This window comes from Eulemur rufifrons, chromosome 6 (genome assembly GCF_041146395.1).
Source record: "Eulemur rufifrons isolate Redbay chromosome 6, OSU_ERuf_1, whole genome shotgun sequence".
NCBI classification, from domain to species: Eukaryota; Metazoa; Chordata; class Mammalia; order Primates; family Lemuridae; genus Eulemur; species Eulemur rufifrons.
In genome coordinates this window covers 99,729,254-99,798,459 of record NC_090988.1, presented here as the reverse complement: position 1 = coordinate 99,798,459, position 69,206 = coordinate 99,729,254, and the positions used below count along the sequence as shown (strand labels likewise).

Here is a 69,206-nt window from a genome sequence, read left to right as displayed (position 1 = left end):
CTTAGGAGGCTTCCAAGGCCTTCCAGGCCTCCCGTGCTCCTAAGCCATCACAGCGCAGTGACATGAAGGGTTGGCTCTGCATTTACACACAGCGTCTGCCTGGGACCAGTCAAACTCTACCTGAAACACCAGCCTCCCGCCCCTGTGTCCACTGGAAGGGAGGTCAGGTGAGAATTTAGGGTCCTCCTGAGCCTGGGAGCTGGGGCCCAGGCCAGGTGCTCCTCCCTCCATGACAGGGAGCGTCCCACGTGCCACAGCCTGATAAACCACAAGGGTTTGGGGCAGGTGTTCCCAGGACAGCCAGGGAGCCCAGGCCTGCAAATTGCCCGGGTGTCCTTGGCATTGCTTCTAGCTGGATTCTTTTTTCTGGTTATAAAACTAAAATCTGTCCATAATAGAATACAATATATGGAAAGTACATAACAGGGCATAGAAAAGTGGAAAAAAATCACTCTTATCATCCCAAAAGTCTCAGTTCCTACCATTTTGTCATATGTCCCTCAAGCCAGCCACGCATTTCTTTCGTTGAGCTAATGCTTTTTGTATCTTGCATTTTTCACTTAATATTTTTCCACCCTATGAATACGCCATAATTTACCATTCCCCTCTTCTTGGGTATAAGATTGTTTCTAGAACACCTCTTGCAAATATGATGTTTGGCAGGATGTAGTAGGTCTCCACGCAACTTGCAAATTTACTCAGTCCTGGTGCCTTCCTCATCCTGGCTTTTGGTTGCCAGCAACAAAAATCAACACTGGTGGATTTAAGCAGAAAAGGAAAACCAGATGCACAAAACAGGCAGAAACGACGGAGACGAGACGGCATGAATCACAACCAAATCATACCCCAGATCTTGTCTCATGAGGAGGCCATATCACCTCCTTCCCCACACCCCGCACACCAGACCCTACAGCAAAACTGCTGTGGCTCAGAGCCTGTCACCAGAGCCCTGTGGTCCTATGACAGGCACCACAGATATCACTGCCCTGAACCCGGACACCCCAGCCAGCCCTACACTAGACGAAATTTCCCACCATCTCTGATTCTTTCCACCACCAGCTCTCAATTCAAAATACTGGTCAAAAAAAATGAAATGTATAAATGATGCTACGTATGATGACATCAAAATATCAAATATGTAGGAAGAAATCTAATAAAAAGATGCACAAATACACACACAAACACAACTGCAATGAAACTAAAGAAAACCTAAATAAATAGAGGGCTATACATCATGTCCATGAATGAATGACTCTGTGTGTAAAGGTGCCAATTCTCCCCACAATGATCTATAGATCCAATGCGATCCCAATAAAAACCCCAGCATTGTGCGTGCGTGCACGCGTGTGCAAACTGATTCTTAAATGTATGTGGAAACCAAACGGCTAAGAATAGCCAAGGCAACCCTAAAGGAGAAATGAGCCGTAAAACTTAGCCAGATATATCGATAGTTAGTATGTGGCCACAATAATGGCTCTGGGACAAGGCCTGGAAAATAGACCAGTGGAACAGAAGAGAAAGTCCAGAAACAGGGATGTTGTTAAATAAATAGATTTCAGCTGCTCTCGTCAAAAACAAAAGTAAATATGTAAGATAATGATATGTTTTGTTTTGTTTGAGGCGGAGTTGCCCACGCTGGACTCAAACTCCTGGGCTCACTGCATCCTCCCAGCTCAGCCTCCCGAGTGGCCGGGACTACAGCCGGGCACCAAGGCACCCAGCTCGACATGCTAATCTGTTTCACCACAGTAACCAATTTACTATCTATATGTATCGCGTAACATCATGCTGTAAACCTCAAATGCACACAATAAAATCGATGTTTTTAAAAAGTCCAGAAACAGACCCACACCTACGCATTCACCTGGTGTATGACTGAGTTACCACTCAAATGCTGTAGGGAAGGAATCCTCTCTGCAATGGTGCTAGTTTAATTATACAATCTATACGGACATAAACAAACCTTAACCCTGACCCCAATCACAGACAAAACCCAACTGAAGCTAAAAGTGAAATTGAGTCTACAAGTATGGGTGGAACTATGGACCCAGCTGTGGGCTCTTCCTCCCACACCTACCACGCTCTTTCCACCTGTGCCGGTGCGTGCACTTCCTCAGCCTGGAATGTCCCACCGTTCCACCAGCCTGGAGGGCAGCCAGCCCCGCCCCGCCCCGAGGGCCCCAGTGAGCCTAACCTCCCCATTCATTGACGTCCTTGTGCAGCCCACCGTCACACTGGTTTAGGAGCTCACACTGGTTTAGGAGCGGCTGGGGTACCAATAGCACGAGGCAGAGTAACGGCAGAGGATTAGGTTATAAAGGACCATGGCTTTCGTCCTAGGCTCACTTTCTCTTTGAGAGGCCTTGCATGAGCACCAAGGACTAGAAGCCGTATGAGACAAACGCATGCTGTTTTAAGCGTCAGCGCCATTTGTTACCTGGCAGTACGTAACTAACACACCCTGTAGACACCGTCGGTCAGGTTTCAGCCGGAGCTCTCCATCTTCCCTCAAGGTTGCCTGGTCCCGCAGGGAGACTTTCCAGGTTTCTTCCTTCCTGCTCTTCCACTATTGGCCATCGCAAGTGACGGGGCTTCCTGCTTCCTGTGGGCGTGTCCGTTTGTCCCTGAGTGCACACTCCTGGTGAGCAGGGGCCACAGCTGCTCTGAACGGAACCCCTGGGAGCTGGCAAGACAAGGGCAGACAGCAGGTTGCCCTAGCCCTTCACTGACTCCATGAGGGGTGATCTCCTCCAACCTCCCCTTTGACAAAAGAGGAGGCCGAGGTCCCCCACTGGGTAGGGAACGCCACAAGGGAGAAGGAGGCTGAGCTCCTAAATCAACTGAGGTTTAGAATTTCTTTAGCTTCTTGCGGCCTGCGGCCCCGGCTCATTACTGCCTGCTTTGGGGCAGACAGGGCTGGGGTGGAGGAGGAAACCAGAGGCCCGTGGGAGACTCTGCTCTGGACAGGCTCTGCGGGCCTGGGCTGGGAGCCTTGGGAGAAAGGAGGGGGGAAAAATCCAAAAACATATCTACGATTAGTTTCTCTTCTTACAGGTTAAAGCCCCAGGTTACTTCTGGGATGCTCGAAGTGCAGACTGATTCGGTGACATCCGAGCTGACATAACCCAGAGGCCTGTGCCAGAGTTGCTGGGAACATCCCTCCCGCCCCCAAACCCACTCTCACCCGAGACACACCTCCATTTTCCCAGTGCGATGACCTTTCTTTCAGTCGCTGACTAGGACATTGCGTCAACCTATCAGCTGCTTAACGTCATGGCAATAAATGCTTTCTTACACATGGTAGCTTATGGTTCCAGACTTGAGGACCTCACGGGGGAAGGAGTGGGAGAAAGGTGGAAGTGGGGGGGGGGGTGCAGTGGGGAGAGACAACAACAGCAGGAGGCGCGAAAATGCCAGAGAAATCTTCTTGGAAAGGCCAAGGTCTCCCCTGGGTCTGAACCCAGAGAGCTCAAACACCCAAGCCCCACCCTCAACGTGAGCGCAAACTAAAGACGAACCCTGCTGCACAAGAGAAATGAGAGCAGGCGTCCCCACAAAATCCTGTGTACCCGTGTTCATGACAGCATTGTCCTCGATAGCCAGAAGGTGAAACAAGCCAAACGTCTTCCACAAAATGTGGACTATCCACACTATTGACACGGTCACCCATGAAAGGCAACAATGTGCTGACGCACGCTGCGTGTGGATGAGCCTGGAAACACGACGCTGAGTGACAGGATCCAGACACAGGAGGCCGTGCATTGGATGATTCCATTTATACGAAATGTCCAGAACAGGCAAATCCACGCAGACAACGTAGACTAGTGGCTTCCAGGGGCGGTGGGGAAAGGGTGGAGGGACAGGTGAGTAACTGCAGACGGGCACGTGGTTTCTTTGGGGGATGGTGCAAGTGTTCTCAGATTAGATTGTGGTGGTGGACGTCCAGCATACAGGGCATACTGGTTGTCAATATATCAAAAACCATTGATTGTACACTGTAAATGGGTAACCTTTATGGAAATTAAATTATATCTCAATAAAGCTAAGTTTTATTAAAAAAAAAAAAAAAAAGGTGAACTCTACAATTTCTAGGTGCTTTGTAATTCACCTGTTTTTTCTCTGTGCATTTTAGAGCCAGGATAGAAGGCATCCCAGCTCCACCCCAGCCACATGACCCCCCACAGGCCTTGATTTCCTCATCTGTAAAATGAGGAGAAAGTGACTCTCCTAGAAGCCACTGTGAAGATGCTCTGCTGGCGGGAGACTCACTAGGTAGCCATGTCATCACTGCCACCAGTATTCACGGTTAGTCTTTGCCTGGAGCAGCTGGGGTCTGGGGAGAAGGGCTGCTTCCCAGGTAGGCGCCTCCCCACTTTCCCTTGTCCTCCCACTCCCTCACCTGTCCACCCTCCTGGCCCTTTGACTGCCTCTCTCTCCCCCTCCTCCCCTGCATTGCACCTCCCCAGTTACCATCTTTACCTTCCATCTCTTCTTTCTAAACAGCCTGGCTGTTACCCGGAAGCATGTGGGATTCCAAGCTTAGCCTGCCCAGCCAGTAAGCACAGGGCAGCGCAGAGAGGCAGGAGAGGCTTGAGTAGGGGTGGGAAGGGTCCCTGGGTCTGTGTCCCTTTGGAGAAGCCCGGGTTCCTTTTTCCAGGAAGCTGCTCTGGCCTCACCACCATGAAACCACCACCACCACCCCAACCCCCGACCTCAATAACCTTCAGTGGCTCCCTTCTTCCAGCCGTAATTCCCCACCTGGGCTGCTACAAAGGGGATTCCGAGCTTGGTTTTTTAAAATAACTCAAAAAGGATGGAGGAAGCAGTGTATTTACCCAGAACAAAGCAGCTAAAGGGAAACCTCAAGATGTTTGCGTTTGGCTGGAAGTATAATATATCAACCCTCAGTCCAAAGGGGCAATGGAGAGCCATGCCCAGAGTCCTGGGGCACTGGGGATGCCCTCCAGGCTGGCAGGTCCCGGAGCCCTCTCTCCCCAAGAGCCCCCACTCTGCCTTCCCTCTCCCCTCACTGCAGCAAGATGCCAAGGGCAGAAGCTGACCCGGCAGGCTGTGTCCCCGCCCTGGGCTGATGTGGGCCATCAGCTGGCTTTGGCCTCTGTGCCTTCTGGACAGTTGTGCCTTTTTGCTCCCAGCTGTGACACTCACTGACCCACACCTTTGGCCAACGTCACTGGTGAATGCCCCCTACCACTTGAGCAGAGTGGCTCCTGTTACCCGATGGGCGGTAGGCACTGGTGCCGTGTCCATCCAGAGACCCGGGTGGCCTCCAGCTCTGGGCCTTCCTGCACCGGCGGAAACCCTGCCCTGTGTCTCTGTCCCTCATCCTTGCACTGACACTTGTGCTTCTTTTTTAAAGCAACTTTTCTACTCCTTTCACAGGGTAAGAGGTAGAAGAGTCAGGGAAGAAGAAAGAAGGAAAGAGTAATGTGGTTAAATTATTTTCTTTAATTTGAAAGTTTGTTCCACGATTTAAATCTCACATCCACAAACACCTCAGAAGTCAGCAAAGAGACGCAAGTTGATAAATTATAAAGTCATTTTAAAAATCTTCTTTCTGAATATAAACTGAAAAGTTTAATTAATTCCACACACCGCACGCGGCACATGGCCTTCATCCTGCACAGGAACAAATATATGAATGAATAAATCAAACAGGCCTTGACACACGCCAGGCCCCGTGCTGAATGTTTTACGCATATTACCTTCATTAGTCCTCGACGTGGCCTTGTGAGGGAACGACCGTAGCCCATTTTATAGATGGGGACAGAGATGTGCCCAAGGCCGCACAACTACTGGCAGACGTAGTTCTGTGTGTGACACTCTCGTTCAGTTTCATAAATATGGTTGCCACCTGCTTAGCATCTTGAAAAGAAAGCGGGCTTGGTTTTGCATAAATTATTGAAAACTTTGATTTTTACCCTCATCAGTTTCTAAGCAACCTGGATTTGTTCTGAGGTGCCCACAACACAGAGTGGGGTGCAGGCCCTTTGGGAGTGTGTGCTCCCACGCACCATCACCATTGCCAACCGTGTGAACCGAACCAGGTAGCTGGCTTCCCTGTGCCTCGATTTCCTCACCATTAAAAGTGTTTCCCTGAGATTAAGTGCGTGGAAATGACGGTTGCTGGGGGAAGCACCTCACAGAAGTGAGGAGATGTGACGGGTGGTGGCTGAAAGCTTTCTCCAAACCCCACAGCAGGTGGATCTCACAGCAAATGGCCATGCTTCCCTTAGACCAGGGGGACTGGTGCTGACAAGTGCCAGGTGTGTGTCTAGGAGCATGGGGACCAAGCCAGCCCTGCCCCAGGGTGTAGCAGCCTACCTCCCCCCATGGATGTGAGGGGGGCCCTCGGTCCAAGCCAGGATTCAGAGAGATGGCCCAGGAGGGCTCTCAGGATGCGTCTGACCCATCCAGTCCTGGGGTGGGGGATAGGGGTGGCACAACCTAGCCAGGGTCCCAGGGGGCTCCAACCAACCCCTGAACCCCATGGGGCCAAGGCATGCGTCCTACTGCTTATGGTCAGTGGCTCAGGATCCTTTATCTTGAACTAAGCCTCAGAAAAAAGATGCCTCAGAACTTTTTTTTTTTTTTAAAAACAGGATCTCACTCTGTTGCCCAGGCTGGAGTACAGTGGGTCACCATAGCTCACTGTAACCTCAAACTCCTGGGCTTAGGCCATCCTCCTACCTCAGCCTCCTGAGTACCTGGGACTACAGGCGCGCACCATGCTGGGCTGATTTTTCTACATTCTTTTTTTTTGGTAGAGACGGGGTCTCGCTATGTTGCCCAGGCTGGTGATGAACTCATGTCCTCAAGCGATCCTCCCGAGTCCGGCCTCCCAGAGTGATGGGATCACAGGTGTGGTCACCATGCCCAGCTGGGACTTTTTGGTAATAGTTGCAGCCAGTTTCTGGACGTCTTCCCGTCGTTAACCACCTTCTGGTCTGCGCTTTCCAACTACATGCCCTGGACTGCCCACGGCTGATTTTGAAATAATAAGGAAAAGGAGAGGAAAAGCCATCAGACAGCGGCAGCTTCCCTTCTGTGCTCCACCGCCGCTGGGAAGGCGTAATGGTCACCGGTCTGGTTCTATCACGTTCCTCAGATGGACGGTCACCCTGTTACAAACGCCAGAGGGGCCTGAACACCCCCCTTCCTGCTTGTCTTTATAGATGAACGCGTTCTCACCCCAGCAGTACAACTGTCCTTGTTACGTAAGAAACCAGCCCCTTCGCCTGTTCCGCGTCCCGCGCCCTAGGAGGTCCACTGCGCTTGGTTGCCGCAGGTGCGCGCCTTCTCCAGGCCTTACGGTAAACGCGGCACGCAGGGCAACCACGTGGCGGCGGAACCGAGGCCCGGCGGGAATGCACGGAATGCGCGGCGCGGCCTCGCGCGGCTCCCGGGCCACAGCCCAGGGTCCCACGGCGCGCGCTCTCGCCTCCCCCAGCCCCTCGCTCTGGCCCCGGCCCGGTCATGTGGGACTCGCTGGGGCAAGACGAGCCCCGCGAAACACCCCGGAGGGGCTCGGGGACCAAGCGCGGCCCATTGGTCCCTAGGACCAAGCGCGGCCCATTGGTCCCTAGGACCCCGCGAGTACAGAATTTCGCAAGGGGTCTGGACTTGTGTCCGCTACCAGCCCCTACGGCGCGGGCCGAGGGACCCCAGAGGAGGGTGCAGGGCGTTAGGCAGGCAACCCCCCTTTCCGCGCCTGGAAAAAACTTCCTTCCCCTCCGCTGCTTGGTAAGCGTCCGGAGACCCAGAATTCAGAGGTTCCCCAATAATAACGACCCCGGCCCTCGCTCCACCCGCCCCCAGGGCCAGGGCTTTCCGGTATTTTCCAGGGCTTTAAGGACGAGCTGGAGAGGCGCGGAGATGCGGGGTCTTCCCCGCAGACAGCCTTCAGGAAGGGCAATGGTGGTGGGCGGGGTGGGGAGTGGGGCTCGAGTGACAAATCCCGGGATCTAGGACGCTGTGGGAGCCCACGAGGGTCTTAGCGCGCATCCTCTGACCCGAGTCGTCGCCGCAGGTTTCATAGGCCCCGCGAGTCCCGCTGCGGCGCGGAAGTCGCTCAGCTTCGGGTGGGCCCCGGCCCTGCTTGACCTCGGGAGACTAAGGCGGCACGTGACCTCCGAGGTCATTACCCCCACCCCCACCCGATTGCTTTGCTTTGGTTGGAGGTGGTTTTCTCCTCGATGCGGGCCCCTACTCTCTGCCATTGGGTCAGAAACGGGCCTGGGCCAGAGCCGGAAGGCCGGGGAATTGCCAGTGGACTTTGGGGTTCATGCTGCCCAGGGCATGAGGCAATGCGTTTTGAGGGCGGGGGTCGAGGAACTAGTCTCTTTCACCCCCAGGAATTGCACCTTCACCTTCGGAATCTCAGATGCGTCGTTGGAGCCGGTGCCCCCTACCTGTTGGGTTTGCTTTTTAACTCCCGCGCACACCTCGTCCGCAACCTTCAGAGCAGGGGGAGGGGTCCTCTTTCCACGCAGCCAGCCCGACGGATGACTAGGCGCGGGGGCGGATGGCTGTGTGTTAATTAATAGCTGAAATTAATTGATCGGGGATGGAAACGCACGTCCGCGGCTCGGGGCCATGGGGGTGGGGCTGCCCCATGGGCACCCGAGCCGGAGTTCGCGCCGGCCCACCCGCACCTCTGGGGCGCCGGGGATCCGCGGCGCAAGCAGCCGCAACACGTGGGCCACCACGCGCACCCCAGAAGCGAGCAGTGTGGGGGAAGGGGAACCCGAGCGCCCCCGGAACCCCGGGGCCCGCATTCGGAAGCGTTTTCCCGGGCGACTTAAGGGCTTAACAATGGAAAACTCGCAGAGTAGGAGCCAAGTCCTTTCAAGTTGCCGCCAGGTATGCGGCTGCAGGTGACCCCACCTGGGTGCGCCCGCCTGCCAGCCGCCTAGGTTCTCCAGGGGGAAGGGGCGGTGCCGGAAGTCGCGCACGGGAGATCGGCCTTGGGACCCACACCCCCCCACCCCCTCTCGAAAGCCCCCCGCCAGGCAGCGCGCAGCAACGGCGCGTCCTGGGGTCTGCGCCGCGGCGCGCCGGTTCCTGAATGAACGCGCTCCCTTCCCCCGCTTGAATGAAGGTTCCCACAGCCAGGGACGGTGGCAAACACGCGCCTGCAGCGGAATTCGCCCTTTCTGGGCCGACCATCCGCCCCAGCCGCGGTCACCCCGGCGGGGGCCCGGGAGCGAGGAAAGCGGGAGGGTGATTTAAGTTACGTTTGGATTTTCTTTCCAAGCAACGTGGTTACCCCTCCCAACCGGGCCACTGGCCCTTTGTCTCCTAATGGTCGCCAAGAATAAGCGCAGAGCACTTTAATGAGCTCAGACTCCGCAGTTCCTGCTTCTTGGTGGGTTTTTAAAAGACAGTGCAAAGTTAAAATTGCAACAAAAAAGTTTTTAAAAGTTGTTTTTTCTCTTTGGAAAAATATCAAAATGCTTCCTCTGCGCCTCTTGAAGCAATAGCCCCCAAAGGTCCGGGGCAGCTGGCCCCCTCAGGGGCTCCAGGGGCCGCCCAGCAGTATCCCCCAGGGTGGGGGCTGGGCGGCTGGCGCTCCCCGCTGGGCCCCAAATTCCAACGCCTCCCCGGCCGGTTCCTGGACGGCTCTTCACGCTCGCCGGCCAGGCTTGCACTTTTGCGCCCGTCCCTGAGCTGGGAAATCAACGCAGTTCCTCGTCGAGATCTGCCCGGTCCGCCTAGTAACAGCGCCGCGGCCCCATTGGCTCATGCTAATTCCAGTTTCCTCCGTCTCTCTCCCGGGAGCGGGGGGAAGTTCCCTCCTGGACCCGGAGCCCGTTTTGCAGGAGTGGGCGAGCCTCTTTATGCCCCGCTGCCCTCGCCGACGCTGGCCCGCCTCGCGCCTCGGGCTGCGGCGCGGCGCACGCGGGGCTCGGGCCCCCGCGCCCCGCGGGACTGGAACCGCCGGGTGATAGCGCGCGGCCCCATAAATCACCCGGGCGGCCGCCCGGTCGGGATTTTATGAATGAAAAAGCAGCCGGGCCGCCCTCGTGCGCGGGCTGATGCTCCGAGGCTTGGCTGTGCCCGCGCCAAGGCGAGCCTGGGTGCCCGAGGAGGGGGACGCGGCGGTGGGTGCTCCCTGTTCCTCGGGCCACCCACCGCTTCCCATGCGGGAGCTGGGGGCAATTACCCCAGGACTTGGAATATCTGTAACCCTAATTCCCGGTGGGGGAGGGGCGCGGGAGGAATCTACCCTGGGGGGTGGTCCCGTCTTGCTGGAAGCACCCTTGGCAAGGGGAGGTGGCTTTTTAAATCCGTTTTCTTTGAGCCTTTACTGTTAAGGGATACGGTGGTTTGGTGACAGTAAAACTATATTCAGAGGAAAGTAAATGAACAGTTTTCATTTTGGGTAGGTATTGTAAAAACTGTAAAAAAATTACTAAAATGTTCTTTTACTTTAAAAAAAAAGCACCAGAGGCAGAACTTCTAACTTAAAAATATGTATTTTATTTATATCTTTAAGTTAATGATAATATTGGGGACGCTATCGTATAGCCGGGAACACCTATAGATCTTGTTAAAAATCATCAGATCAATACACCCATTTGTTCCGATTTTCACCGGGCTCTGCGGGCCCCTCAAGCTCACGCATGCACCCCGGGGCAAATACTAAAGGTGAGGGGACGTCCACACCCCCAACAAAACCAATTAGGAAGCTTCCGGTGGTCGCGTCCCTGGCAGAGACACTACTCCCAGCATTTTAATTTGTGTCTTAATTACAAGATGAGTCAGTACAGGGGCCACTGCTTCTCAGCCTCCCATTCAGAGGTGTGTTTCTCCCGGTTAAATTGGGGGTACGGGGAGGGGGGCATTCGGGGACCCCCGCAAAGATGGACTGGTCAAGGTGGGGAGACAGCCCGAAGATTCCCCAGGCGAGGACAGGATGAAGGAAATGCTGGCCACCATCTTGGGCTGCTGATGGAATTTTCGGGCATTTATTTTATTTTATTTTATTTTTTGAGCGAGCACAAGCTAGGCAGAAATCCCCTTATAACATTTAGGGTTACCCCATGGGGCATCTGCAGCAACCCCCCTAGTGAGCCCGAGGGAGCCTTCCCGGGGTCGTGCGCTCTCTCTGGCGTCCCTGCATGGTAAATAGTTCCTGAAATTTACACGTGTTAATGAAAATGAAAGAAGATGCGGACGCTGAGATTCCTCGGCCGTCTCTCCGCCCGTGGGTGCCCTCGTGGCGTTCCCAGAAGTGCGCCCATTCTGCCGGCTCGTACGTGGGGTGTCGCCGCGCCTCAGATTACCCCCTCCGTGCGATCTCCCCAGGCTGCGTGTGGCCTGCCCGCCCTCCTAGTTGTCCCCCAATGCACAGACACCCCCACCCCACCCGCCAAATCCCGGGGGACCCACTCGAGAAGGACGGGCCCCCTGAACCCCTCTTCCCCGCCGGGGAGAAAGGCTGCCGCGGGGCGATTTGCATTTCTATGAAAACCGGACTTTGCGGGCAACTGGGCTGCGGGGCAAGCGCGGCGCCTCCGGGATGGCTTTTGGGCTCTGCCCCTCGCTGCTCCCGGCGCTCGGCGCCCGCGCCCCCTCCCCCTGCGCCCGCCCCCGCCCCCCTGCTCCCATTCTCTGCCCAGCTTTGATCTCTGCTTAACAACAGTAACGTCACACGGACTACAGGGGAGTTTTGTTGAAGTTGCAAAGTCCTGGAGCCTCCAGAGGGCTGTCGGCGCAGTAGCAGCAAGCAGCACAGTCCGGGCGCTCCGGCTAGGGCAGAAGAGCGCGAGGAGCGCGAGGCAGCCAGCGCGAGAGCCGAGCGCGGATCGAGCCGGGACCTACAGCCCCCGCAGCCGCCCAGGCAGAGCCCACCATGGAACACCAGCTCCTGTGCTGCGAGATGGAGACCATCCGCCGCGCGTACCCCGATGCCAACCTCCTCAACGACCGGGTGCTGCGGGCCATGCTCAAGGCGGAGGAGACCTGCGCGCCCTCGGTGTCCTACTTCAAGTGCGTGCAGAAGGAGATCCTGCCGTCCATGCGGAAGATCGTGGCCACCTGGATGCTGGAGGTGCGGGGCTGCGGGCGGCTCTCCTAAGACTTCCCTACAACTTGTTGCCCAAACCCACATTTCTCTGCTCCTCGTGTCCCTCCCTTCTCTCCCGCTAGAACTTTGAAGTTTGCCGGGATGTTGCTAGGAATCCGTATTTTCAAAATAAATAGATATTGTGGGTATTTTTTGAACGAGGAAAGGGTGGGGGTGGGGGCGTTAGAAATTCCCTTTCCTGGTGGGGGGAGGGAGGCGGTTAGGGAGGGGTGCCATCGGGGGAAGCCAGTGCCAGGGGTACCCCAGTGGGCCCGAGGGTGCGGACTGGCAGTCTGGGCGCGCTCTGAGGCCCCCGCCTGCTCCCCAGCCCCGCTGCGCCTCTTCTCCCGGCCGCCGCGGCCCCGAGCCGCCAGCTCCGGGGGGGAGGGGGCATAGATTTGATTTTTAAATTAATATCCAGGGACACGTATGCAAGGGCTGCTCGAGCCAGTATTATGCGCCATCTTTGCTCTTTTATTGCAAAGCAAAAGTGTTTATTAATAATTGGGGGCAGGGTGGGGGCGGGGAGCGACCGGCCCCGCTCTGGGGCCGCGGCGAGGGGCTGAGCGGCCGCCCGGAGCCCGCGCAAAGGGAGCGGGGGGAATTGGCATGGGCAGTTTGAGGGGGACCCTGCTCAGAAAGGGGGGACCCTTTGTTCAAACAGCGAGCCCTGGGGCGCCCCGCACGGGCAGCCTGGGCCGGAGAGCACGCCGGGCTGCAAGGTCGCGTGGCCCCCAAGACGCCGGAGATTGGCCCCCGGCTGCAGGGGTCTCGGCTTGGGGGACCTTCCCTGAGCAAGCTGGGGGCCCGGGGCACATTTTCAGCCCTTCAGTGGGCGCCCGAGGGGCCCGCAAGTATTTTTAAATAATTTTTGAAAGTGCGGCGTGGTGCCCTTGCGAGAGGGAAACGGCGCCCGCGCCCAGGGGAGAGGGGGGCCCCGGAGTTTGAATTCCTGGGACTCTTACCCGAGCCCGTAACGAGCTCCCGACCCCCGGCCTGGGTAAAGGACCGTCCGAGGGTCATTTTCAGGGGTTTTGTACGCACCTAGTTATTTTTTTAATATTTTTAAATATTTTTTGAAAAGATGACGTCTGGGGAAATGCGGCGCGGCGGCCTGGGACGCCACCTTTGTGTCTCGCAGGCACGGCGCCCAGCCCCGCGGCCCGCCCCGCGGCCCCGCAGCCGAGCGGGTGGCGACTCCCGGCCAGGCGGACCCCGGAGCTCCACCGCGGGCCGGGGTCGCTGGGGTCGGCGCCTGCGCCGCCGCGCATGCCGCCCGGCCGTGCCCGCTCCCGCCTCCGCCCCCGCCGTGCCAGCCTCGCGGGGACTTTCCCTTTCAGTTTCGGGGAGGGTGGGTACTGGGGACACGTGGAGAAGGGGGCGCATCCCAAGAAGCTCCTGTCGCCCCCTGTCCCGACCCCTCGGCGCCCCCAGGGACTGCTAGCCCAGGCCGGCGGGTTGGGGGTGCGGATCGCCGCGGTGGGGGGGCCGGCGCTCCCTGGCGGCGGCGGTCACGGGCCGTGCCCCGCAGGTCTGCGAGGAGCAAAAGTGCGAGGAGGAGGTCTTCCCGCTGGCCATGAACTACCTGGACCGCTTCCTGTCGCTGGAGCCCGTGAAAAAGAGCCGCCTGCAGCTGCTGGGGGCCACCTGCATGTTCGTGGCCTCCAAGATGAAGGAGACCATCCCCTTGACCGCCGAGAAGTTGTGCATCTACACGGACAACTCCATCCGTCCCGAGGAGCTGCTGGTAACGGGGGCTCCCCTCTGCCGCGGATACCCCGTGGACACCCCGTTTGCCGCAGGACCCGGGTTGGGGGAGGTGCAGATGGCAAGAGGCCTGGTCGCCTCTGACAGATCTGCCCCGAGGGAGGAGGGAGCGCGGCACACCGCTGGCTGGCTCGGGGCTTCTGTCGGAGGGGTGGGATCTCGGCGCCCCCATCCAACCGCCCGCACACTTCGCCCGACTCCCACCGCGTGCGAGCCCCGCGCGTGGCCGAAAAGTGGGCGGCGCGCGCCCTCTAGCGGCGGCGCGGAGGCCGCGCTCGCTGCTGCGCCCCGGGTCCAGGTGGTGGGAGGTCTTTTTGTCCTCACTTTGCGGACAGGCTTTCCTCGCTGCACCTTTTCCGTTTTGATCTGGAATCGTGTGTTACCCCCGCTCTCCGGACCCCCCAACATTCGCCATCCCTCCTCTCCCACGCCCAAGACTGCAAACCAAAGGCTGAGGCCGTAGACCTGAGCCTGCGGTGTCCCCAGGCCCCCTTCCTCCCTGGCCTGACACGTGTGCCCCCGGTCTCCGCAGCAAATGGAGCTGCTCCTGGTGAACAAGCTCAAGTGGAACCTGGCTGCGATGACCCCGCACGATTTCATCGAACACTTCCTCTCTAAAATGCCCGAGGCTGAGGAGAACAAACAGATCATCCGTAAACACGCGCAGACCTTCGTGGCGCTCTGTGCCACAGGTAGGGCAGGCCCACCCCAGCTGCCCCTGAGAAGGACCGTGGGGGCTGGTCCTGGTGCCCCAGGGGGCCCTGGCCCGTTTCTTCCTCTCTGCCTGGGTCTGCTGGCCCGTCTGTCCAGGGAGATGCTCCCACCGCACCATCTTGCTCTGGGAAGAGCTCCTCTTCCCTTGCCCTGTGCGCAGAGGGCTGGGACTGTTTGTTGCAGCTAGATGGAGGGTGGGATGGCCCGGCCTGCCTGTGTTTAGCTGCCGCGGCGTCCCTGCCCAGGCCAGGCAGCTTGTGTCCACTCCATGCTGAAAGGGGTTTACCTTGGCCACCGGGCAGCCTCCTCCCCCCACCCATCTCCAGCCGTTCTTGTGTCCTCAAGGAGCCTGAGCTGTGGGGGCCCCCTCCTGGCCTCTCCCGGACTGGGCCACCTGCCAGGGGCGCCTGCACCACGTGCTCCTGCAGCCGAGTGCGGGGGCGTCCAGCAGAGGAGCTCAGAGGCCTGAGGCCCCGCTAGGGGCCCTGTGGGCCGCCTGGACTCAGCTGAGCCCTGGGAGGGGTGCAGTGCAGGCTGGGCTTGGGCCACCACAGCTGGCAGCAGAGGAGCCCAGCCCTCCCTTTCCCTGGCACAGCCCCTGGAGGCCCCCCCCCCCACTGCCCTGGCCCCAGACCCCAGGCAGCCAGACTGTCAGAACCCAGTATGGACAGACACACACAGCCCACCGTGCCGCCTCCTGCCCCCAGCCTTGCCTTCCACTCCCTGGCCTCTTCCTTCCCCAGCCAGGAGGCCCAGTTACCCTACTGGGGGGACTCATGCCCCTGTCCCACCCAGCTCTGCCATGGCCCAACTCTTGCCCTGGTCGGCACTCGGTTGTCACATCTGTTTGGGGACTCACTCTGGGTGACCTGAGGGCTGTGAGGCAAGGTTGCTCAAAGGGACAGTTGGCATCTTCCACTTCCCCAGAGGAGCAGAGCCCCCAAGCCTCTCAATGCACCCCCTGACAATGGGTAGCCCTGGCGGCTGGTATTCCAGAACAGCGTGTGGTTTAAGCGAGAGTTGGGAAGATTTCTTGTGCCTCCCCTCCCTCCTCCACCTGCTCGGGGCATGGACCCCTCCCTGGAGTGCTTCCAGGCGAGGCCTTGTGGGGATGCAGATGGAGGTGCCAAGGACATCATCGCCTGGATGGATGGGAGGGTGGGGCTGGCCCTGCAGGCGGCAGGGAGGCGTTCTCTGGCTGGGGCGCCCTGAAGGAGAGAGGCCTCCGGAGACTCCAGGCAGCCTTTTATGGAGCTGAAAGTGGTTTAGAGAAACGAAAAAGTTTCCTGGAGATAATGCAAGGAACGGTTCTTGCACAGCCTCCCTCCCGGGTGGCTCAGGCAGCTGGAGCGCCCCTCCCAGGACCCCTGGGTGCTGGCAGCAAGGTGAGCAGGCAGAGGCTGCAGTGGGGCTCTCCGCGCTGCTGCCTGTCCTTTGAGACAGGCCCAGCAGGCGCCCCCAGCGGCAGGTAAAAGCGGAGGGTTGCTCAGGTGACCCAGTACTCCCAGCCGTGGTGTTCACTCCTGGATGAGCCGGTGGTGGGGCTACATGTGTCTGCCAGGTCCCTGCCCGGCCTGAACTCTGTCCCTGTGGGGTGCTCCCTGGGCCCTGCCTGCCCCACTGAACATAACTGCAGTACAACACCTTCTTTGGCCACACTGCACATCTGTCCAGATGAGAGTGACATAAGGACAGGTGAGGTGGAGACATCCTGTTTTTGTCCTCCTCGCGGTGAGGATTAGCTTTGACGGCAGTGGGAGGGGCATTGCTCCCCTTTCTCCCTGTCCGGGCGCCCCCAGCGCACACACAGGGTTGCCAAGCATCACACAGGGTTGGGTTTTTCACGCACACATACACCTGTGCACACCGGAGCCTTTCTCTGCACCGAGGCAGGCTGGGTAGGGAAGGTCCAGTGCCATCTGAAGTGGACATGTCCTTGAGCTTGATGAATAGCCCTAGCCAGGGCCAGCAATGCCAGAGAGCTCTGCTTGGCTGTGGCTGGCCCTTCTGACCAGGCAGCAGAAGGGGCTAAGTCCTGGAGCTTTGGCGTTTAACACTGGATTGTTCCTTACCCGGACATGGGAGGCGCCCGGGGCACATACACGAGTGGGGGACACGGGCTTTGGAGTCAAGCTGGCCCCTGTGACTCCACCCTGCATGCGCCCCATAGAAGGGGTCTCAGTGCAGGACCAGGCGGAACTGCTACTCCCTGCAGAAATGACTGTCAATGAAAGGTTTCCATCCGCGGCCCCTGGCTCCCACTGGGTGCACTCTCCCGTTTAGAGGGGAAAGAGGTGGCTCGCCTTGTTAGAATTTCTTTTTTTTTAAGTCATTACGGCGCCCAGAAGCCTCTCTGTCTCCCGTCCGTCTCCCCTCCAGGGTGGTTGCCTTTCTTCCTGGCCCCTCGCCCGAACCCCCTCTCCCTAACAAGACCCAAGTGGTTTATTCTCCGGGGGGAGCTCTCGGGTGGGCTGCCGCACTCCCTTTGTGCCCAGTTCACCCTGTTCGTCTCCCCTGAGCCCCCTTGTTCCAGAACACCCTGTGGCGTGAGCTGAGGCAATGGGGCTGAGAAGAGGCCACACTTGTCCCCAGTGGGGTCCAACTCCAGACCCTGGTTTATGTGCTGAAATTGGTGGCTGCCCCCACCAGTAATTCCTCAGTGGGTGCAACAGGAAGACAGCCAGAGGCTCGTCCTGGGTAGAGGCCAGGCCGAGAGGCTACGTCCCCCTTGCTGGCCCACCTCTCCATGTGGGGGCGAGATTGCCCTGGGGAAGGAAGGCTGGTGTCCCACCCACAGACGGCCTTCAGTCTGCTTGAGGGGGGAGTCATGATGGGACCCCAAGACCCCCGCTGCTACTGTGGCCTGGGAGGAAGATGAGCCCAGACACCTGGCAGCGGTGACCAGAGACAGCTTTGTGTGGGTGGCAGGCTGCGGCCGCCCTGGCCTTGCACTGCCTTGGGTGTGCTGGACAGTCTCCAAGAAGCCCAGGGACCGAGGGGTCCTAGGCCAGCTGGGGTCTGGGCTAGGTCTCTTGGGCCCCCACATTTCCTGCCCTGGGGCCCCACTTGTGGGGGGGCCGTGGGCAGCTCCCACTTAGCTGCCTGGCTTCCCGCCCCCCGTCTCCCAGAGAGGCCTCATAAGTACAGTGACGGGTCGTGGAAACCAGGTGCCTCTTCCCTAACTCGGGAAGTCACTGGAATTGTTGGGCTGCATCAGGTGGCCCAGAAAAGCCTTTTTGTTATCAGCCGAAAAACGATGTCGTGAGTGAAGGGCCTGGTGTGAGGTTGGGTTTCTCTTGGTCCGTCTTCTGAAGGTTGTGGACCACAGAGTCCACTGGGGCAGGGGACACGGCTGCCGAGGCAGCTCTGCCCTCCGGTGGGAGCGAGAACGTTGCCTCGCCACCACGGCAGCCCTGGAGGACGCTGACCAGGGCTCAGCCCCTCCAGAGAGTGTCTCCATCAGTGTCCTGAGGCCTGGCTGGGTGGGGTCCTAGGCCCCTGTCCATGTGAAGTCCCTTCAGAGTGTGACCACTTGTCTCTAATCCGCGCTGCTGGGTGGCGGCAGGTACTTAGGGTTAGGGGTGTAAGGGAACACCCTCTACTTGTGTGCCTGAAGTGTCTTTTGTATTATTCATTTTCGTGGGTAAATGACACGTTCGCAAGGTTCAAGATGCTAAAAGGAGAGAGGGCAATGGCGTCCATCACCCCTACCCTGCCTGTCAGATTTTCGGGTGGGTGTTTTCTGTTTGCCGGGTTGTTTTCGAGTACACAGTGGGGCTGCTATCCAAAGTGGGCTCCTGCTCTCCCAGCGCCAGGGTGACAAGGCTGGAGGCTGGGGGCGCCTGGACGTGGCCCACACACTCCCGACAGTTCCAGCCAGGCTGTGCCCCTCCCTTGGAGCCAGTGTTTGGGATGCCCCGAATCACAGGGTCCTGCGGAGGGTGCGCTGCTCACAGCCTCCTTGTCTCTCCCTCTGCTGCAGACGTGAAGTTCATTTCCAACCCGCCCTCCATGGTGGCCGCAGGGAGCGTAGTGGCTGCGGTGCAAGGCCTGAACCTGGGGAGCCCTAACCACTTCCTGTCCTACTACCGCCTCACACGCTTCCTGTCCAGAGTGATCAAGTGTGACCCGGTAGGTGACCGAGACCCTGCCCCTCGCTGGCTCTGCGGGGCCTCACGTGCAGGAGACTAGGACCACAGAAGTGGCGTGGCTGGTGCCGGACCCCAAGGGTTGCAGGGCTGGAGCCACAAGGGGGACAGGCAGCGGCCTGTGCTCAGTGGCACAAGACCATCCAGGTTGAACAACCGGAGTGGGGCCTGGGCCCCTCGGACCCCTGGCCACAGCTCAGGGCCTTCCTGCGCCTGAGCAGCTGTCATGGCCTCAGGCCCACAGGCCAGGGGCTCCCGGGACTTGCTGACCAGCCCGGAGGGTCTCACCAGCTTCTCACGGGCCCCTGGGGCTTCCAGGCGCAGGCAGGAGCCGTCCCCTCCCAGTGACCGTCCAGGAAGGGGCCGCAGGCAGGCTCGGGCTGGTGCCCCGTGTGGTGACGGTGTGTGGGGCCGCGGCCCAGCCATGCTTTGTTCGGGCCACAATGCACACGGCCGATAAACAGCTTGAAAAGGCTCCTGTGGGGTCCACAGCTCCGGCCACCGGGCGGATGGAGGCAGCCTTGTTTCTGCGGCTCTCTCAGAGGCTGCTGCTGTAAAACCCGGAGCTGACTGTGTCTTTCTTCTTAAAATGCCATTGTTTTATTTCCAATTCTTCCCTTTTCTTAAAGGAGGAATTAAAATAACAATTACAAGGGATTGTGGCATTTACCAAATTAGACCACAGAGGTTTCCGGGTCAGCCGGCGCCCCCGCCGTGGGGGAGGGAGTGACCGCCTTGACCCCAGCCCGGGGCCGGTCGCGGCGCTGGCCTGGGCTGCCCCGTGGTGTCCACCCAGCGTGCCCAGGGGCTTCTGTGGGCCCCCGCCAGATGCGGTCTCATGGTGCACCTGCCTGCCCAGTGGTCCCTCTGTCCTGGGGGCCGTGGGGACCAGCTAGCTGCCCAGCCTGCGCTCGTCTCACTGAAAAGGAGGAAGCACTTTTGCGAGGGACCCTACCCTCTGTGCCACCCTGCCTGGCTTCAGCCCAGGGCGGGCGCGGGACAGCAGTTCTCTAAGGAAAAGGGCCTCGGTTAGAGGCGCCACTGAGGCCCCAGAAGCCCGGCCATCAGATGGGGTCTGCGTCTGCCCCTTTCATTCCGGCCCCACGCGCCGAGTGAAAGCCGCGGGTGTCCCGGCGCCTTGCTCAGCCCTGGCCGGCTCGGTCCGTGCGCTTCTTGCAGCACCAAACAAGGCGCCGACTTCAGGCAGCTGTAGGAAATGGCTGCGCTGTCCCTTACTTGTATAGAGGTTGTCTTAATTGGGTCTGAAGTGAGATGCCTCACAGCTGACACGGGGGAGCTTAATTGAGGCCGAATTTGCTCTGGTTTCCAGCAGCAAATGAGCTGTACCCAGACTTGGGAAAACCCTCAGCGCGTTCTAGGACTTTTCTCTGGTGGAGGGAACGTCCCACCCCTGGGAGTCGGGTGTGCTGTGCCACACGTCAGTAATTGCATGTCCCTTTTCACGGAGAAGTGCTCGGAGCCTCTGGCCGTGGGTGAACAGCACTGTCCCCTGGGCAGCTTTGCGGGCAGCTGTGGGGCCAGAGCGTGCGGGAAGGGCACAGAGGCCAGCTCCGTGTGTGGGCTTGAGCGATCATGGGCACATGTGGGGGCCGCTGGGCAGAGGGCGGCCAGAGGGACTCCCCTTCCTGCAGCCCTGAGGGGCAGGGGCAGGTAAGTCGTTGCTCCCAAGAACTGTGTGGGGAGGTGGGGGTGGCACTGCCAGGCCTTTCAGGATGGAAACTGAGGGTGCCTGGTATTTTGGGGTTGAAACCTAAGGCGGACACCAAGAGTCCTGGGTTCCACACCAGGCCTTCTGGGCCTCAGTTTCCCCTCTGTACAGTGGGGCCATTTATCAGAAGCAGGGTGAGCGAGGTTCTCCTGTCAAGGCGTGGAGCTCTGTAAAGGCGGGCGACCCCGGGATTCACCTAGAAGCCATTCCGGCTGGGTCCTCTTCTGTCCGACAGCACCCGCGTCCGGCCCCTCCTGGTTGGAGGTCCCGCAGTGCCTCTGTGACCCGTGGTGGGGCCGCGGCTGACCCCGTTCCCCACGGGAAAGGCTGTGTTTCCAGGCTGGCTAGAGACGTTGCTTGGTTTTAGAAGCCCCAGTGTAGCTTCCTGGCAGTCCGGACTTCACGGTCCGAACACCTGCTTCCGTTTCTTTATTCGGAAGCCACCCAGCAGCAAGAAGCAGCTTGGAGCTGCTGGGAGATTTGCCCCTAGTGGAAACTGGGAGAGGCCCCTGGGCGCTGGGCATCCCAGCAGGGGTAGGGGTGCGGGGCTTCCAGGAGCTTCTTTCAAACTCTGCCCGGGGGTGGGCACCTCTGGCTGCAGCAGGTAGATGCATGCCCTGCAAGGCTGGTGGGTGGCCCAGGACGCAGGCCTGAATGGACGAAGGGTCCAGGTGCCCCCGGGCCACCCAATATTCATCCTCAGTCATGCAGGGCCTAACACTTTCCATGGCAGCTTATCATGGAAGACTAGGTTCATCTCAAGGGCTGCTATACGGCAGAGGTTAAATCCGAAAAGGCTGGGCTCAAAGCCCCCGCCCCCCAACACACCTGTCCTGGATCAAATAGTGTTAGGGTCACCAGGGCGTCGGTGGGGCCAGTGGGGCCAGTGGGGCAGGCGCAGAGGGCCCAGGGCCCCCTGGAGGAATTCCAGCAAGAGGCCGGGCCCTGTTTCGCGGGCAGAGCAGCACGGGGTGGGCATCTGGCGTCTGCGTGGGCCACAGGAGAGTTTTGGGTTAGCCTTGCTCTTATAAAAGCCTTCCGGGTCATGGCACTTGGGGGAGGGGCCCTCACTGCAGGCTCCCTCTAAGGACCGGCTCTCCCCTCCGCCCCTCCCCGCCCTGTCTCTCCCAGGACTGCCTCCGGGCCTGCCAGGAGCAAATCGAAGCCCTGCTGGAGTCCAGCCTGCGCCAGGCCCAGCAGAACATGGACCCCAAGGCTGCAGAGGAGGAGGAAGAGGAGGAGGAGGAGGTTGACCTGGCTTGCACACCCACCGACGTGCGGGACGTGGACATCTGAGGGCGCCGGGTGGGCGGGGTGCCACTGCCACCCGCAGCGAGGGAGGAGCCGGCCCCAGGTGCCCCCCCCTGACGCAGTCCCGCTTGTCCGGGACATTTCACTACCAGAAGGGAAATCTTCATTCTCCCCGTTGTTGGTTTTTTTCCCTTTGCTCTTTCTCCTTTCCGTCTCTGACTTAAGTGAAAGAAAAAGATTACCCAAAAACTGTCTTAAAAAAAGAAAGAGAAAAAAATAGTATTTGCATAACCCCGAGTGGCAGGAGAAGGGGGGTTGTGCTACAAAAATAGAGGATTTTTGTACCCCAATAATCAACTAGTTTAATATTAATGTGCTCGTGTCTCTGTGTCGTAAGAATAGACATTAACATAAAGGAAGAGTCTCGGGGGAGGATTAGGTTTGATTCTTTATGTGTTTAAATTTAAAAAGCATAAAAACATTTAAAAAAATAGGAGAAACTCAAACCATTTTTAAAGTAGAAGAGGGTTTTAGGTAGAAAAACGTACTCTTGTGCTTTTCCTAGAAAGCGCAGCTTTAGTGTGGTTCTAGGCATCTCTGTATCTTGCTTTGCTCACGCATGTAGTCACTTTATAAGTCATTTGTATGTGTATTTTATTTTGTAGGTAGATGTGTAACCTCTTCACCTTATCGTGGTTGCTGTAACCTCTCGGCTAGAGTAGCGTAGCGTGTGGCATCTCGCGCGCTCGCACCTGCGCCCGCGCCCCGCCCGCGTGGGGTCTGCGGGCCCGGCCAGCGCAGCGGCATTGGGAAAGCCCAACTCTTCCACTCCTGCGGTGCGCTACTAGAAAGAGAAAACGAAATAGTGACATAATATATTCTATTTTTATAATCTTCCTATTTTTGTAGTGACTCGTTTATGAGATGCTGGTTTTTCACCCAACGGCCCTGCAGCCAGCTCACGTCCAGGTTCAACCCACGGCTACTTTTTATTTTCCTTCTCAGTATTCCAAAACCATTCCATTTCAAAGCACTTTCATTCCGGTAGTTCTAGGGAATATCGCTGTTGATGTTGTGTGGGGGGCAATTTTTTAATGGAATGGTTTGGGAATATTCACGTACTTGTGTGCAAACAGGATTGCGAAGCAAGTGCACGTCCGTGCGGTGTCGGCGGAGGGGTGTTGGGGAAGGCTGTGTTCCGGTCGGGAAGAACAGGATTCGTACTCACATTGCCAGGATGACAAGTTCCTTTCCTTTTCTTTAAAGAGGTTGAAGTGTAGGGACCCTTTGGTGCCAACTGGTGTGTGAAAGTGGGGACCTCAGAGGTTTACCTAGAGAACAGGTGGTTTAAAGGTTACCTTTAGATGTTTCACAGCGGAAGGTTTTTAAACACTAAGATATATAATTTATAGTTAAGGCTGAAAAGAATATTTATTGCAGAGGATGTTCATAAGGCCAGTATGATTTAGAAAGTAATGCAATCTCCCCTTGATTAAAACACACACACACACACACACACACACACACACAAACCTTTCTGCCTTTGATGTTGCAGATTTAATACAGTTTACGAGAGATAGATCCTTTTATAGGTGAGGGGAAAAAATCTCAAGGAAAACCACACAAAGACATGGATTCGGCATTTCCCAAAGCGATACGATCTGAGAGGTATCGGAGTTACAAGGAAAATAGGGTACTTGAAGCAAGTTCTGTTAGGATATATTCTGATCCCCTCGTATCCCCCCTTTTAAAAAAAATTAGCGACAAATAGACAATTTGCACATCTTGGCTATGTCCTTTTTGTAATTTTTATGTAGGAAGTGTTGAAGGGAGGTGGCGAGAGCGTTGAGGCTGGTGCGTGGGGGAGGACGGGAGGGAGGGTTGTGGGCAGGAGGCTCCCGAGGGGACGGGGCGGTGACCACACCAGCGACAGGCTGCGGCTCCGTTTTCTTATTTGCGCTGCTACCGATGACTTCCCGGCACGGTTTGGAAACAAGTTCACATCGCTTCTCTGTATCTCTTTCACATTGTTTTGCTGCTATTGGAGGATCAGTTTTTGTTTTACAATGTCATATACTGCCATGTTCTAGTTTTAATTTTCTCGTAGAACATTGTATTATGGATGCCTTTTTTTGTAGTGTTTTTTTTTTTTTTTTTATGTGATCAATTTTGACTTAATGTGATTACTGCTCTATTCCAAAAAGGTTCCTGTTTCACAATACCTCATGCTTCACTTAGCCATGTGCAGACCCGGCGGTCAGGCTCTGTCTGCTGCGGCACACAGACGCGCGGACGAGACCCCACGCGGGCCTGGTGGGGTCGGCACCCAGACCGCGTGCTCGAGAACCACGCGGTCCTCAAGACCAAGCTGTGTCCGTTTTCTTTCCCTGCGCCTGTTATGCTGGACTCTCCGTCTGATCTGGGATGTATCATCATAGTAGACTTCACAGCTGTATCGTTCTGTGCGTGTAGCTATGAAAGTTGCATCATTATTATTATTATTATTATTGTAATAACCAGTGTGTCTTACGTGCCACCGTGGTGCTGTGCCCGTAGGACTCTGTCATTCGGGATGATTGGAATAGCTTCTGGAATTTGTTCAAGTTTTGGGTGTGTTTAATCTGTTATGTACTAGTGTTCTGTCTGTTGTTTTGTTAATTACAGCATAATGCTAATTTAAAGAGACTCCAAATCTCAATGAAGCCAGCTCACAGTGCTGTGTGCCCGAGTCGCCTAGCAAGCTGCCAAACCAAAAGAATTTGCACCCATTTGTGGGCCCATGCCCTGGGGCCCTGCCCCCGCAGGGTGGTCTGTGCTGGAGGCCATCGCGGGCACAGGCCGGTCCCTGCCACCAGCCCCTCCGGAGCACTGCTTGTGCTCAGCCATTCTGGGTGCAGTGCCTGTGTCTGGAGCACACGGGGTCCCCGCAGGATGGTCTGTCCGTAGTGACGGGGTGAGGGCACGTGTCTTGGACGTTGTGTGTGCCAAGAGGCCAGAGGCTGGGGGCAGGGCCGCAGGGCACAGCCGGGTCTCTGTCCTGTGATGCGCGAGTCTGTAGGGGTCTGGTCGGCGGGCAGTTTGGGTCTGTGTGTTGCACACTGTGGCACTTCCCAGCACGGACATGTAACCGGCACGTTTCCAGCAGAAAACAAAAGACAAATGTGGAAAGTCTAGAAATAAAACTGGTAAAACCCCAGTGCAGTGCCCGCCTGTTTGTTTCCTGGGTTGGCAGGACGCCAGGTGCCTGGGGACCAGGGATGGGGTGGGGCCAGGTCACCTGTCCTGTGCACTGTAGGAAGTGCAGCAGCATCCCTGTCCTCCACTCACTAGAGGACAGTAGTGCCACCCCGGCGTGACAACCAAGAATGTCTCCTAACTGCCAGATGTCCCTGGGGGCAAGGGCAGACTCTACCCAGGAACATGTCGTGCTCCCCCAGCTGGGAGGAAATGTGCCCACAGGGTGTGGGGTGGTCACCTGGACCCCGGGAGGCTCCAGAGAAGAGTTTGCAGGTGGCCTGGGTAGGCGAGGAGCCCACTTCTGCGTCAGACAGCAGCTCCTGGCCTGGGTGACATCTTCCAGCCCTCTCGCCGGTTGCCATCCCAGGTTATTTGCAGACAGGAAAATAAACACACCAGCATTCGTTACCCTCTTCTGGCGCAAACTGCTGTTTGCTCTGAGTGAATCATGGTCCTCGAGCAAAGTGCCGGGTTAGGGCCGAGGTCCGGGCGCTTGTCACACGGATCCCGGGAGCCTGTCGGACACCGGTGGGTTTCAGATGCACATGGCTGGGCTCATCACACACCGGGGCCCTGGGGAGGCACTGCAGACCTTGGTCACAGATTCACCGGCCTGGGCCTCCCCTAGACCCCGATCCCCCAGCTCTCCCCTCACCCCTGTCTGTAACAGGCTGAGCTGTCCTCGCCCCGGGCACCTGTCCCCTGAGCTAAGGTGGTCACTAGCCAGCCCAGGTCAAACCCCTGTGGCCTTTGTGGTGAAGCCCCTGTCGTGTCCCTCCCTGCTCTGCTCTGGGTGCTCACGGTGGGGACCCGCATGGCTGGCGTGTTGTTTCTCCATGGGCACCTGCACTTCTGGAAGGAAGGTGGGGCACAGAGGGGGACAGTTGGGGGTCACCACCAGCCTCTCCCCTGAGGGTGGGGCCCCAGGCTGGGTGGGGGGGAGCTTGCAGGGTGCCCCTGACAGGTCCCATCCACAAGGCCTCCAGGGACAGGTGGAGCCAGAGGAGGCGCCAGCGGCCACTCAGGTGGCTCAGGAGGGCCCAGCCCACTCCGGCAAGGTGGCCCTGAAGGCAGGGAGCAGGTCCCCACTGCTGCAGCTGTCTAGCTCTGGGCAAGGCCGTGTCCTGGGTCAGGTCTGGGGACGCGGGGAACGGACATCCCGCCCTCGGCCTGAGTCCCCACAGCACGTAGGTGCAGTGGGGAGGCCTGTGGGGGGTCCCCAGTGATGACCTCTTGGGTGAGTGGGGGCCCTCGGTTGTTCAGGGGCAGTGGGGGGGCAGGGGTGGAGGAGAGAGCAGGAGAGCCGCTGCGCAGGCCCTGGAGGTGGCTGGTGGGGAACTGCTGGGTCAGGGAGCTCTTTTGTTGTTAAGTTTTTTAAAACGGAAGAGAGACCTGCAGCTGCTAGGTGTGACCGAGTAGCCAGGGCGCAATGCATTGGCCAGGGGTGACGGAGCCCGTGTGCCTAGCGGAGGGCTGGGGCAGGGCCAGAGCGGGCGCACCTGGGGACGCAGCAGGAGGCGGGAAGAGAGCGGGGGGCAGAGTCCCCACATGGGACACATGGGCCTCACAACCGAGTGTGCAGAGAGGGAGGGGTCCCCATCTCCCAGGCCAGTCTCTCCCTCTCGGCATCCGACGGCGGAGCGAGGAGGGGGCCCTATAAGGCCCCACCTGGGTTTTGCAGCAAGACGCCACTCTGGGCCAGTTCCCAACTCTCAAACTCAACCGACATCACCCGGGCACCTGCGACTCCTCGGGACGTGGCGAAGGCCCCATCCCCTGCCGGGGTGTCTGGCCCTTCTCTTCATGGAAACTGGCCCTGGAGTAACCTCAGAGACAAAGCTTTCGGCTCTCCCCGCTGCCCCTTCCTCATCGCCCCGCCTGCTCCTGACCAGTCCCGCAGCCGGGCAGCCCCATCCACGCTCCGCCCTCTCCGAACCCTCCCGGGCCTGCCTGTGTCCTTTCGGCTCTGTCTGAGGTCCCCGGGACCTGGCCCGTCTCTCCCAGCCTCAGCTCCCCTGAGCTGACATCTCTGCCCCTGGGCTCTAGACGGCTTCGGGCTCCCAGTTCTGTGCCTGTCCCCCTGCCTCGCTGCAGTGCCCTTCAGCCTTGCGTGTCCCTCAGGCTCAGTCCAACGATGGCCTCTCTGAAGGCTTCCTGCCCCCACACCAGGGGTGGCTCTGGGAGTCCAGGAATCATGCCTGGTATTTAAGGGGACGGGCCGCTCATCCCTCTCTGCCTCCCTCCTTCCGCCGGGCCGAGCAGCGGGCCGAGCAGTGGGGCCGAGCGGGAGGCAGGTGGCCCAAGCTGCTGTGCTGTGCCACGGTGACAGCCCTGCCTGCCCTGGGTGCCGGGCGCCGACTCCACTGTTGGGAGGGCCGGGGGTCCCCAGGGGCCCAGGGAGCACCCACAGTCGTCATGACAAGAGACAAAAGGCCCCAGGGACACAGAGGGAGAGGCTGGGCAGAGCAGAGCAGGCACACACCTGCGCTTGTGGAATGATGGCGGGAGGGGCTGTCACAGAGGCGGGCGGGCAGCACGGTGGGACTCCAGAGGAGCAGGCGGTGGGGGTCGGCCTCCCTGCGCTCCCTCCAAGCTGCCCCAGCTGCCCCGCCTGCGATGTGACTTTCCTTGCAGCCCCCCGGGAAGCAGAGTCCGAGTCTCGCTCCTGCAGCCTTGGGGCCTGGCCTCTGCGTTTGGTGGGGACGTCTGTGTGGCCTCCTAGCACCCACTCCATCGCTGGTCACACCACAAGGCTGGTCCCGAGAGTCACCGCTGCAGCAAGGGCCAGCAAGGGCAGGCCTGTGCACGGTGGCGACATGGGGTGTGCGTCCAGCACGCTGGGCCAGCCTTGCAGCTCACAGGGCTCTGTCATCCCAGGAATGTCTTTGATCAAGAGTTTATGCAAGAGGGGAGAGAAAGCCCAGGACCTCTAATCCGTTCCCACAGTCCCCTTGCCCGCCGGGGCCCCACAAGCCCAGCGCCACACCGCCAGGCCGGAGCAGACAATAGCCGGCGGACGGGTGGGCGGGCAGCTCCGGGGCCGCTGGCCTTGGGGCCCACATCCGGGGGCATTGTCACCGCCACTCACAGGGGCACACAAGGAGGACTGGGAAGAGAGAACACGGAGCCCTCTGCTGAAGGGGCTTCGGTGGCCTTGAGCCTATCAAAGGCGGCGGTGTCCATTAATCCCTTTAATTTTCACCTAGCGGCGGCTGAGACAAGCCTCTCAACTGGCAGCCACTTTAGGAGCCGAATGGTCTAACCCGAGGACCATCCGTATCCTGGCGGCCAGGCCCTCCGAGCCCGTCGTCCTTCTTGCTTTTGTCTCACCTCGGGAGGATCACAGCAGCTGGACCGTGCTGAGCGTGTCCAGTGCACCAGGCACTGTGCTCAACGCTGAACATACAGCTCCTCCCCGGGTCTCCGAACAGCCCGGTGGGTCAGGGGCAGGCAGGGTCCTGCCCGCCGGGGCCTGGGCTCTCACAGGCACAGTCACCCCCATCTGCTGGGTCAGGGGTTGGCAGACTTTTCTGTCCAGGGCCAGGTAGGGGCTGCTTTAGGCTTTGTGAGCCACAGTCTCTGTCGCAACTCGCCAACCCTCCCGCTGCAGCTCCAGAGCGGCCACCCGCACTGCGTGAGTGGGCGAGCGTGCTGTGTGCCAATAGAGCTGTATCTACAAAAATAGGCAACAGGCTGGATTTGGGCGGTCATTTGCTGACCCCCCGTTGTAGATGAGTAAACCGAGGCCCAGAGAGGTGAAGTAACCAAGCCAGGATCACACAGCCAGTGTGTGACCTTGCACTCCTGCATGGAGAAGGTGGCATGGAGAAGGAAGGGCTTGAGGTCTTCAAAAACGGGCTTGAAGAAAATGCACAAAACCTTCTTTGGACTGTTTTCACCCAAAGGCTGGTGCACACAACTCAGGCCACTGCTTTGGCTGGGTTGACCTGTGACCAGGGCTTACAGCCACAGCCTCTGTGCCAGGGCTGTGGTCAGCTGGCCTGGAGGAGGCAGCCAAGGAGGCTGGCAGTGGACGTCTGAGGGTGATCAAATGTTTAAAAAGAAAACTCACGTGCATGTGTAGACACACGTTAAGCACACGTTTGGGAGTAAAAAGGCCCTGGGGTTGGATCACAGCTCTGTAATTTTTGAGCTGTGCGGCTTCACCTCTTTGAGCCTCAATTTTCACATCTGTAAAATGGGGATAACAGGCAACAATGTTAGCTCATGATGGGGGGGTCCCCTCCGCCCCATTTATCAATGTGTCTTTAGTATCTGTGATGATGCCGTGCACAGATGTATCACAGACGATGTATCACGGATGGTGCCAGGGCCCGATAAACCTCTGCTTGATAAATGAATTCTCTTTGGGGTGTTGAGGATTAAATGGCTCAATGTGTGTGAAGCACTTAGCACAGAGCCTGGCACATAGTTATCACTCAATAATGTCCCTGTCATCTCATCTCACTGGTATAACTACCACCTCCGTTCCATGCATCCTCCAGGTTTGGAACGGCGGGCCCCACGGCGCCGACGGCGCTCACTGTGGGGTGGCTCCAGCCATCCTTCTTCCCTCCTTTGGCCCATCAAGTGGACAGCCTGGGTTTTCCTGCCAGCACGGATTCCCCCTCCTGGTGTTGACAGCACCCAGATTTTGCTCTGGGGAACCACCATTCCCAGTTCTGTGGCTTGGGCAGGGCCGACTCCATCCTCAGCTTTGGGTCAGACCTTGATAGGCTCAAACCCAACAGCACATCTGTGCCCATGGGAAGAGCAGCAGGTTCCAGGATGGGTGTGAAATCTAACAGAGCCAATGAGACTTGGGGAGACAGTTTCCAAGTGTTCTGGAAAAGAGAGTGCCTCCCCCTTCTCAGGACTCCCAGTGGAGGAGCAGGAGCCCGGGGTGGTACTGCTCCTTGCTGCCCTGAGAGGGGAGCCTGAGCATGAGGCCAGCCCTGAAGAGGAGCGAGAGCAGGTAATGGATCTCCAGACAAGCTGCTGGATCAAGCCTCTCCTGAAGTCATCACTCTTTTGTTCCAGGAGCCAATTATTGTCCTTTATTAAGTCAGTTTGATACGGGTTCTGTATCATTTGGTTTTCAAAGATCCTTCGCTGTTACAGTTTGTGTTTTCTCCCTTTTCTAGATGTTGCATGTATTACTGGCATAACGGGAGCGCTGACAGTTACCATTTGCTCTTGGATTTTTCACGCACCCGTCAGGCTTAGCTGGGAGTTCCACGCGGTCAGGCAGTGACTCATCTCTGGACCACCAGTGCCTGGCACAGAACCACCTCAAAAGACGTGTGGAACTGCCCTGCTGAAGAGGATAGGACCTTCCAGGCTCCTGGACCAGGGTGCTCTTCCCCGCACACAGTGTGTAATGGAGCACACGTGACCACACAGACTTGGAGAAACTGCCTGACCACGTCCATCTCCCCAGTCCCAAGGTATGAAGCCAGGCGGTGCCTGCAGGGGCTGAGGCTGGGGACAGGCTCGAGCCAACCTTGTCTGGTGGACCCTGTCTCGGTCCCCTGTGCAGAGCCAGAGCCAGCTGAGACCCCCAGCAGGCAGCAGCCTCTTGGGGAAGGGGACAAGTTGTCACAAACTAAGTGGCTTCAAACAACTGAAGCCTATTCTCTCACAGTTCTGGAGGCTGGAAATGTGAGACCAGGGTGCCGGCAGGCCCACTGTCTCTCCCGGCTTCTGCTGGTTTCAGGCAATCTTCGGCTCTCCTTGGCTTGTCGATGCTTCCCTCATGTGTCTGTGACTTCATGTGGCATTCTCCTCGCTTCATGTGGCTCCTCCTCTTCTTAAAAGGACAACAGAGGCCAGGCACGGTGGTTCGTACCTGTAACCCCAGCACTTTCGGGGGCCAAGGCGGGAGGATGGGTGGAGCCCAGGAGTTTGAGGCTGCAGTGAGCTGTGATCCTGCCACTGCACTCCAGCCTGGGTGACAGAGCAACACTGTGTCTCAGAAAAACAAAATTAAAGGACACCATCATATTAAGAGCCCACCCTACTGTAGTACAACCTCAATTTAACTAATATCTTAATTAAATCTGCAAAGACCCTATTTCCAAATAAGGTCACACTCACAGGTACCAGGGGCTAGGACTTGAACGTTCCTTTAGTGGGGACACAATTCAACATGCAACAGATTGTCTGAGCTCTCGCAGCTCGGCAGCAGGCTCCATGAGGGCCCCGCTATTTCAGGAACACACAGGAACATGAATCCTGCAGTAGGAACGGGACCAGCCCCTCACTGCGTGAGCATTTCCAGCCCCGCACTCTGCAGTGGGTACAAGCAAGACTCACGGTCAGGTCCCGCCCACGACAGGCTCCACCCTGCAGCCCCAGGCCCAGCTGGTCCGGCCAAGGGCAGCAGGAAGACACAGCCAAAGCGCTGCCTCGACGGGGCCACCGAGGACAGACTGGCAAGGGCCTCGACGCCAGCTGAGGAGTTTGTTAGCCACAAAGAGGTGTGGAGAAGTTCACATGCGAGGAGTGACTTTCCTTCCTGGGAAATTACTCTTGGATGCCTGTGCTGAGCCACTTGGTCACGTGGGCTTAGACAACTCGCCGGCTCCTCACCTGTAGGACTGCTGTGTCCTGGGAAGCACGAACACCTGTTTTTCCCTGACACACGGTAATGACTCAGTGACTTCAGTTTTCTGAGTTGCAAACCAGTTCCTCATTTCATCCATCAAGGACCAGAATAACTGCGGGAATTAGACGGACTCGTGTGTTACTCACGGTCTTTGGTATCTCCAGGTAATGTTGGTGTTTTCAGAGACGGTGGAAGAGAATTCTCCACGGTGGCGTGAGGTCAGATGAACGTTCACAAAGCTAAGGGTGTGAAGGCCACCTCCTCCAGGAAGCCTTCCCTGCTCACCTTCTCCTTCTCCCTTATTCCTCAGGCAGAGCTGAATACCCCACCCTGCTTTTGGGCTCCCCAAGTGCTTCCTGTATCCCTGGGTGAGACCTGCTCACAGGGCATGGGGCAGGCGGCCAGCACCGGTCCTTTGCCACAAACCTACCTGTCTTTGCCTCAGTCTGCTAGAGGCGAGACTGGGTACAAGGAAAGGCTACAGGTATCAGGAAACAGGCTCTGCTTTGGCAGAGATGTGTCTAAAAAGTATGACCTCGGAAAACAAGTAATTTAAGCAAACTGCTCAAGCCCCACTGTGCCCGGCCATGCCGGAGCCTGGCCACTCACTGTGACCACTGGCATGTCAGTCAGCGGGGCCCCACCTCCACCTGCAGAGGGCAGCACCCCTGCCTCGCAGCATCGTGGGTCACCCAGTGACCTGGGAGGCAAAGGACTGGCCACCAGCGGCCGCCCGGCACACAGGACTCCTCAGCCCTTCTTCCCCACCTCTCACTCTTTTCTTACCACCGGGCAGAGAAAAACAAAGTTTTAAGGGGTGAATGCGAAATAAAGGAAAAGCAAAATGCGCCTGTGTTAGGGCAGCAACTTGGCCTTCGGGTGGGCATTTCCCTGTGGCCACTCGGTGACTCGGTGCGATGCTGAAGGGGATGCTCCTGCCCAACTGCTAACGTTCTAGAAAACTAATTCCAGTAACCTCAACTTTCACGTGATGGGGCTTTCCTCTCTCCCAAGTCCCAAGTTAACATTGTCCCAACAGCCGCAGACAGGTGCCTGTTCCTGTTACAGGCTGAACTGTGTCCCCACGAAATTCCTACGTTGAAGCCCAACCCTCAGTACCTCAGAATGCGGCTGGATTTGGAGACGGGGCCTTTAAAACGAAGTCTTTAGGGCGGGCTCTAATCCTCTATCACTGTGTCCTTATAAGAAGAGATTAGGACACAGACACACACAGAGGGATGACCATGTGAGGACACGGGGAGAAGGTGGCCGTCTGCAAGCCAAGGAGAGAGGCCTCGAAAGGAACCAGCCCTGAGACACCTAATCTCAGACTTCCAGCCTTCAGAACGTGAGACGATGAATGCCTGTTGTTTAAGCCCCTCTGCGGGGCTGTGCTACGGCGGCCCCAGCAAACTAGCACGACGGCACAAAACATGCTGGGGGCGTCTGACAAGGACAGTCCAAGCCTTGGGAAACCCGCCGGAAGGGATGAAGTCCAATCCAAGCAGCCCCCAACTCAAGGCCAATCTGGACGAAGGTTAATATCCCAGAGAAACGGTGGGGCAGTATGGGATCGGGTGGGATGGGGGAGACGGCAAGCAGGATACTTCTGTCTGCAAACAACGGAAACCCAACGCAGATGCCTCCAACAACTAGGACACTTGGCAGCTCCCGGCACATGAGGTCTGCAAGCAAGGCGGCTCAGGGGTGCTGGGTTCAGCAGCTCCATGGTGACATCAAGGACCCAGGTTCTTTCCAGCTCTCAGCTCCGCCATGCTCAGGGGCGGCTGCCTCCATAGCTGGGCTGCAAGCTGCCTGTATAGCTCCACATGTCATACCCCAATAGGACGTCATCCAAAATAGCTAGCACCTTTTCTACGGAATGACGTAACCTTTCCCAGAAGCCAGCCCCACCCACACTCACCTTTCGTTAGCCACAGGAGACATGCTCCTTCCTGATCCAGATGCTGAGGATGGTATCACCCGTGGAGAATGAAAACGACTGTTGTGACGGGCTTGGTCTACTATAATCTAGGAGGTCCCGTCTGGTGAGCCAAGGGATCCTAAAACCGGGTCTCATCCTCCAGAAAGCGGCCAGGCAGACACAGATCACGTCCACTTTCAGGAATCTTGATGATCAATGAGGCAGCTCTGGCTCCACGTGATGGGACACAGGAGAAGTGGCAGCCTGATGCTGGGACATCTGGCATAGGAGAGGCAGAGAGGGACAGGGGAGGGAGATGGGAGAGAGAAGCAGGGAGAGAGGTGGAGAGTGGGGAGTAGAAGGCGGCTGGGGGAGGAGTCTAGGGGAGGGGGGATTAGAACCAACTGCTGACAGGTGGCTGGGCCCGGGTCAGCAGGAACTGGCCAGTCCCAACCCGAGGGGACCCCTCTCCCACTGCAGCTATGCCTGCCCTGTGTTAGCAAGACACGTGGGCACAAACGTAACAGAAGGCAGCCCAGTGGCTGACCCAGCACACGCCCTCCTTTGTACCCAGATCCCAAACACCTTGAGGAAGGAATGAACTGGCTAAATGTCATGTTATAAATGGTCCCAGACAAAATTTTGCTTTAAAATATGCTATTTATTTTTTCTCCAATTATAAAAATAATACATTATCAAAATGGATAACACAGAAAACACAAATATCCACCAAACAAAACCACAGCAAAAGCCCCTGTAATCCCACCACCTGGAGAGAAGGCTGAGTCTTTTGCTGGAAGGTGGCGGCTCTGACGAAGGCTCTGGGGCGGTGCCGGGCGCAGGCCTCCCGGGCCAAGGCGAGGCTGCCAGTGAGGAGCGCACAGCGGGACGCACGCTTACCACGGCTTAGGAGGAGAAAGCCCAAGCCTTGTCCCTCAAAAACGAAAAGCCCTTTCTCTCCCTGAGCACGCTTCCAAGGTCAGCCACATGGACGGGAACATGTTGCCACTGCAGCTGACACGGGATCCTCCTGACTGGATCTCCTGAGACATTCCAGAACGACTTTAAAAACTCAAGAGGATTCACGGTGACCCCTTAATAATCTCACTCACTGCTTTCAGATGTGCTCTCCGGAACAGGGGGCAGGCAGCGTGTGGGGACTGTGGTGACCCTGGGGACTCCCTCAGGTGCATTAACATGTGCCGTCACGTGTCCACTTGACTGGTGGGGGACCCGCAGAACCACCACTCGGGTAACCTGTGCCTCGCTGCCTATACGTGATGCCTTTTAAGTACTGTCAGAAGACAAGAGAGCTCCCATCGGTAGGAAGGATGCGGTGTCCCAAATGCGAGGCTCCAGAAGTTTCCGCATAATAACGACAGCCTGACATTTAGTCTTTGGTTCAAAATATTTTCCTCATTAACCACCTTTCAATGCTGCACAGCTCATCTCCCATTTGGGGACACAGTGATGGGCGTGTCGGGCCCCCCCGGGATCAGGCTGGCCTCTCCTCCTCCCAGCCAGGTGCCAGGCAGGCTGGCCACAGTGGGCTCGCCGATGCTCCGTGAGGCACAGCAGGAGCCTGCGACCTGGAGTCGAGGGCAGGGTCCCCAACTCTGCAGGTGCCGCCCACACACTGCACTGTGGCGATGACAGACGTGGTCTGGGGAGAAGTCCTCGCTCTGCTGCTGGGTGACCTTGGACCAGGCGATCCCTGCAGGTCTCGGCGTCCTCGTCTGCAAAAGGGGAATGAGACCTAGCTCGTGGGCTACCGAGGGATTAGATACACACGGGAGGCACTCGCGCAGCGCCTCGTGCGTAACGCGGCTCAGCGGCCATCAAGGTGCTCACCGTGACTTGCCATTAACCCAGCTCGTGTCAGCCCTGTCCCTCTCATTACAGAAACAAAAACTGTTCCTCTGAGTCCAGGCTTGGGGGTGATTCTATCCAGAGCCAACCTCAGTCGAGGACTGCCCTGCTGGGGAGGACAGGCAAAGCCACCAGGCTGGACCAGCGGCGAGCAGCCCAGCCAGGGGTCTGCCAGGGACCCCTGCAGACCAGAGCAGACAGGGCCCGACAAAGGGCAGGCGTGTGTGCAGAGGCCCCGTGGGGGCACCGGGCAACACAGGCAGAAAACCTCAGGGGGAAGGAAGCCCTTTCACTGGCCAAACCGGAGCCCTCCCTGCAGAACAATGAATACTCCATCATTGTTTGGCCTTTAATCACATTTTTAAACACTTAACATACGGACATCTGTTCCTTGATGTTTCGTCTTTGTTCATCTGTCATCCTCAAAATGAAAGTCCAGAACCTTCCGCACTAATTTTAAAGTCCGGCTGAACATTGAGTAATGAACAAAGCTGAAAACACAAAAGAGAAGAGCTGATAGGGAACCTGTGTGTTTTACTGACCAGTTAGTACATCACCATCTCTAGCCGCAGCTTTTCTTGTCCACGCCACCAGACCTCGCACAGGTCCTCCCGACCACCCTCCAGTTTGCCCACACTGAGACACAGAGGTGACTCGCCTCTGCTGACTGTTCATACGTCACGCGCAGCCCCCAGACCCTTAGCACAGGGAACCCCCAGGGAGTGCGCCGGCTGTGTCTCAGAGAGCCACACAACCCAGCGCTCCCAGCAAAAGGAAACACACAGTCACAAACCTGTTTAAATTTTCCTCTAATTCTGTCTAAGTCTTCATGGAGTTTATCATAAGTAGGGTCATCGTAAGGGAATTTCTGAATCATTCCAATCAATGATTCTACGACTTTCATCTTTCTGCTGGAAAGCACAGAAATAAAGACTCTTAGTCCTTGGTACACAAGAGGCTTAGCTTATGTAACGAGGATGCTGATTGCTTAAGTGCTAAGAATGCCTCGGTTCAGAAGCTGGGTGATTATTTTCTCATTACACTAAATAATATTTGTTTACCTAGCAACATGCTTCTGCCCACACCCAGCGCCTGGACAGCGGCGTGTTCCTAGCTTACAGGTACACCTCTGTCCCGGCCACAGGGGCTGAGCAGCAGAGGCAGCCCACAAGCCACGCTGGCCCGCAGGGTCTCACACACACAGGAACAGACAGAACTAGGCAAGGAGGAGAGTGGCTGGGCATGAGCAGGCCTGCTCTGGATCCAGGATTTTCCAGGATCTGGAGTCTGTGCCCCCAGCCTATGGAGTCCAGCTGCAGGCAAACAAGCAAGCCCCCTCCCTGCAAAGGGCAGAAATCAGTCTTTGGTCTCTGAGGTTCCTTCCCAAGGAGAACAAAGCTCTGCTGGGAAGGCAAGAGGTTCTGCAGAAAAGGCACACACTCAGGAGCAGGGCGGCCGTGAGTATGGCTGCTCTAAGATACTGGTTATTTAACTTTCCTGAACCTCGGTGTCTTCATCTGTAAAATGAGGAGAGTAACAACAACCTCACAGGCTTTTAAGAGCCTTAAATAACCTATGTGAAGTTTGGGCTTTTGTACAGAGTAGGTGCTCAATAAATGTTAGTCTCCTGGCCTCTATCAAATCCCGGAGACCAGGGCTCTCACTGGTGGGAGTTTAAAAATAATCCACACCTGTGCACACTGGGTGGTCCAGGCCTTTTCCACGTACCACGGGGATCCCGAGGAGCGCCCCTCCCTCACACCACACCTGAGCATCTGAGTGGCTGCGGTGTGCCAGGCATTTGATGAATGGGAATTTTAAAGAACTGATCGTTCGGACGGATCAAGTGCAATTCAGAGCAACCACGACCTCCTGCAGACATGCTAATGGTGCTTAGTCGGGGCTGCTGGACATACAGATAAGTAAGTTCGACAATGGCAAACCAGTTTTTAACAACTATGATTGCTACCTCTTTGAGAAAGTACAAAATTGTGAAAGGTCAAAGCAAGTTAATTTAAGCAACAAACTACCCGGTTCCCAGGGAGACTGAAGGCAGATGCCAAAATGCAGGAAATGGCCGCATCCTAACAAGACACACGGAGTCCCACCCATTTCCAACTTTGCAAGTAGTGACTTATTCTGCTCTAGTCAATGACGCGACTCCGGACACACCCAGCAAGGCACACAGTCAGTCGGCGCGTGTCGGAGGGTGTGAGCAGCTCATGGCTGGTGGTGCCAGGGCCCCAGAGCCCCAGAGCCCAGCCCTGGCAAGTGCTGTCTGCGGAAAGGGTCGCCAGGCTGCTGAAATAGGGGCAGGGAGCATCTCATGCAGTTTGCAAAAAGCTAGTGACTTGACTGAAAACCTGTCTCTTAGTCTGAGATCATTCTCTGCGGTTTCTTTGGTGTTAAAATACTCATTCTTTTACTGAATGACAACACAGATGGCAGGTGTTTTTCTTTTAACATCCTTATTTGGAAAAACTAAAAAGGTAGAAGATCCTGTATCAGCTCTTTACCGTTTTTTAAAAATCACACTGACTAATAAAATCCAAACATCTGTGAACTGCTGCTCTGGCATAAAGGCCTTAGGTTCCCAAGAAACCTTTGGGTACTGCTGGGTGGGGTGGGGCAGCAGCAAGGTGGGCCTGGCAGGGCTTCCACCAGCCCTTCGTCAACCACAGTGGCTCCTTCTCTAGCTGTTAGAGAGGCTGGAGGCACTGCCTTAAGATGCTAGGACACACCTGCTCTGGGGCAACAGCTGGCAACCTCCTGGGGTGGCCCCAATCCACACACAAGAAAGCACCTCTCCATAAGCCAGAGACGCTGGGATGAGACAGAAGGGGAGGCAAGGGAAGAACTCAAAGAACGTGCCTCTCCTCCTCCTCTCGAGGCCCAGAGTCCAGCGCCAGGTTCAGCTTTGACTGCCACCCAGTGGTGGCACAGGCTGCCAACAACCACTCCAACTGCATCCGCAGCTGCCCTGCCGCTCCTAGTACCGAGAGGAAATCCCCCAAAGTGTCCCTCTGCTAACATGAGAATCTGGTCAACTCCCAACTGCTCATCCAAGCAAGCAGACAGAGCCACCCATACACAGTTGCAAGCATCCTTGTTCTTACATCTGAATATGGGTGTGGCCCGTGTTCTGGAAATTCAAAATATTTCAAATAAAAGGACAAGTCACACACGGACGGACGGGGGATGCCACCTTCCCTGCTGTGTTATCCACTCTCCTCACACCTCTCCCATACTAGGCAAAGCCACCAGGTGTCAGAATGATGCAAAGCGCCAGCGTAAGTCCAGTTTTTCTGTCTCCCACAAGCAGCAGAGTGGCCAGACCACCTATGCCTTCTACCTAAGGGTTCACTTCCAGCTTAAGACCAAAGACAGATGAAACAGGGTCACAGGGGCGTTAAGTAGGTAGAACATTAGATAGTTTTAAAAGGCTAACAACAATTGAAATAATAGCTAAGGCCGGGCGCGGTGGCTCACGCCTGTAATCCTAGCACTCTGGGAGGCCGAGGCGGGTGGATTGCTCAAGGTCAGGAGTTCGAGACCAGCCTGAGCGAGACCCCGTCTCTACTAAAAATAGAAACACATTATATGGACACCTAAAAATCTATATAGAAAAAATTAGCCGGGCATAGTGGCGCATGCCTGTAGTCCCAGCTACTCGGGAGGCTGATGCAGTAGGATCGCTTGAGCCCAGGAGTTTGAGGTTGCTGTGAGCTAAGCTGACGCCACGGCACTCACTCTAGCCTGGGCAACAAAGTGAGACTCTGTCTCAACAAAAAAAAAAAAAAAAAAAAAAAAAAAAAAGAAATAATAGCTAACATTTATTTAGTGATTACAAGTACCAGAATTGAGTTAAGCACATTTAAATGTATAATCTCATTAACAGAGAGTTTTTTTCATACAGTTGGCTATATTAAAAAACTGGTGACAATGGAGTCACCATTTCTGAGCCCAAGTCATCCCAAGACTATTGTAATCTGTTTATTAGAAGCTCAGGGGAAAGATGAATGAGAAGACATAATCAATTTTAACATAACTTTATTGGCAGGGGACTTAAAAGCCACTCGGTACACTAATGACTCTAGGGAAAAGGCGGGAGAATACAAGAACTCTTTCCAGAAGTAACAACAACCAGTACCCATCAAACATCTAAAATGTACCTGCCACTTCCTATTTATTATTTCCTTTAAATCTCCTAACAATATTCAAGTTTGACATTATTATTTTCTCCATTTTACAAATGAGAAAGCAGACAGATTACTGACCCAAGGTCATTGTTAGTAAGCTATGGATCCAGAACTCCTGGTCCGTGTGCTGCAAATGAAGTCCCCGATTTTACCTGTCTTTCTCAGTGGCAGAACTGTGCAAGAGACATTTCCATGCAATAGCAAAACCTTGATAGCACCCGATCTGTGAATTGAAAAGATATTTAAGAGGGAAATTAATAAGCAATTAGCTACACTTTGATCACCAAGATCTCAAAATGAAAGGTGGCGACATAGGGTAGTGGTGCTGCTCATATTATTGTTCTAGAAATACCTGTTGAGCACTAAGAATGGAAGTTAGGAGGTTAAGTCATCAGCGGGACAGCCCGCCTCCAAGATGGCCCCAGCACTCTTCATCCCCTGGCACTCATGCCCTGTGCAGTCCCCTTGACACTCTACCAGGGGTACAGGCTTGTGTAACCAACACAGTACAGGGGAAGGGACAGCACATGACTTCTGAGGCAAGGTATAGAAGACAATGTCACTTTTGCCTGGCTTGCTGTCTTGGGTCACCTGCTGCTGGGTGCCATGAGGACACCCCAGCAGCCCTGTGGAGGGGGCCATGCCCACGGTCATGTGAGTGTGCCACCTCAGGGACAGCCCCTCCAGCCCCAGTCGGGCCCAGGCTGATATCCCAGCTGCAGCCTCCTGAGACACCCTGAGCCAGAACCACCCAGCGAAGTTGCTCCTGAGTTCCTGACCCTCAGAAACTGTGCGAGGAAAGGAATGTTTGCTGTCTTAAGCCCATACATTTTGTGGGGACCTGTTTTGCAGCATCCACCATCTAATACAGTCTTAACTGCTTCAACTCAGATCTTGCCACTTAGGGCCAGTTATCTGCAAGTGAGGGTCAATCCAGGAAAAAAAGAGCAAGAAGAAAAGCAAAATGATGGATTTTTATGGAATTTCAAGGTAAATGTAAATGGAATACCTTCATATGACAAAGGACACTCATTTTTTGGGTGAGGATTCATCTGGCTTAAGACCTGAGACAGCACCAGGATACTCCAGCGTAAACTAAGGAGACCAAGGACTTGTTTTCTCATTCTCTGGCCTGCATATTTAATTATCTCTATACAGTAACATACTTTGTCTGTTCTATACAAACAACATTTCTTCATCAACACTCTATCTAAGCTGGGTGTGGTGGCGCACACCTGTAGTCCCAGCCACTTGGGAAGCCGAGGTGGAAGGATCGCTTAAGCCCAGGAGTTCAAGGCTGCAGTGAGCTATGATTGTGCCACTGTGCTCCAGCCTGGGTGACAGAGTGAGACCTTATCCTTTAAAAAAAAAAAAAAACTACCGAATCTATTAACTCCTACAAAGACATTGCAATTTTCAGAGGCCTGACATTCTGACTCAATCTTACTGAACATCAAAGTAAATTATATCCTGTAAATCAAGATGATTCATTTCCGAGTGGGGTGTTCCTACTTACCTCAGATCCAATTTTAGCTCCATGTAATGTGCCATATTGTCTTCCTTCAATTATACCCAAACTACTGCCTTCTTCATAGCCTTCCTGATACCCTTCCCCATGAAACCTGTGAAGAAGCAGCACACTTCATCAAACACAAGAAAGAGTATTTTTTTCCTAGAAAAACCTTTCTCTCTTATATTACCCAAACTCAGTAAGACAAGGCAAAGCATAGCAGAAAAAGACTAAAACTCAAGTCAGAGGACACAGGTTCCAGTTTCAGCTCTAGCATTTCCTAAGTCTCTCCTCTAGCAAGTCACTGCACCTCCTGAAGCCCAATTTTTTTTTTTTTTTTGTCTACAATGAAGGGCTAAATTGGTGATTCCCAAACCTGGTGGAGTACTAGAAACACACAAGGAAAATTTAAAGATATGAACTCAGAAGTGTCACCCACTCCCCGACATTCAACAAGTCTGAAGTAATGCCCAGGAATCTACTTTTCAAAATCTCGTAGAGGACTCTGGTCTGCAGCCAGGTTAAGGAGCTAAAGTTCTGTGAGTCTACAAGCAACATTCACTCGAGTCAATCAATTCCAAAAAAAAAACCTCTACAACATATACAGGGCTTTTCATCCTATCTCAGTAGAATAAGAGAGAAATGCCATCAGATCACCACAAAAGCATGACGACGGGTACCTGGAGGCAGCACTGACCTTTAGGGCTCACCGGTGGAAATGGCACTATCTTAACCCACAGCCACCAAAGATGAAAGGAGCTTTTTGATGCACCCCATGAAGCTAAGTGTATAGCTCCCCACTTAGTTATGTGACCCTGGGAAGTGACTGTGCTTCCTTATCTGTAAATTAGAGAGAGTAATGGGATCTACATCCTAAGTAGGGCTAAGATAGATAACTGGAGTCGAAAGAACACTTAGCTCAGTCAGTGTCTGACTCTCAGTAGTGTTAAACAAATGTCAGCATTGACTGTTAAATGTTCACTTGCTTTCTTAACTGACATCTACTGACGTCTCCCGTGGGCCGGGCACTGGACGTCCGCCACAAGGCCACTCACACCTTCCCTGCTGTCACAGCACTAGGTGCTCCCCAGGGGCTCTCGAGGGAAAGGGATGACGTCTGTCACATTCATCAGCATGTCCATGAATACTGCCGTATGTCCTACGATTAAGGAACAAGAAAAAGTGGCAGCTCCCAGATGGCAAAGGTCTGTCCCACCAGAGGCCGGGGTGTCCCTGGAGGAAGGGAGTCGTCAGCCGAGCAGATGCTAGGGGAAGCCCCTGACAGGGGAGGCGGGTCTGGAAGAGCAGCTGGGCACGTGGCCCCGCAGGAGGGGCTGAGGAATAAAGAAGAATCAATGGCATCTCAGCCCCACACTTATCCCCTGTTTTCAGGGCCACAAGGCGCTCTCCCAAGGCACACGCCCACGGGACGCAGGGCACGAGCGGCCGCCCCAGCCCGCAGCCGGCGGTAAGTCAGCTGAGCGAGGACCAGACGCGGGGGCGGGGGTCCGGCCGCGCCACTCACCTCTCATCCGCCATCACGATGGCATCGAACATGTCCTGGCTCCCAGCCATGGCGGTAGCCCGGCCGCCCCGCCCCCCGGGCTCCTGCCTCCCTGCGCGGCCAGGGCCAACCCGCGAGACTCGGGCACCGACGCACCGCTCCTGAGGATGCCAAGCCCACTTCCGGCAGCGGATGCGCGGGGCAGGCCGGGTAAGAACGGCACGCGCGAGGGTCCAGAAGGCGCCGGCCGGGACCGGGACGCATGCGCGGCTGCGGCGGTGGGCGGAGCGGGGCTCGGACGAAACCCCGCCCCGTGGCCGTGGGCCTTCCGCTTTGCTACAGCGTCAGGGGTCGCCGCCCCGGGATCGTCCACCTGTCCGGCGCGGGCGGACTTTATTTTTTTGCTCGGAAAGAACCAAGGAAGAAATCGAAAGAGTTATCCAAGAACCAGTTCCTCAGCAGGCTCTGCGCGTGGAATTTTCGGGGCTTTAGTTCTGCATCATCCGCGTGGGAGATATTTCTGAACGCGGTTCTTGAAAAGCTGTTTCGGTCTGTCTGGGACGACAGAGTGTGCCTGTGAAACGCCCCGAGCCTTCATGAAAGTCGAGAGTAAAGCGGGGTTCTTTGTCGCTCGACACTGGCCACCTTTCCACCACCTGGCCCAGGCCGTGAACACCAGCATCACTGGCAGCAGGTGAGGCGGCCCTCGCCCGCCGCGAACGCCGGGACAGGCATCCGAAACGTTCTCGGAACCCGCGGTAGAGCTCAGCGAGTAGCCATGCACATGACGAATAGCAAAACAAACAAAAACATTAAAAAACCACCCACTTTCTTCCTGTTATTCCAACAATAACAGCCTGGGCAGGGGTGGTGATGGGAAAATCGCTTCATGTCAGTCATAATAAATTTCTTTTTTTTTTTAAGTATAATTTCCATTTTATTTTTTTCCAAAGGATAGTTTTTCTTCCGTTCTGAACTCCTTACCTGGGTTTTGGTGGAGGTCGCCGGCCAGCACCCCAGGTCGAAATCGGGGTGGGGGTTTGGCAGGATTCTTGTTCCTTCTTTTCTTTGTCATCTTGGAAGCGAGGGAGGACACGAAAGAGGCCTCAATTTCTTAAAAATAAGAATTTCTAACAATTTGAACCAAATGAGGAAAACTGGAGGTACACCATGATGCTGGATGGGGAGACTGAACAAATGTAGTACCAAACAAAATTCCACGTGATTGGGGAAAATGTGTCAAAATCCTGAATTTCATCTGCATGAATAAATTAGAATAAGTAATACGTTTTGTGAAAACACAAGGATATGGGAAAGTTGCCATACCAAATATGAAAAGATAAAGTGTCAATGTAAATATTGTGGCATGTTGGTTCAAGAAGAGACAGATCGATCCATAAAATAGAGTAGATTGGCCCAGACAGTGGACTCTCATACAACTGTCTCACATGATAAAAAAAAAAAAAATCACAAATTAATGGGCAAAGGGAATATTAATACCTATAATGGAAAAATTGGATGTTTAGGAAAAGTCAACCTTCATTTATATTTCATGCCATTCATCAAAATAATTCCAGATAAAGTGTTAACTGTTAAAAAAGACATTAAAAAAATCTAGGTGAAATGTTCGGATGAGTAAGGAGATGCTCTTTTAATGCATAAAAACCGTGGAGGAAATCACAAAGGGCAAAACCAACGTATTTTACCATGTGAAAATACAAACTTGTGTGTGACAAAAGTGGTAATAAACAACATTAAAACTGAAAGAACAATATGGAGAAATATTTGTCATAAATGTTATAACTAAAGAGATAATATTTCTCATTTATAGAAAACTGATAAAATGGATAAGAAATAAACGCATCCTAACAGGAAAAAATAAATGGGCCAAGCACTTGACTACATAATTCACAGAGCAACAGCTGACTGACACATAAAGCAGAGACAGCCTTCCCAATAACCAGGGATGCCCCCAAAGAACAATTAGATGCAGTTTTTACCTTTTAAAATTGTAAACTTTTTTTCCCCTTTTTTAGAATTAAACGATACTCCCATTGCCCACAGCTACATAAATTAAAGCCACCTTTTTGGTCAGGCAGTTCCAAAAGTCAGGAAAGGCTTTTTAAATGTTTTACCCTTTGACCTAGTCATTTCACTTCTGGGCTTCATCTCAAGGAAATAACCAGAGAAAAGTGAAAATTTTATGTACAAGGATGTGCAATGCAGCACAATTTGTAAAATCAAGACAAGGAAAGCAGCTTATGTTGATGAAATGGTCAAATAATGACGTGTATTATAGGATATTCACATTGAAGACTCTTAACCATTATAAATAATATTTGAAACAAATATAATGTCATGGAAAATATTTATGATGATTAAGGAGGAAGGAAAAAAACTCTGTATACTCGAATTCCAATTACATTAAACAATTATTCATTTACAAAAAGTGAAAGTAAGTACTCCAAAATGTTAATGGTAACTATGTCTAGATTTTGGAATCACAGTAATTTTTTAACTTCCTCATTTACATTTTTTTGGAGCATCTCATATTTGCACCATGAACTTAAGTTACTTTCATAAGCATAAAATACCAAAATATTTTGGAAGAGAAAATTAAATATATTTTGTATTATTTTGTGCTTATAATGTCTTTTAGTTTTTAGAGTTTTTTCCATAAGCAAATAAAATCACAAAACACTTGGAATGTAGGAAAAAGGGAAAACTAATCAAGCAAAAATAAAAAACAAATCCACCCTCCCACCACTCTGGCCACTAATTTATTTTTGCTAATTTTGTTACATTTATTCTCTTGAATTTTCACATAACATAATGTATGTACTGTTGTATATCCTTCCCCCCTGCCCAATTAACAGTGTATTACAAACACCTCCCCAAATAAGGGAGCTGTTCTCTTATTCATATTTAAGATAGATTTTTGAGCATAAATTTTATTAGCTAAAATAAAATATAATATAAATTTTGGCATAGGAGAACAGGTAGATAGTGAGGGGAAATAAAAAGACCACTTACAGAATAAAGCCCATGGACATAAAGACTTATATAAAAGAGCAAAGGTCTTAATTTTAAATTTTAAAAAATTTTGCAAAGCATTAAAAGATTATATGTCTTACAAAATCAACCCTATTTATTCAAACTATTACTTTGAAATAAAGCTTTGGAGAGATTCTCCTCAAAATTTGTAATTTGTTCCTTGGGTTTCTTCCTAAAATATTTTTTTGAACTCAGATTGTCTTAACATTAAAGGAGGAGAGTCTGATTATATTATCTTGGATTTTCAATATTGTATTTACAACTTGCTTTATTTTCAAATAAGGACCAGATTTTTAAAATAGGGCCCTGAAAATAGAAAAAAGCAGAGTTTTCAAGGGCAAACATTATTGACTTCAAAATCCTTAAATAAGTTACAAATTTGATGTCTGTTTTAGCAAGTGAACATATACAAAGTAGGTAGGAAAAATCTGAATTATTGTCTCCCCTTGTTTTGAGAAAACAGTTGTGATATTTGCTTGTGTATATCTTACAAACTAAAATTTCCCCACTTAATTAAATGGAACAAATTTGCATGGGTACGATTGATAATTCTATATAGGTACAATAAAGACTTTCTGAAGAGGTTCTCCAAAGTATACAGCTTTCTAAGCTCCAATTTTTAGTTCCTCTGAAAGCTGCATTATCATATTCATTCCAGTGGTTTCAAAACAATGTTATTAAATATTTAATTTATAACAAAAGATATAAAGGAGATGATATAATCACTCCCAGGAATCGACCACATTAAGAAATAAAACACATTTTTAAAAATAAAAATATTTCACATTTTGTTGTTCAAGTTCAGGAAAAAAAAAAAAAAACCAGGTCAATATAACTAAAGTGAAAAATAAGTTCATCAAAGTTTAATATTAAAAGGAGGTCACTGGCCAGTCACGGTGGCTCACGCCTGTAATCCTAGCACTCTGGGAGGCCGAGGCAGGAGGATCACTCGAGGTCAGGAGTTCGAGACCAGCCTGAGCAAGAGCGAGACCCCGTCTCTACTAAAAATAGAAAGAAATGATTTGGACAGCTAAAAATATATATAGAAAAAAAATTAGCCGGGCATGGTGGCGCATGCCTGTAGTCCCAGCTACTCGGGAGGCTGAGGCAGGAGGATTGCTTGAGCCCAGGAGTTTGAGGTTGCTGTGAGCTAGGCTGACGCCACGGCACTCTAGCCCTGGCAACAGAGCGAGACTCTGTCTCAAAAAAAAAAAAAAAAAAAAAAAAAGGTGGTCACTAATAGGAATTGATTTTTTTTAAATGTTTACATCTCTGCAGCAAAATACTAGGCAGCTTCCAAAACTAACCAAACCAAACCTGAAAATGTAGATCTATAGTTGTTAACCTGGAAACTCATCCATTTTATTAGGACAAAAAAAGCAAGTTAAAAACAATATATCATTTGTTCTTATTTTGGTTCAAGAAAAAGCCCTCGGGCACACCATCAGGTTTTCATACATGTATAGAAATAACCTACAAGCACAAGACCCCTAAAGTGACAGTGGGCGTTGTGAGTGATACGGTTATGAGTCATTTTTATTTTTTCCTTTATATGTTTCTATATTTTGTGATTTGGGTTTATTTGTTTTGGTTTTCTTCAAGCACGAAGCAAGTATGCCTTTCATAATCAGGGGGAAAAAAGCTATTTTAAATTCTTAAAGGGAAGTTGTTAAATGACAATTCACTTCAAGGAACTAAACCTTCATCTTGTTCTGTATTCATCACAAATAAATAACGACACGGTTGGAAAAAGAGGCATTTCAGGGGCTTCAAATCCAAGTTTGACGCCATGGGGCAGGGTGACGGGAATCCGAGGGTTGAGTCCCTCTCAGTCTTTCTGGCTGAGTGTCCCCTCTGCTCCTTCCCTAACAGAGTGCTCAGGAGCCTGCCTGCTTCTATGGGGACCCCTGGCAGCCATAGTGCAGGAGGCCTGGGTGGGGCCAGGGCAGGGGCCAGGGGCCTGGCCAGTGACCAAGAGCAGGGTTCCTTTGAGCCTTCTCCTGGCTGCAGAAGGGCCCTGGCCAGCAAAGGCCAGCCTCTGCCCTGCCCACCTACAAGGCAGCAGGGAGCCTGGGGGCTGGATGGCATTGGCCAAGGTCATGTGGGACAAGATCTGAGATTTGGGCCCACCTGTGTGACCCAAGTCCCCTAGCTCCTACTTACTCCATTTTTCTGCCTCTGCTTCAGGGACAGAGCCATTGCTTCCAAATGCAGGAGGCAGAAAAGGCAGCTTCTTTCATCTTTCCTGAAAGGGCAGGTGGGGTCCCACCAGCATTCCTTAAGCATAGGCTGGTCTCAAGGGAGGCTTCCTTATGCTTCTGTAGGAGTACAGAATATTTGGGGAAGGAGCACAAGGATCTGGTGACAGTACTTCCACTGGGAGGGGACTGGAAGTCTGAGAGGAGACTTACTTTTCACTGTATACCCTTGTATTAGTCAGGTTAGGTGAGGCTGTGCTGCAGTAACAAATAAACCCTGACGTCTCAGCGGCTGAGCCGGGAAGGACTATTTCCCACTTACACAAAGGCCACTATGGATTGGGAGCTCTCCTTCACCCTGCAGGAACCGGGGCCTCCCTAGTTGCCCCAGTAGTGGAAGAGAGAGACGGAGGAAGCAGGCTAGCTCCTAACCGCCTTGTCCCAGGAGAACATTTCTTCTTACATTCTGTTGGCCACGTGGCCCTGAGCAGACTGCAAGGGAGCTGGGAAATGGAGAGCCCATGGATGCTTGTGCACCTCTGTCTCTGCCACAATGCTTTTATGCTGTTGGGATCGTTTTTAACCTCATGAATATGTGGTTTCTCCAATTTGAAAAGAAAGAAAAGAGAGAGAGGGAGTTGTTATCTAATATATGTTACCAAATATATCATATCTGACATAACAGGTGGGATGTATTAGTCCTCTCTCCTCACCTAACTGAACAAAATGTGATAGGTGCTTTCAAAGACATGTGCCATAAACACATTTTACAGACAATAATTTTAAAAACTAGTTTCTCCAAAGCTGTAATTTCTGAAGTAAATAAAGATTTAAAATAAATAATGAAAGTTTAAATATCAGCAGACACCAAAAGTGCAGAGCTTACTTTGTACAGGGTCTAGTACAAAGTAGGTGCTCAGTAAATGGTTGTTGAATGAATACGTGAGAATGCAGTGTGCCAGGTGGTAGAGTGGGCCCCTCTGGGCCTTGGGAGGAGGACAGGCTATGTTTGCCATTGTGTTTCATCATGGCCTTCTGGGGTCATCTCAATAGAAAGGGTGACCAGATACATGGTTTTCTTTCTAGAGCTCAAAGATCTTTTACCAAAACCAGACCCAGTCCTTCCAAGCTGGGTCCATGGCCCTGTCTGCAGTTGACGAAGTGGAGGCACGAAAAAGAAAGGACTGGCCCAGCTCTGGCTGGTTCTGTCACTGTGGTGATACCCAGAGATGGTTATCCAACTGGGGCCATGCAGTGGGTCTGGGGAGGACCCAGCTGTGCTCCATCCTGACGTATTGTCCCTCTGTGTGGGGACAATTAGGGCTCATGTCCCCCCCCTTGGGGAGGCTCTAAGAAGGTCTCCCCACATGACTGATACCCCTTTGTTTCTTGAGAAGGCTTAGCGCTGGGCCTGCAGGGCCGTGGCCTTCCTCTGGCCCCAACCCGCCCAGGCTTTCCCTCTCCTCTGCCCTCGGCCTGCCCAGGCTGCAGCCCTTCCTCCTGCACACATCCCTCTGACCCTGGCCTGGGGCACCCCTCCTTCCCCACCTCTGGGGAGCACCGGGAGGGCTGTCAGCGGCCCTCTCTGCCCTGACCACTCCCTCCCCAGCCGGACGGCAGCCTCCCAGAGGCCGGGCTGTGGCTCCTCCTAAAGCTCGTGCCCCTGCCATGCCCAGGACGGCATCCATGGCGCTGAAGTGCGACATGGTAAAGGACTCACAGCGCTCCTCATCAGCTGTCATTCCTCCCGGTCGCGGCGCTGTACTGCCAGGGAGCCACCTTTTTTGTCATCTGAAACGCAGTCTGGCCAGCTGGGCGTGTTTCTTGAGGGCATTAGTGGACTTCGCCTTCTGGCGCCTCAGTGTACTCATCTGTAAAGTGAGAGCAATACTGGAACCCCCTTCTCAGGACGGACATGGGGAGGATTATACCTCGCATGCACCAAAGACGGTAAGTAGATTAATAAATACTATGCACATGATGAATTCTTGGTACATTGTTAGTGTCAAGTTGTGGAAAGGACGAGCCTGCCTCTCCCTTCATCCCCGCCGGCTTCCCGGCACACAGCAGGGCCTTTGGGGACACCTGCCAGAGGTTCCTTCCCTTCCTGGGGCGCGGCTGCGGAAGCGGGCCCCGGGGCTGCGGGCTAAGCACGCGAGGGGCGGGCGTGAGCGCGCGCTGCAGGATCCTCTCCGGGCAGCCCCTACCCCACCCGCTCCCGAGGCCTGGACGCTGCGCGGTCCTAGATCCTGCGCGGTTAAGGGCCCCCCGGGACCCCAAATCCAGCCCCCACGACCGCGCACCTGCGGCCCCGCGCGGGCCCTCCCCGCGCACCTGCCACCAGGGGCCGCCATTGCGCCGCGGGAGCGCCGGGTCTCGGGTCCCGCCGCCCTGCCCGGCCTCGGGCGCCGCCTGGCTGGAGAACGCGCTGCTGGGCCCCCGCTGCCCCCAGCCCGGCCACGGTAAGGCGGATTGGGACCTTCGGCGGATCAGACCGTTTTCTTCCATCATCACTTGCGATTCTTAAAGACCTGCGTTGGAGATGGACACGGTCAGCGCCGCGCAGGGGAAGCCACCGAGGCTCCGGGAGGTGTCCAAGCCGGGCCCCAGGCTGCACGCTTCCCGCGGTGGCAGCCCGCCTGCCTCCGCCTACTCAGCTCCCGTTAGGCCGAGGTTGAGCACGATTCCGGCTCAGAGCACTCAGAGAGCATATGGGGAGAGGGGGCCCCGGGTCCAGGTGACAGGTTACCAGGCTCTGATGGGAGAAGCAGGATCATGGAGCACTGCCTCCCTGGACTCCTAGGGAGGAGAGCACTCATGTTCTGGATGCTTCCCACGGCAGCCTGCTGGGGTCTGGGCCCAGCGGCTCCCTGAGCTCTAGGCTGGTGTTGGGGTCCAGGCTTCAGGCAGGCCTGGGCATCTGTCAGGAGCCACAGAGCAGGAGAGCTGACGGGGGAAGGGGCTCCCCCATGCCCTGTGAGGGCCCCAGCAGCCCCCATGTCTGGGTAAGGCAGGAATCCCTGAGGAGGGAGGCTGCCAGCCAGGCAGTGGGGGGCAAGCTCGGGGCCTGGCTCCATCACAGTCGGGTCTCAGGCCTCCGAAAAGTGAACTGAGTTGACGTGGTACTGACAAGTCTGCCTCCGTGCCCAAGTGCGCGCTGAAGTTTTCCCTGGAAAAACTGAGAGTGCAGTTTGGCGGCCTCTGGAAAGATTTTAGGTGCGTGTACTCATTTCAGTCTAGCAACACCCCTCGTGACTCTCCACTGCAGTGGTTGAATGGTGTCCCCCCAAAAGATGGGTCCTAACTCTGAGAACCTGTGAATGTGACCTGATTGGAAAAAGGGTCTTTGCAGATGTAATTAAATGAAAGATCTTGAGATGAGATCATCCTGGATTACCCACATGGGCCCTGAGTCCAATGACAAGCGTCCTTATAAGAGGAGAGACAGAGGAGAGGAGGCCACATGACAACAGAGGCAGAGATAGGTGCAGCCATAGCCAGTGGATGCCTGGGCCACCAGAGGCAGGAAGAGGCCAGGAGGGACCCTCCCCTAGAGCCTTGGGAGGGAGTGTGGCCCTGCCGACACCTGGGTCTCAGACTTCTGGCCTCCAGACTGTGAAAGTATAAATGTTTGTTGTTTTAAGCCGCCCCGTTGGTGGTCATTTGTATGGCAGCCCCGGGAACTGAATATACCACCCTAGAAAAATACGTGGTAACGTGCACCAAGAGACGTGCTCAAGGACATTTCTAGAAAGTGGTTGTTATGAGAGAAAGCATCGTAGCATCCTGTGGGCCTCCAACCAGGCCCTGGTGCCAAAGCTTGTCTGTGGTGGGATGGATCTGGTGCGGGCCACACGGGGCTCTTTTAGTTGGTGTGGTCAGGAAAGACCGGAATAAAGTGAGGGAGTTGTATGACATTTGGGGAAAGAACATTGCAGGCAGAGGGTAGAAGATGCTGAGGATGCGTGGTCAGGCTGCAGGAACAGGAAGGAGATCAGAGGGCTGCTGTGGTAGGAGGAAGGGGGGTTGGGAGAGGGGTGGGAGGCAAGGCTGGGGAAGAAGGGGGTGGGTGCGGGATAACAGGGTGCCAGGGATCCCCGTGGTACCTATGTATAGAGCAATATGCACCCCCCGTGGGGGCAGGAGGAGCAGTGGGAGAGAAAGATTTCGCATTGTAGATAGAATTTGCTTTGTCACTATGAGAATAATTCATATGGTGGTCGTTATTAGTGTAACCAAATATACATCCTTCTAAAATGACACTAGTCCTAAATCCAACCTCCCATTTTACAGGTGGGAAGGTGGAGGCCCAGAAAGGGCTCAGGGCATCAGTTGTGGGTCACGTGCAGGCTGGCATCCAAGGTGTAGCTGATGAGGACGCCTCCTTCCTTCCACCCATCCATGTGGTCTAGGGGAGGTGGGGTTTGGTGGGCCGGATTTTCATTCTGTATCCCACCGCTGCAGGTGGGACTTCCCCAGGGCCTGCGGAAAACCTTTCTACAGCCCCCCTGGGCTCTCGGGATGAAGTTAAAATTTTTGGTTTAGCCAAGAGCAGCCCTCCTCACTTAGCTTTCATTCCATTGCTCAACGCGGGGCACTTCCTGGTGCCAGGCAGGCTCTGGGCCAGCATGCTGAGCGAGGCACAGTCCCTCCCTGCCCCCAGGAAGCTCATGGTCAGGCAGAATTTGCAACTCTTCAGAGATCTGGGAAATGCTGAAGGACACCTACTCACTCCACAGACGTCAGGGCCCCCGGCTGCAGGTTCTGGGGCTGTCGGTCTAGCAGGGAACGGAACATTGGAACCAGCCTCGTGGAGCTTATGTTTCAGGGAAGATGGGTAAGTACAGGTTAAATACTCTCCTCTGTTCTTCATTTTTAACATAATATATGTTGAGAGATAATATATGAAAAGCTTGTTTGGGCTGCCGTAACAAAATACCACACACCTGGTGACCTCAACAACACAGATATTTATTATTCTCTCACATTCTGGAAGGCCAGAAGTCTGAGAGCAAGGTGTCATAGGGCAGGTTCCTCTGTCCTTAGTTCACAGATGGCCGTCTTCTCCCTGTGTCCTCACGTGGCCTCTTTATCTTCTTTTCTTTCTTCTTCTTCTTCTTCTTTTTTGGAGACAGAGTCTTGCTCTGTTGTCCCAGGTAAAGTGCAGTGGCGTCATCACAGCTCACTGCAACCTCAAACTCCTGGGCTCAAGGGATCCTCCTGCCTCAGCCTCTTGAGTAGCTGGGACTACAAGTGCGCCACTAGGCCCTGCTAATTTTTCTATTCTTTTTTTTTTTTTTTTTTTTTTTGAGACAGAGTCTCACTCTGTTGCCCGGGCTAGAGTGAGTGCCGTGGCATCAGCCTAGCTCACAGCAACCTCAAACTCCTGGGCTTAAGCGATCCTACTGCCTCAGCCTCCCGAGTAGCTGGGACTACAGGCATGAGCCACCATGCCCGGCTAATTTTTTTGTATATATATATTTCAGTTGTCCATATAATTTCTTTCTATTTTTAGTAGAGACGGGGTCTCACTCTTGCTCAGGCTGGTCTCGAACTCCTGACCTCGAGCGATCCACCCGCCTCGGCCTCCCAGAGTGCTAGGATTACAGGCGTGAGCCACCGCGCCCGGCCTTAATTTTTCTATTCTTAGTAGAGACGGGGTCTCACTCTTGCTCAGGCTGATCTTGAACTCCTGAGCTCAAGTGATCTTCCCACCTCGGCCTCCCAGAGTGCTAGGATTACAGGCGTGAGCCACCACATCTGTCCATTGTCTGTCTTCTTATTGATCATATGGAATTACAGCCTTACTCATGTGACCTCATTTAACCTTAATTACCTCTTCAAAAGTCATATCTTCAAGTATAGTCATACTCTAAGGTGTATTGAGGGTTAAGACTACAACATATAATCTTGGGGGACATAATTCAGTCCGACATATATATATGTGTGTGTGTATTGTATATATACATATTCTCTGCATACATAAGCATGTAACTGTACACAACCTTTTAAATTACAGATTACATCACACTATAGACAATGTCCTGACTTTGCTTCTTCTACTTCAGCGTACTCTGGAGATCGGGCCAGGCTGAGATCTCTAAGACTCAGACAACACAGTTTCTCCACTGTGCTCCTCGAAGTCCAGCATGGGTCACTGGATTGGGGGTCCTGATCCACGTGATCACACAGGGACCCAGGGGTGCGAGGACTCACCAATTTGTGGCACAATCATTGCAACATCTCCCAGGTGGCTTGGTAGAGAAAGAGTGTGAAGCACACACACCTGGTTTTTGGTTTCTTTTTTAGCTTTTACTATAGACATTGTGAACATACACGAGTGTAGACAGTGTAATCGAATCCCCAAATACCCACTGCTCAGCTTAGCACTTCCCCGTTTTGCTGCATCAGTTCACCTTTAAATACTCCAGTGCGTATCTCTAACAGATATACTAATAGATTGCTTAAACAAAGTCGTAATACCATCATTCCGCCTTGCAAATTGACATTATGATTCAGTGCCCAGACCATTTCTGTTTATTTCAGCAGTTAAAAACTGTCTTTTTACAGATATTTTGTGTTGAACTGGAAATCAGGCAAGGTCCATGCATTGATGGGTTTGATGTGTTTCTTAGTCTGTCTGTCTTCAACTTCGATGGTGAGTACACATAGCGGGAGAGCTGGTGCAGGTGGTGCACAGATGGGGGAACCTGGACCATGGGCGGGAGGACTAGGAGGGATGAAAGTTGGTGACATTTGCCTCAAGCCATAGATGAGAGGAGGAGAAAGCAGGGAGGCGAGCTTCAAGTTAGTAAGGAAGTTAAGAGGGAAGATGAAAGAAAAGAAGGAAGGAGGGGGAAGGGAGGGGAGGAAAGAAGGGAGGGAGAAGGGCAGGATAAAAAATCACAGGTCATGCCAAGAACAGGGCAAGTTACAACCTCAATGACAGCAGACAATCCAAAATGCCAACGCTAGGATGAATCAGATGGCAGAATTAAATTATCAGACAGGATTTTAAAGCAGCCATCATAAAAGTGCTTCAAAGGCAGTTATGATTCCTCTTAAAACAATGAGAACATTAAAAAAAATGTCAGCTGTGAAAGTTGATCATACAAATTGGGTTATTTTTGTCATACCCAACTAAAATACCCAGAGTTGAGAGGCTGGAGGAAAGCAGTTGGGACGGAAAACATTGCTCCAGGAACATAACTCTCTGCAAGCCGCAGCTGCAACCTAAACCAGTGTTACGTAACGGCCACAAAACAACCGGCTGTGACGCTGAGACTGGCTTCACCCACTGTGATCACTTTCCATGCGGAGTTCACCGGCACCCCCAGAACCTACCAGTGCCGATGAACTCACTTTCAAAACAGTACTTAACATTCCTCCTTTTTATAAAACGTCCAACCTTCTCTTTGCTCTCCGGGTGGACTGGAGACCACCCGGTCTGCATGCAGGCGCTGAACTGCCATTCTTTCTTCCCAAGTAAAACATTTTGATTTCAGAGATTTGTCTCTATATTTTATTTGACTTCCACACAGCAAAGAAATGGAAGTTATAAAAATAAAGAACCAAATGGAAACTATAGAACTGAAAAATATAATAAAAACAACAAAAAATATCCTGCCGGATGGGCTCAATGTGAGAGATGACGGTGGATAGACCCGGTGACAGAGTGACAGAATTTATATGATCTGGACAACAGAGAGAAAACAGACTAGAAAGAAAAGGAACAGTCCCACGGCCTGTGGGATGACACGGAAAGAGCTGACACTCCTATCATTAGCGTCTTTGAAGGAGAAGATAGAAGAATGGACTGAAATAATTCAGAGAAAAAGGCTGAAAACTTCCCAAATTTGGCGAAAGACATAAGCCTACAGATTCAAGAAGCTGAATGAATTCCAAATAGGAAAAAAAAAAAAACAACACATGCCAAGGCATATCATAATTAAACTTATGAAAGCTAAAGACAGACCCTTGAAAACCATCAGAGAGAAATGACACTTTACTTGCAGGGAGCCCCCATTCGAATGACAGAGTTTGCTCACTGGAAATTATGGAAACTAGGGGAAGTGGCACATTTTTCAAGTACTGAAAAAGCGGGGAAGAAACTGTCAATGCAAATTCTACCTCAGGGATGAAGGGAGAATTACGATATTCTCTGAGGGAGGAATAAGAGAATTTGTTGCTAGCATTAAAAACGCTACTTACCGTTAAAAAATAGCTGAAGGAAGTTCTCTACGTAGGAAGAAATTATAACAGAAGAAGGCTTTGAACTTCAGAAAGGAAAGAGGAACATCAAACTGGATTAAAAAAAACAGAGGTAGATATATTAGATTATCCTTCTCATGAGTTTTTAAAACCATCTGTGATGGTCGGCACAAAAAGTTGTAACATCTGCCGTGGCGCTCAGTGTATTCAGAGGAAAGACTTAGCACAATTGCCACTTTCAAGTGGAGGGGGAAAGGCATGCAGGTAAAAGTAAGGTTCCTACATTTCACTCAGTGTTCAAGTGTTGATACCAGCAGACTGTGGCAAGTTCTGTGTGTTTACAGTCGTGCGTCGCCCAACGACAGGGACACGTTCTGGGAGCTGCGTTGTTGGGCGATTCTGTTGTGCAGGTGTCCCGGAGTGCACTTACACACACCTGGGTGGCACAGCCCACGACACTACTGCACCCGGTGCGGCACAGCCTACTGCTCCCAGGCTACAGACCTGGACAGCAGGTTACTGTGCCGAATACTGTAGGAATTGTAACACCATGGCGAGTATTGTGTATCTAAACATAGAAAAGGTATAGGAAAACTGCAGTCTTGTAATCTTACGGGACCACCCTCATGCCCTCGTGTATGTGGTCTGTCATTGACCCGAACGTTGCTTTGCAGCAAAGCTGTATGGTAATACCCGGAACAATGGCTGCTAAGAAAACTATCTCTGTGTCTGTCTGTCTGTCTCTCTGCTGCCAGTGGCAAAAGGTACACCTCTGCTTCCCACTCCCCTAATCAGGCTCCCATCTGGTCACCTTGACAGTGGGAAGGGGAGTCTGAGTCCGGGGAAGAAGGGTGCTGTCTCCCACCCTCCACAGCTGGATGACTGATGCCTGGGTCTGGGGTGGCCCCATCCACACCCACGCCTCCTTTTTGGTCATTGGAACATTTCTGGCGGGCATTTGCCAATCTCCAAGAGGGAAACTCATCCAAAGGATGGTGAATTGACAAATGTGGGGGCTTAGAGGGCATATCCGTCCCCCTGGGTCTTCCTGCAGGACATCGTCCCTCCTCCCTCTCAGTCCCAGAGTCCTTGCAGGGCCGAATCCTACCCGGGCTGCAGGAGGTGACACAGGCCTCACCCGTCAGAGCACCCTGGCCCTGGCTGGGATGAGCAAGGAACAGAGGAAGGATTCATGGGACCCAGTCTGGGACTCTTACTGGAGCTCCTGGTGAGAGAAGGGAGACGGAGAGCTGATGCCTGACAGTGTCTGAGTTCCCAGAGCCAGCACCTGCCGGCGTTTCAGTAAGGTGAGCCAAGAAGTTCCAAATATTGCATGGGACATACTTACACTAAAAATACAATGTTTATCTGAAATTCAAATGTAATGGCACACGCTGTGTTTTTTGCTAAATTTAGCAACCCTAATGCAGGGGATGCAGATGCAGCAAGAGGGCAAGGTCACCTTCTTACGAGGAGCAGAGGAAGGATGGGGGTGGGTGGGTGCTAGGATGCAGCATCGAAAAATAATCTTCCCCATCCCCTTCTCCTGTCAGAATGCCCACATCGTCCACTGTTACTCATCACGGCGCTGCAGCTGCCCAGTAAGTGAAAGTGTGGCCTGGAGAGAAAGCATCAACCATCAACACTCTAGCGTGAATCAGTTTGCAAAGTCGTGCATTTACTCATTATTGTCGACTGTACTGAAGGGAGGAGACTCCAGAGAGGGAGGTGCTGCTAGATCTTTGCCTTCACTTATTCCCTGAAGTATTTGTCTTCAGAGCACAAAGGGTGGAATTTGAAGTGGTCCCCTGCAGTTCTCGCCCCGGGCTGCACATTAGAACCACAGAGAAGCCTGCCACACCTATTCCGATTCAACCGGAACCCCCAACCGGAACCCCCAGGAGCGGGATCCAGCCACCATAATTTTCCTGTAATTCCAATGTGCAGCCAAATTTGAGAACCAGTGGAAATAACAGTTCAGGGCTGGCTGTTCCATCCTTGGTGAGGGCTGCTGGGGCCAGCAGCCTGCTCTGTGCCAGGCACCTGGGGGACATAATTTCAGTGGGCTCTTCCAACCATCCTGCAAGGTAGACATTGGTAATCTCATTGTCTGCAGGAAGATGCAGGCTCAGAGAGGTGATGTGAGTGTCTCAAAGTGACACAGCAAGTTAAGGGACCCTGAGGCCACGCCCCCCCACCGGCCCCACCCTTGCACTGTGCTGCTTCCAGGACACTTTGGACAGAGCCCTGCCCTCTGGCACTGCCCTCCCCCATCGGTAGACGAGAGGCAGAGATGCTGTGTCCACGGGCCTCACCCAGCCCTGCCAACCCAGGCCTCAAATCAGCATGGTCCCGTGGCGGGGGCTCAAAGAGTGAGGGGGCAGGGAACAGACCAAGAGCCAACTCTGGGTGTCCTGGGCATGTCATCAGTGAGAATGACCAGTGCAGGACCCCTTTGTGGGGGTGGAGGCGCCACGTGAAATGGCCTCCGTGGGCTTGAACAACAGTTGTAACCATGCCGGTTGCTGGTGTGACACCCGGGGAACTAGTGTGTGAACCGGATACCAGCATGCGCTGGGCCTGTGTCTGCGTGTTCATTCCTGTCCCCATCCTCACGAGAGCATCGGGAGTGGGGGAGGGACCACTGGCGTCCCACTCGACCCGTGAGGAGATGGAGGCTCCGGTGAAGTGATGATTCGCTCTGGCGAACGACTCGTGAGTGGGGGTCTGGTGAGCCGCCCAGGAGGTCCCCCGCCCACCTTCACGCATAGCCAATGCCACCTTTTTTTTTTTTTTTTTTTTTTTTGAGACAGAGTATCGCTCTGTTGCCGGGCTAGAGTGAGTGCCGTGGCGTCAGCCTAGCTCACAGCAACCTCAGACTCCTGGGCTCAAGTGATCCTCCTGCCTCAGCCTCCCGAGTAGCTGGGACTACAGGCATGTGCCACCATGCCCAGCTAATTTTATATATATATATATATATATATTTTTAGCTGTCCATATAATTTTCTTTCTATTTTTAGTAGAGACGGGGTCTCGCTCTTGCTCAGGCTGGTCTCGAACTCCTGAGCTCAAACAATCCGCCCGCCTCGGCCTCCCAGAGTGCTAGGATTACAGGCGTGAGCCACCGGGCCCGGCCTCAAAGCCACTTTTTTGACCTGGACAGCTTAAGGACCAAACACTTGTGGTTTTTATGTTGTTGGAAACCAGGGTTTGTTTTGGGTTTTTTCTGTCTTTTCTTTTTTAACTAATAGCGAGCGCCCTCGGGTCTCGAACTACTCTGCCTCCTCAAACAGGCTGTTAGAAACTGTCGAAGGACCCGCTGAGCTAAAGCCAGCCCTATTTTGTTTTGTTATTTTTTTAACACTTTATTTTGAAATAATGATAAATTCCCAGGAAGTTGCAGAGACAGCACCGAGAGGCCCCGTGTCCTTCCGTCCGGTCCCCCGATGCTGACGCCCTTTGTAACTATGGTGCAGTCGGTGTCTGTTCAATGCGTGCACACAGTTGTCGTCTATCACACATGTGGATTTGATGAAACCGCCTCTGCAATCAAGACGCACAGCCGGTCCCCACCACAGAGATCTCTCTGCTTCCCCTGTGCAGCCACACCCACCCGGCCCCTGCCCCTTCCCTGCCCTCCCCCTGGCACTCACTGACTTAGCATTCAGGTATCTGACTGTACCTACTTGTACGTGCACTGAGGATGCGGCGCGCACATAGTCACCTGCCTGGTATCATCGCCACTTCTTCCTTGCTGACAGAGCCCCCAGTGATCAGGGTGGCAGTGTGACCACTTAACCCTTGCCTTCCCGGCCTGCCTTGCTTCGGGGGGTGTCCTGTGATGCACACCAGGCTCATAGGATGTAACCGGAATTTGCTGAAAGGCTCCAAGGCTTTGGTTTTCCTGAGGCAAGGCCAGCACCAAAGTGATTCCCTCCCCCTGTGTTAGCTCCGATAGTTCAGCTGAGGCCACAGCACGATGGGGACACCAAGAGGATCACAGAGAACACAGCCCTGGCGTCTCCAGGCCACCAGCAAACATCAGTCCCTCTGGACTTGTTACTGGACAAAAGAAGCCCTCTTTGTCGGGCCAGAGGCTCTCCATCAGGGGTGATTCGCTCCAAAGGACACACAGCCACTTCTTGAGATACCTTTCGTTGTCAACTAGAGGGTCGCTACTGGCATCTAGTGGGTAGAGGCTGCCAAACATAACGCTCAGGAACACCTGTCTCCCAGTAAAGAGTGACGTGGCCCCAAGTGTCAACAGTGCTGAGGGTGAGATACTCTGATTTAGGCCACTGCGGGTTGGCATTTCTGTTCCTTGCAGTTGGAAACGCTCCTGGCAGGAGCTGTCCAACCACTGAGATTCCCAGCAGAGGTGGTACGAGACAGCGAGCTCCCAGGGATGAAGACAGGGCAGCAGGGACGACCCAGGTCCCGACACTAGCTGGTTAGCCAAAACCTCCTGTTTAACAAACCTACCCAAGTCTCAGCTAGGAGGGCTGAGGGCTGTGGCAATGATTAAGACTATGGCACCAAGGGCAAACATGCAGAAAGTGTTTCCCCCTGGGGGCAGTGCTGCCGCCCCTGCCCCCTGCCCATGCCTCCCATTCCAACTGGATAACAGAATGCAACTTTTGATACAAACATGTTGATACAAACAAACTCCATTTTAATGTAGAAAACAAACCTCACTTACATACATAAATATAATCTGGGGGCATAAATAATGTAAGAAAATAAGAGATGTACATATCAAAATAAATTACTCATAAATATCATGTTGGAACTAAGTGCTGGGGAAAGGGCTCAGAATCTCCCCTGCTGCTGCCCCAGGTTGTGGGCAAGACTTGGGGCTTTCAGATCTTTCCTTTCTTGGTTTTTGAATGATCTGTGCAGGCTGACACGAGGTGGGAGGCCAGGAAGCCCCAGTTCACAAGATGGCAGGTGAGGAGGGGCAGAGGGCTAGGCCAGCTGGGGAAATGGAGGCAGGTGACCCACAAGACAGCGATCTGTTCTCAGGTCAGTATCCAAAGCCCAGGGGGCAGTGTGAGAGAATTAGGAAGGGGTATAGGCCTGTGACAGGCAGGTGACATCCATGACCTGGGCAGATCTGATGCCCTGGACACCCAGAGTGTGCTGAGGGGGCCAGGATGAGCTGCCAGAATTGGCCACTGGCTGTCCCTGTGAGCTGTCTGAGCTCAGGGTGGCGTTGGTAGCTCAGCCATCCACATTAGAGGAACCAGCCCTGACCTCAGTGAGAATCAGCTGTGTGCAGAGCGCCGGCCATCAAGAAGAGGAAGGAAAGTAGGTGAACTGACTTATCTGCCTCGGGAGATTATCCATCCCAGAATCAGCCTCGGGGAGTTCTCAAGGTTTCCTGGAGCTGGAGGGGAGCTCTGGGCTTCCCCTGCTCCTGAAGCCTGGTGGGCTGTGCCTGTTCCTGGTCAGTTCTGGCCTGGAGGGGTCCTTGGACAGTCCTTGGAGTTGAGCTGTAGATCAATCTCACATGGGCTCACATTCACCTGGTGTCTCACCGAGCTGATCACCTGCACAGGACTGAAAAGGCCTGCTTGTCTCCTGGCTGTCCCTGCTAGAAATGATGAGAAAAAATTATAGAGAATTTCAGCTTGACATAAGAATTTTTCCAAAGGGAACAAGTTCTCCATCGGTGGAGGTATTCAAGCAGAACCAGGGTAGCACAGCAACTTGTCCAGCAATCTTGAGGGAGCAGGATAGGGGGCTTGGGTAACAGCTGGGCGGGCAGAGGGCTTACAATTTTATGATCATACAAGTCTATCTGCTAGAAACTGGCACAGCCAATGTAAAACTCTGAATATGTACAAACTTCTAAGTGTTTCTTCCTAAAGCTAAACAGAACACGGACTCAGGACTGTTCCTGAAGCAGCACAGCCAGAGCCTCAGTCATTTCTGAAAGCTGGGACTCTTCACCACCCCGAGTCTGGTGGCGATCCCAAACGGGTCCATGCTGTCAGTTTCCAGGGGCGAAGCGAACATGTCGGATTCCAAGTGGTCCCTGAGGTCCCCGGTCTCCGCTGGGGTCACAGGCAGCATGGGCAGGAAGTGAGAGAGCGGCAGGAAGCCCCTGCCCTTGTACAGCTGCCTCTGTCTGGCACTGCTCAGAGACACGGGCAGCTGGTGCTTCTCAGAGCGGTACACGTTGTAGCCATCCGGGCGGATCTCCTCCTCGAAGGCACAGTCTTCCTCCGAGTACTGAGGCTGCAGAGGAAACAGGCAGCTCGTGAGCGCTCACGGGGTAGGGGACCTCCAGGTCTGGCACAATCGGCAGTGGAGGAAATGCAGGGGCATGGCTGGGCATCTCTTACATGCTGTACCTGGCGGCCACCATCGGTGGTTTCCATGAGTATTATGTGCATGGTTTTATATACTTCCTTATGTATACACTTTATATAAGCATATATATACACATTTATATGTTATATAAGTACATGCAATATATAATGTACTTTAAATGTAAGTATATACACATCATATTAATATATAACATATATCATGTTATATATTTATATACTTTATAACTTGTATATATGCACACACATATATACTTCAGGTATATATTTCATATATCTATATTTCATGTATATACCTAATACTATATATACACTTTATATAGATCCTTAATATTTTGCAATAAATCACCTCACTTTTAAACTAAATCTTGTCCTAACCAATAATATCCATAGAATCATAGGTGACATACCTGTGTTTCTCTCACCTTTTACATTAGATTTATAGCTACTGGCATTAAAAAAAGTTCACTGTATTTCACTGGCACTTTGGGAAACACTGATAAACCATGTTATCATTTTAGGATCAGTCTTTTCATTAAGAATTACATGTAATCCTTTAATGCGGGGCCCAGACTAAAGCATATACTCCCCATCTAGCCCAGAAGTAGCCGTGAGCCTTTATAATTGTAAGGCTTTTTTGTAAGATGCAGCTGTAGGAAACATCAGCCCCCCGTCCCCCTTCAGTCCCCTACCAAGAGCCTCCCAGGCGGCTGCCAGGAGCAGGCTTGGGAGCCCCTCCCCCACGCCAGGACCGGGCCTGCACCCAGCGGGGGGCCGGAAGTGTGTGCTCTGGGAAGCTGGTCCCTGATCCCAGTCCCCGATCTTAGAACATTCATAGTCCACAGGGGTGAGAGGTGCCAGTGGGCAAACGCTGTCCCAAGCCAGTAAGTGTCATTACCCCTTGGGGACACACAGGACAGACTAAGGCAAGGACCGGGAGGGCTGGGCCGTAAACAGCTGCAGGATGAACTCAGCCTGATTTCTGCACAAGTCTCCAAAGGTCACTGAACTGCAGGTGGGTGAGCGAAGTCTGATAAGCCGCGATAAGAGTAATTGCAGCCTCCCGCGGAGTCCCAGCAGCCCGCAGGCCCGGACAGAGCGCCGGCGGCAGGGATTTCGCCTGAATTTCCAAAAACTACTAATTGATAGATAAACAAACAAGGGACGGAAAACCTGATGGCTTGAGAGGCTTCTATTTACTCGTTCATTCTTTGGAAGAAATCAGTATTCATTCTCCAAACAGAAAATGAAGTAAGTTAGAGTTTCTAGAATAATGTAGAATTTTGATTTAAAAAAAAAAAAACGGAAACAAAAAAATCCTCCATTTGTGCTAGGCCATGCGCACAGGACCAGGAGGCACAAAGGATTTTAGGTGACACCCCCCCCCCACACACACACCCTCAGTGTGGATTTGGGCAGAACGATGGGTTGGACCCAATGTCCCCGCCGGCCTCCCACTGTTAGCCCTCCCTCGCCCCCCTCCCCCCAGTCATGAGTAAATGTCAAAATAACAAAAGTTGCAAGGGTGGTTTGGAAGCGGCTTTGGGTGTCAGCTTTCAGCGTGCGGACCACCTCCTGTCTGCCACCCTTTCAGGCAGGGCTCGGCCACAAGCCACAAAACTTGGAAACCGGTACTCTGGGTAAACGGAATACGTGGACGTCAGAGGCACAAAACAATTTTGAGACTCTAAAAGTCTTTGTCCCGCGGTTCACAAAGGGGCTGGTCGGGCCGGGGGAGGCCCCGCCTCTGCATCTTCTCCCGGGTGGGGGCACCGGGCAGGCCCCCGCTGCTCCATTGGATTCCCCGGCTGCGTGGGAGGCCCCGCCGGGACCTCACACAGCCTCCGCCGCGCGCAGGGCGCTGGAGGGGCGGGGGCTGGTCCTTTGAACGCCCAGCCTTTGTTCCCGGCGACCAGAGCCCCGGCACTCGCACACTTCCGGCCCGACACTGAGGTGGTTACCTGGGCCTGCTCAGCCCGCCCCCCAGCACCTCCCCAACAAAAAGCGTCTCCAGGGCAGGTGAGCCCAGCAGGAGGAAAAGCACGCGGCTGGAACATTATCCCAACGCATCTGCATCTTAAACCACACCATTCCCTGGCAGATAGAAACCAATTTTTTAAAAATCTCGCCAATCCCAAATGCACTGTTCTCTTTTTTGACTTATTTGATAATTGATTTTTTTTTTTTTTTTTTTAAAGAAAAAGATACAAGTTACGGATATGGCCTCTTTTTTTCTGTTTTCTTATCCTTGAGGGAGGGAAACCGAGGGGAGGACCACACACGCGCAGGCCGAGGCTGAAAAGGCCCGAGGTGGGTTTTCCTGTTTAATATCAAAGGGAGCCAAATAATGGGTTTCCTCGCCCGGCTGGGCCGGTCTTTGGCTCAATGGGAAATGCAAAGGCGGCTCTCACCATTCCCCAGCAACTGGCATGGACCATAAATTTCCGTAGGAAATAGTCTGAGATTATCTTAATCGGTCCTGGCAATCTGTCCCTCGAAGTTCCGAGCCCCGGGCGGAGGAAGCGAGGAAACCCTGGATTCGATCCAGCGCGCCCTTCTTCCCTAGATGCCCCCGCCTGGGGACAAGCGTAGGTCCTGCGCCCAGGGGCATCCCGCCCCGTGGGGGCACTTACCAGTCCCTGCATCCTGCCATCGGCGCCCATGCAGAGGTACCGCACGCTGTGCACGCCCTTTATGGCCACGGTCCGAAGAGCGACTGCCCTGATCTCCAGCAAACCTGGGCGCAAGGGAAGCGAGAAGCTGCAGCTGGGGCCTTCAGGGCCCGCAACACGTGGGTGCGGTCGGTCCACGCGCCTGTGCCCCTCCCTAGCTTCCCGCGCTATCTGGGGGTCCAAGATAGGGATTGTAACACCAAAGTGCCAAAACCTAGGGCTCCCGGGAGTTGAGGGGTCCGCGGGAGCCGAGGGAGGGCAAAGGAAGGAGGGACGCAGAGGTGGGTGCGGGCGACTGGGCGGATGGGGGGGCCCGGCTGGCACTCACTGTGTGCGCTCTGGCCCCGCGCGCAGTCCACGGAGCCGTCGGTGCGGATGCGCAGGAAGCAGCTGGAGAGGCCGTGGGGGCCGGCGGTGTACAGGTGCCGCAGGCGGATGGGCTCGCCCCAGCCGTAGTGCACGTGGGGGCCCGCGTCGGAGAAGGCCAGCGGGCGCCCGGCCGCGGTCAGCCAGAGGCCGGCCAGGACCAGGGCGCGGGCCGCCACACAACCGCTTAGCCCGCTCGGCATGGCAGCTCCGTGGGGCTCTCGGCGCGGCTCCGGCGGCAGGGGTGCTGGAGGCTGGGCAGCGACTAGGATGCGCTGCGGGCTGTGTGTGCGGAATTGGGGTGGCCGTGGGCCTCGAGCCAGCAGTGCAGTCCCGGCACCTTGGGCGCGCAGCGCTCCTGCTCCGACGGCGCGGCGGCTCCTGGCCGGCAGCCTTATAAAGCGCCTTACTGAACCCGCGGGTAGGTGCCCGGGACGCCCGAGCATTTCTTATCAGGATTGCATCAAGCCTCCGCCCCCCGCACACACCCACTCACACCCCGCCTCCGGCCCCAGCCCCCTTACCCGGCCCCGGCTAGAGGGCGGTGGATCCTCGTCCCTGCCCGGGTGACCCCGCCCAGGCCGTTTGGATCTGTGGGAGGAAGAGGCCCCGCTTTGCGGCAGGGTTTTGGGGAACTCCTCTGCACGGTGCAGCGACCCCGTCGTTTTTGGCTGGGCGAGTTAGATTTTCTAAACCAAAATAGTAGACAACGAGAGCCCCCGTGCCAGACCACAGGCATCCCCGGGGGATGCGCTTGGCGTGGGGCACTACCAGGGCGGGGTCAGGAACCCCAGGACCAGAGCTTGGGGGACACTGAGTTTTGCCTCCTTCATCCCTCTCCTCGGCTTTGGGGCCCTTTCACTTAAAAGACCACACTCGCCCCCTCCCCCGACATTCTCAACCCAGCAAATCTCCAGATGTCAAAGCCGTCCATTAGAATTTCCCCCTGCAGTTCGGACCTTTTCAGGTCCTCCCGGCTTAATCTTCTAGCGTTCCAGCCCTCGGCCTCTTTTATCCGTGTAAATTGCCCCCGACGGGGGGCCCGGCGCGATCTCCGCCCGCGAGGAACAATGGGCGCGTCTGCAGCGGGGCGGGCGCTAGGTGGCGCTCCCGGGCCGTGCCCCGAGTGCTCCGCGCTCTCCCCCGGCCCGCGGCCGTCCCCGGAGGTGCCACCTGGAAGAGTGGGTCCTTCGGAAGGTGGTTTTTGGGCGGGCAGAGCTGGCAAGCTGTGGGACTGGAGGAGGGGGCGCGGGGAGGCAGGAGTGTTGGGGCGCCTGTGTCGGCGGCGCGGTCCTGGGGGCCTGAGCGCGGAGGGCTGCGGGGGCCGCGAGCGTCCTACCTAGTGCGCAGGGCGCGAGGAGCAGTGACGCGCGCTCCTGGCGTCTGGCAGGCGCCGGGTGGGGAAACAGAGAAGTGGCTCCTGGAAATAACGAAAACGACATCTAGAGAATCCCCTGGCGGGGACGAAGGGGTCCGCCTAGAGGACTTTGGTTTAACCCTGATTCTTTCTCATTATTAGTGCTCCAACCCCCCCCCCCCCCCCCCCCCCGCCCAGCTCCCGGGCATGGGGCCCGCAGGAGTCCGGTCTTGGAAAGAGCCGCGCTGGCCCCGGGCAGAGGCGACGGGGAGGGCAAGCGGCGGAGACGCCGCAGAGATGCCAGGCCTAATGAATTTCAATGAGCAAAGGCCACATTCATGCCGCAGTCAGTGACTGGCGTTAATGACGCAGCGCGCAGAAAATGTCACCAGGAAAGTCTTTGCAAAAAGACATCATCCCGAAGGTTTTCTAGACCAGGGACCCCCACGCTGTGTGTCTTGGTTCAGAAAGCCGTGGCTTCTGTTAAATCTAATTACTTCCCCCCCGGTGGCTTTAAATCGACGGCGGCTCCTATTAAACTTAATTACCCTCTCCTGCAGCTTTCGTTTTAAAGATCTGTGATAAATGCTTGATAAATGTGGGGCTGGCGGAGGATGGCAGCCGCCGCACTGGGGGACACGACCCACATCGGACCGGGGGAGGGGGGAGATGGCGGTCTCTGGCTCCACCCCCATCCCTCTGCTGTTCCTTCTTGGGACCTGCGGGGCAAGAGGTGACCCGTGAGATACGGGAGCTCAGCGAAATGATAAAGGTGGGAGCTGACCTGCCTGGAGGGCTTCCTATGCCCCAGGCACTGTCCTGCGCACTTTATGGGTGTGGTGAGCTCAAATCTACACAAGGACCCCTATGGTATTCTAACACCGCCCCCCCAGAACCGGTGGGAAACGGGTGCCCCAAAGAAGTGACGGAGTGAGGCAAGGCCGCGCCACCTGTAAGTGGTGAAGCTGGAATCTGAACCCAGACAGTCCGGCTTGTAGGTCCAGGCTGTGCCATGTCTCAGGAGGCAGCCTGGCCCCGTCTTGGGGCACGGGCTCCGGGTCAGACCCTCTAGGGGACGCACCCACGCCTGGCCACTCCCTGGGCGGGTCATAAACCGCTGGATCCATTGCCTCCCCAATTTGCTTTCAGGCTTGTCCGAGGGTCCCACGGAAGCGTGGACACAAAGGGTCTGGGATGTAGGTCCTGAGGGTCGGCTAGGTACCGGCATCTCATAGTCACAGCAATGCTCTGGGAGTTCAGGTGACTGATCCTCCTGCGTGTGGGGAGTAGGAGGCTCACAGAGGTGGACGGACAGCCAGCGAGCCGCGGTGCCCAGGTGGGCTGACGCTCAAGCCCGGGTGTTCCCAGGTACCCCCTGGTGTGCGTGGCTGGAAGAAGCCGAGAGGGCAGAGGAGAGGGCAGCGCTGGGCAGCAGAGGGCGCTGCAGCCGGCGGAGTGGCTCCCCTTAGAGCCAGGTCCTCCTCCCAAGCCTCTGTACACACCTGCACCCCTGAAGCCAGAGAGGTGCTGCTTCGGGCCGACTTTGATTTTTCAGGTTGCATTGGATTGGCTCCAGGTGGCTAAGCCAGCGGAATCGCCCCGGTGAGATTGCATTCGCTGAGTAGCGTGAGCAATGGTGAGTGGGGTCCGGGGCAGGAACCCAGGCGTCTCAGACCCAGATGGCCAGAAGGGCTTGACTTGGTGGCTTTGCTCCGGATTTGATGTCAGCTGAGTTTTTTTTTTTTTAACTGCCTTGTTGAACCGTAAATCCTTTTTCTGGCGTCTCTGTCCTTCCATCTGAGGGTGCGGAGGTTGCTCCTTTCTGACTGCAGCAAATGAGCGATTTTCATCTTCTCTAAACCTGCGTCCCAACGACTAAGAAAATCGTGTTCAGCTTCACTTGCAGTTTTCACATTATGAAAACTATAGTTTTTCTTTTATTTTACAATTAGAAATTTACATTACATTGTCAAATATACATTCTTAAGTACTTAAGCACTCCCCCGGGGGGCCCTTCCAGACCCCCTCCCCCACCTCATGATTGAAAATTATTTTGTAATTGGAGAAACGTCTGGGTGTTGGTAAAAATCTTCATCAGAAAATAAGGACTGCGGTAGAGCTCGGGCTAGAAGGGGCTGTGAACACTGATGAGGAAGCCACGTCTGCGCAGCTGGCTCCTGCCCAAGCCGGGGCTGGAACCCAGTGACTCCTGAATCTCAGCCCAATATTTTTGCTGGAACCTGCTAGAATATGCATTATTTCCCCCAAGACTTTCTGATTCAGCAAAACCCACTTTTCCACCTATATGGATCATTACTCCAAAATGAGGCCACCCAGATAGCTCAGAAATTGGCAGGGGCAGAGGCAGAGTAGAAAAAGGAAGACCTTTTTGAGCCTCTGTTTCCTCATTTGTCAAGCAGCAAGAGGAATGCCTAACTCTCAGAGGGTTATGGGAGAAAAGATATCTCT

At 54.2% G+C, this 69,206-nt stretch overlaps 3 protein-coding genes across 4 annotated transcripts; 1 reads left to right on the top strand and 2 right to left on the bottom strand.

Moving 5' to 3' along the window:
• Positions 1 to 11,695: 11,695 nt before the first annotated feature.
• On the top strand, positions 11,696 to 23,087 carry CCND1 (cyclin D1). The gene is made up of 5 exons (XM_069471718.1): positions 11,696 to 12,073; positions 13,620 to 13,835; positions 14,388 to 14,547; positions 18,552 to 18,700; positions 21,578 to 23,087. The coding sequence occupies exons 1-5, from the start codon at positions 11,876 to 11,878 to the stop codon at positions 21,740 to 21,742; spliced, it is 888 nt and encodes a 295-aa protein (XP_069327819.1). The 5' UTR covers positions 11,696 to 11,875; the 3' UTR covers positions 21,743 to 23,087.
• Positions 23,088 to 34,141: 11,054 nt separating this feature from the next.
• LTO1 (LTO1 maturation factor of ABCE1) lies at positions 34,142 to 42,778 on the bottom strand. Of its 2 annotated transcripts, XM_069471721.1 has the most exons (6): positions 42,569 to 42,778; positions 41,050 to 41,155; positions 39,686 to 39,756; positions 36,128 to 36,245; positions 35,713 to 35,825; positions 34,142 to 35,201 (listed from the first exon to the last, which is right to left on the bottom strand). In XM_069471721.1, the coding sequence occupies exons 1-5, from the start codon at positions 42,616 to 42,618 to the stop codon at positions 35,757 to 35,759; spliced, it is 414 nt and encodes a 137-aa protein (XP_069327822.1). In that variant the 5' UTR covers positions 42,619 to 42,778; the 3' UTR covers positions 34,142 to 35,201; positions 35,713 to 35,756. The 2 variants fall into 2 exon arrangements, with proteins under 2 accessions (XP_069327822.1, XP_069327820.1); XM_069471719.1 differs by lacking the exon at positions 34,142 to 35,201 and having other exon boundaries at positions 35,513 to 35,825.
• Positions 42,779 to 61,087: 18,309 nt separating this feature from the next.
• On the bottom strand, positions 61,088 to 65,725 carry FGF19 (fibroblast growth factor 19). The gene is made up of 3 exons (XM_069470294.1): positions 65,343 to 65,725; positions 64,976 to 65,079; positions 61,088 to 62,250 (listed from the first exon to the last, which is right to left on the bottom strand). Exons 1-3 carry the CDS (start codon positions 65,581 to 65,583, stop codon positions 61,936 to 61,938), a joined length of 660 nt encoding a protein of 219 aa, XP_069326395.1. The 5' UTR covers positions 65,584 to 65,725; the 3' UTR covers positions 61,088 to 61,935.
• Between the last annotated feature and the right edge of the window lie 3,481 nt (positions 65,726 to 69,206).

Coding starts and splice junctions, on each gene's coding strand:
- CCND1 (XM_069471718.1), top strand. CDS start 11,876: ATGGAACACCAGCTCCTGTGCTGCGAGATGGAGACCATCCGCCGCGCG. Junction 14,548..18,551: donor CGTGGCGCTCTGTGCCACAG/GTAGGGCAGGCC, acceptor CCTCTGCTGCAG/ACGTGAAGTTCATTTCCAAC. Junction 18,701..21,577: donor GAGTGATCAAGTGTGACCCG/GTAGGTGACCGA, acceptor TGTCTCTCCCAG/GACTGCCTCCGGGCCTGCCA.
- LTO1 (XM_069471721.1), bottom strand. CDS start 42,618: ATGGCTGGGAGCCAGGACATGTTCGATGCCATCGTGATGGCGGATGAG. Junction 36,246..39,685: donor TCTGCCACTGAGAAAGACAG/GTAAAATCGGGG, acceptor TGTGCTTTCCAG/CAGAAAGATGAAAGTCGTAG. Junction 35,826..36,127: donor TTAGAGGAAAATTTAAACAG/GTTTGTGACTGT, acceptor TTGTGTTTTCAG/CTTTGTTCATTACTCAATGT.
- FGF19 (XM_069470294.1), bottom strand. CDS start 65,583: ATGCCGAGCGGGCTAAGCGGTTGTGTGGCGGCCCGCGCCCTGGTCCTG. Junction 65,080..65,342: donor GCGGGGCCAGAGCGCACACA/GTGAGTGCCAGC, acceptor CCTTGCGCCCAG/GTTTGCTGGAGATCAGGGCA. Junction 62,251..64,975: donor ATGGCAGGATGCAGGGACTG/GTAAGTGCCCCC, acceptor TTTCCTCTGCAG/CCTCAGTACTCGGAGGAAGA.